Below are 72,089 nucleotides of genomic sequence, written 5' to 3'. Positions count from 1 at the left end.
TCGTGCTAGCACTACTCCTCAAGACCTCAAACCCAAAGCTTACGTGTTGAAATATGAATCTGATATGATGCTCATATCACTAAAACAGAGAATGTTTAATTGGTCACCTAATGTTCCTATATTCGTTTCGAAAAGCATGTGCGCCACCCACTGGTCCAGCTAGTTCCACTTTCCTGATTTTTCTCTTGATGCTTAGGGTTTTCCCCTTTTACCTACTCTACTATGATCTGCGTAGGTGCTTTCTGTCGTACTAGCATTACTCCACCCTTCAAGCTAAACAACACAACACTCAGAATTCGAAAGCTTAGTTGTTCAAATATGGTCGTGATATGATACTGATATTAGTTAACTGACACATTTAATTGGTTAGCTAAAGGTCCCACTTGAGTTTCCAAATGCATGTCGCGACATATAGAGAGACAACATAATTGCATTTCTTTGTCACTTGTTGACCGTACTTTCTTGTCCATACCAAATCTTAGTTGTTATTTCAAAGCAAACATCGGTTGCTAACTACCCTTTGCACGGTTTGCAACTTCAGATCTGCCATCCCACTGCCACGGTCAACACTGTACTCATCATGCTTATGGTTTCCCCATTTTATGATGACCACAATCAGCCTACGTGGTTCGTGTCGTAATAGCACTGCTCCACCCATCGAGCTAAACAAGCTTAGTTGTACAAATTCATATATGATATTATTGCTGATATTAGTAAAACTGAGAGATGTTTAATTGGTTAGCTAAATGTTCCTACTTTAGTTTTGAAATGCATGTGAGCCACATATGGAGAGACCAGAAAGAATAGTATTTCTCTGTGCGCTCTGATTCATCATGGGTGGCCAACCGACATTGTATTGAAAGACTTGTAATATCTTCAATCTGCTTGCTCTTCTGCTCTTCTTTAAGATGATCCTCTTCTCTTGCGGTCGACTGGTCAGGTCGAGTTGTTCTCCCTTAGTATATTTTAAATCTGTCAGGTCAGGTCGACTTGTTCTTCTTTACTATATGTTGAAGCTGTCATCTGCGAAGTGTCATCACTTCTGGAGCTATCATATTTTGAGTAGTAGGCCACATTATATTAATGCACACACCAAATTACAGCATGCATGGCATCTCTTAAAAGAATTCCAGAGATATCACAAAGGGGTTTACAGGGAGGCAGTATTGGATTAGAATCACTTCTGCATTACAAAGAAAATCTCACTTGTTTTTATGTTTTCATGCATGTAAGATATTGAACATTATCAAAATGAATATGAGAATGGGCGCACGAGTGGAATATGGCGGAACAATCCACTGGCTAACAAACTTGGCATGGTGGAGCATGACCTATCTTATTCACCCATCAAGGTGCTTGATCTAACTTTGCAAAGTTGTATTGGTCGCACGTATTTTGCATCTGACCTCTTGCATTACTTCTACTTTGTTACACCATCTGCTTAGTTTAAGCATCATATATGAGTATATGCCATACCTATCCATTTTCTGTACCTATTCCATGTGTCGTCACACTATGTTTTTCCAGTCAAATGTTGTTCTTTCATAATAAATGTCCAAAAGGAAGAGGGTGAGTGCAGATCCTCAAGGAGTACAAACTAGGTATTTGGAAAAGGTAGTGATACCTGTTAAATCAGATAGATCAGCAGCCACAGAAAACACATGCTCAACTGTACCACACTTTACCCCTACTCCAGTTTGAATGATGAGCATGATTGCAATGTTATTAGTATGAATTCTTTGAATACCCATGATGCTAATGATATGCAAAGCCACAAGCTTGGGGATGCTATGTTTGGTGAAGATGATATTTTTTGTCCCCCAAGTTTTGATGAGCAAATTTATTATGGTGAAAGCATGCCTCCTATTTATGATGATTATTGTGATGATACGTATGCTACAAAGAATAATGATAATCATGAAACTTGTCATCATGATTTTAATTTTTCATTGGATTATGCTTCACATGATAGTTATTTTGTTGAGTTTGCTCCCACTATTAATCATGAGAAGAAATTTGCTTATGAGGAGAGTGATAAAAATTCTATGCTTGTAGATCATGAAAAGAATGCTTTATGTGCTGGTTATATTGTTGAATTCATTCATGATGCTACTGAAAATTATTATGAGGGAGGAACATATGCTTGTAGGAATTGCAATAATATCAAGTTTCCTCTCTATGTGCTTAAAGTTTTGAAGTTATGCTTGTTTTGCCTTCCTATGCTAGTTGATTATTGTTCCCATAAGTTGTTTGCTCACAAAATCCTATGCATAGGAAGTGGGTTAGGCTTAAATGTACTGTTCATATTCTTCATGATGCTCTCTTTATGTTTCAATTCTTATCCTTTTATGTGAGCATCATTGAAATCATCATGCCTAGCTGGGGGCGTTAAACGTTAGTGCTTGTTGGGAGGAAACCCAAATTTATTTTTGTTCTTTAGTTTTTTCTCCTGTTTAGTAATAAATAATTCATCTAGCCTCTGGTTAGATGTGGTTTTATGTTTTAATTAGTGTTTGTGTCAAGTAGAACCTTTGGGAAGACTTGGGTGAAGTCTATATGATCTTGCTGTAAAAAACAGAAACTTTTGCACTCACGAGATTAGCTGTCATTTTTTTACTGGAGAGTGCTTTTAAGTTGATTATTTTTGAAGATGATTAATAGACAAATTCCTCACGTCCACCAAGTTATTTCAGAATTTTTAGAGTTACACAAGTATTCAAATGATACAAATTACTACAGACTGTTCTGTTTTTGACAGATTCTGTTTTCTATGTGTTGTTTGCTTATTTTGATGAATCTATGAGTAGTATCGGAGGGTATGAACCATAGAAAAGTTGGAATACATTAGATATTACACTAATATGAATTTATAATGAGTTCATAACAGTACCTAAGTGGTGATTTATTTTCTTATACTAACGGAGCTCATGAGATTTTCTGTTGAGTTTTGTGTTGTGAAGTTTTCAAGTTTTGGGTAAAGATTCAATGGACTATGGAATAAGGAGTGGCAAGAGCCTAAGCTTGGGGATGACCAAGGCACCCCCAGGTAATATTCAAGTACAACCAAGAGCCTAAGATTGGGGATGCCCCGGAAGGCATCCCCTCTTTCGTCTTCGTTCATCGGTAACTGTACTTGGAGCTATATTTTTATTCGCCACATGATATGTGTTTTACTTGGAGCGTCATTTTATTTTTTATTATTTTCTTTATGTTATTTAGAATAATGTTTTGCATCTATATTTTCAATAAAAATATCATGGATAGCCTTTACCATGCTTATTTTGCAAGTATACATGTTGCTGTTTCAAAACAGAAAGTTTACCGCTGTTGCAAAAATTCCCTAGAAAAGTCAGAGAATTATATAATATTGAAATTTTTTGCATATTGAGCTCTGATAAATCTTCTAGTAGTATTTTTCTCATAATTTTTGGAGTTAGGGAAGTATGATGAATCTTGCATTCTTTACAGACTATACTGTTTTGGCAGATTGCTGTTATGTTTGCATTGTTTGCATATGTTTGCTTGTTTAATGATTCTATTTGAGAATAATATTTTAAATATGCAGATACATTTAGTATGCAATTTTGAATAATAATTTTAGTGATTTTTACAGTAGAGAATGATAAGATTTTTGCATTGGTTTATACTAACTTATCTCACGAGTTCTTGTTGAGTTTTGTGTGGATGAAGTTTTTGAGATTTAGGAAAACCGTGATATAAGAGGAATTAAGGAGACACAAAAGCTCAAGCTTGGGGATGCCCAAGGCACCCCAAGATAATATTTTAATAAGTATCAAGCATCCAAGCTTGGGGATGCCCCAGTAGGCATCGCACCTTTCTTCTTCAACAATTAACGGTTAATATCGGTTGAACCTAAGTTTTTGCTTCTTCACATGATGTGTGCTATCCTTGAAATGTCATTTTATTTTGTTTTGCTTGCTGCTTGAATAAGATACCAAGATATGAAATACTTAAATGAGAGAGAGTCCTCACATAGCAACATAATTATTTAACTACTCATTGATCTTCACGTATATCTTTTTGAAGTAGTTTGTCATTTACTCGTGTGCTTCACTTATATCCTATGAGTAAATGATTGAATGAGTTGAATATCATAAATCTGAAATTATATATATTTCATATGCTTATCCCATGGGGAGTGATGACTTCACATTTAAGAAGTAGAGGTTGTAAATTTATTGAAGGTTAGCAAACATTGTATTGGTCATTTGAACAATTCATAAAAGAATATTGAAGGAAGAGAGATTTCATATATAAATATACTATTATGGACATCTTTTGTAATTGTGAGCACTCATTGAAATATGACATGCTAAAAGGTTGATGTTGGACAAGGAAGACAACATAATGGGTTATGTTTACCTATATCTGAAAATTTATATTGTCTTGGATCATCCAACATGTTGAGCTTACCTTTCCCTCTCATGCTAGCCAAATTCTTTGCACTAAGTAGAGATACTACTTGTGCTTCCGAACACCCTTTAAACCAGTTTTGCCATGAGAGTCCACCATACCTACCTATGGATTGAGTAAGATCCTTCAAGTAAGTTGTCATCAGTGCATGCAATAAAAATTGCTCTCTAAATATGTATGATCTATTAGTGTGAAGAAAATAAGCTTTATACAAACTTGTGATAGGGAAGAAATAAAAGCGACAGACTACATAATAAAGGTCTCTATCACAAGAGGCAAAATAAAGTGACGTTCTTTTGCATTAAGATTTTGTGCATCCAACCATGAAAGCGCATGATAACCTCTGCTTCCCTCTGCGAAGGGCTTATCTTTTACTATTATCTTCTACCCTTATACAAGAGTCATGGTGATCTTCACCTTTCCTTTTACACTTTTTCCTTTGGCAAGCACTTTGTGTTGGGGTGATCCGGATATATATATATATATATATATATATATATATATATATATATATATATATATATATATATCCACTTGGATGTAGGCGTTCATAAATTATTATTGTTGATATTACCCTTGAGGTAAAAGGTTGGGAGGCAAAACTATAAGCCCCTGTCTTTCTCTGTGCTTGATTAAAACTTTGGACCCATAAATATCACGTGAGTGTTAGCAATTGTGAAAGATTAAATGATAGTTGAGTGTGTGGAGTTTGCTAAACCAAAGCTCTGACATAGACCCTTCCTGAAAATAAGATGAATTGCAAATGTTTGATGACTAACAATGTGGTTTGCAAGTTTCCCAGAAAGTTTATGGTCTATGCTTTAACATGTGAATAGCTTGTTACTTGATCATGAAAAGTTTTATGAGATGAGCTACTATTATGACATATAATGATGCTAGAAAAGGTGACTGAAATTATCACTGGTCAAACTTATGCACCTGCTAGCATTCACACTTCATAAATTCTTTCTTTTATCATTTACCTACTCGAGGACGAGTAGGAATTAAGCTTGGGGATGCTGATACGTCTCCAACGTATCTATAATTTATGAAGTATTCATGCTATTATATTATCCATCTAGGATGTTTTATATGCTATTTTATATGATTTTTGGGACTAACCTATTAACCTAGAGCCCAGTGCCAGTATCTGTTTTTTCCTTGTTTTTGAGTTTTACAGAAAAGGAATACCAAACGGAGTCCAATTGACGTGCCAATTTTTGATGATTTTTTATGGACCAAAAGAAGACCCGGGAGCAAAAGAGTTGGGCTAGAAGAGTCCCGGGCCGTCCATGAGGGTGGGGGCGCCCCCCCGGGCGCGTGGGCCTACCTCGTGGATGACTTGGGAACCTCCTTGATGTGAGACCTACGCCAAAAATTCCTATAAATACAGAAACCTCCAGAAAATAACCTAGATCGGGAGTTCCGCCGCCGCAAGCCTCTATAGCCACCAAAAACCAATCGGGACCCTGTTCTGGCACCCTGCCAGAGGGGGGATCCCTCACCGGTGGCCATATTCATCATCCCGTCGCTCTCCATGATGAGGAGGGAGTAGTTCACCCTCGGGGCTGAGGGTATGTACCAGTAGCTATGTGTTTGATCTCTCTCTTTCTCTCTCTCGTGTTCTTGATTTGGCACGATCTTGATGTATCGCGAGCTTTGCTATTATAGTTGGATCTTATGATGTTTCTCCCCCTCTACTCTCATATAATGGATTGAGTTTTCCCTTTGAAGTTATCTTATCGGATTGAATCTTTAAGGATTTGAGAACACTTGATGTATGTCTTGTCGTGCTTATGTGTGGTGACAATGGGATATTCATGTGATCTACTTGATGTATGTTTTGGTGATCAACTTGCGGGTTCCGTGACCTTGGGAATCTATGCATAGGGGTTGGCACACATTTTCATCTTGACTCTCCGGTAGAAACTTTGGGGCACTCTTTGAAGTTCTTTGTGTTGGTTGAATAGATGAATCTGAGATTGTGTGATGCATATCATATAATCATGCCCACGGATACTTGAGGTGACAATGGAGTATCTAGGTGACATTAGGGTCTTGGTTGATTAGTGTCTTAAGGTGTTATTCTAGTACGAATTCTATGATATATTGAACGGAAAGAATAGCTTCTTGTTATTTTACTACGGACTCTTGAATAGATCGTTCAGAAAGGATAACTTTGAGGTGGTTTCGAACCCTACCATAATCTCTTCGTTTGTTCTCCACTATTAGTGACTTTGGAGTGACCCTTTGTTGCATGTTGAGGGATAGTTATATGATCCAGTTATGTTATTATTGTTGAGAGAACTTGCACTAGTGAAAGTATGAACCTTAGGCCTTGTTTCCTACCATTGCAATACCGTTTACGCTCACTTTTACCACTTGTTACCTTGCCGTTTTATAATTTCAAATTACAAATACCTTTATCTACCATCCATATTGCACTTGTGTCATCATCTCTTTGCCGAACTGGGGAAACAAGAGACTCTTTGTTATTTGGTTGCAGGGTTGTTTGAGAAAGACCATCTTCATCCTACGCCTCCCACAGATTGATAAACCTTAGGTCATCCACTTGAGGGAAATTTACTACTGTCCTACAAACCTCTGCACTTGGAGGCCCAACAACGTCTACAAGAAGAAGGTTGTGTAGTAGATATCATGCCCCTAGAGGGATAGATTGGTAGGAAAAGACCATTGCTCGTCCCCGACCGCCACTCATTAGGAAAGCACTCAAGGAACACCCCATGCTTCAAATTTGTCACACAACTTTTACCATACGTGCATGCTACGGGACTTGCCAACTTTAACACAAGTATTTCTCAATTTCACAATTACCCAACTAGCATGACTCTAACATTACCACCTTTATATATCAAAAAAATTATCAAGTATCAAATTTATCATAGTATTCAATGCACTTTATATGATAGTTTTTATTATACCCAACTTGGATGCCCATCATATTAGGACTAGTTTTATAACCAAAGCAAATTACCATGCTGTTCTAAAAGACTCTCAAAATAATATAAGTGAAGCATGAGCGATCAATAATTTCTACAAAATAAAACCACCACCGTGCTCTAAAAGATATAAGTGAAGTACTAGAGCAAAATTTTCTAGCTCAAAAGATATAAGTGAATCGCATAGAGTATTCTAATAAATTCCGATTCATGTGTGTCTCTCCAAAAGGTGCGTACAGCAAGGATGATTGTGGTAAACTAAAAATAAAAAGTAAAGACTCAAATCATACAAGACGCTCCAAGCAAAACACATATCACGTGGTGAATAAAAATATAGCCTCAAGTAAAGTTACCGATGGACGAAGACGAAAGAGGGGATGCCTTCCGGGGCATCCCCAAGCTTAGGCTTTTGGTTGTCCTTGAATTTTACCTTGGGGTGCCTTGGGCATCCTCAATCTTAGCCTCTTGTCACCCCTTATTCCATAATCCATCAAATCTTTGCCCAAAACTTGAAAACTTCACAACACAAAACTCAACAAAAAATCTCATGAGCTCCGTTAGTACAATAAAATAAACCACCCCTTTAAGGTACTATAATGAACTCATTATTTATTTATATTGGTGTTAAACCTACTATATTCCAACTTCTCTATGGTTCATACCCCCCGATACTGGCCATAGATTCATCAAAATAAGCAAACAATACATGAAAAACAGAATCTATCAAAAACAGAACAATCTGTAGCAATCTGTAACTTTTGAATACTTCTGGAAACTTAAAAATCCTACCAAATTAGGAAGTTCTAGGTAATTAGTCTATTAATATTCTGAAAAAATAATCAACTGAAAAGCTCGTTTATGTGATTTATGAAAATTATTCTCGTGTGCGCAAAACTTTCTTTTTTCAGCAAGATCAAGTTAACTATCACCGTAGGTTATCCTAAAGGATTTACTTGGCACAAACACTAATTAAAACATAAAACCACATCTAACCAGAGGCTAGATGAATTATTTATTACTAAATAGGAGCAAAAAGCAAAGAACAAAAATCAAATTGGGTTGCCTCCCAACAAGCGCTATCATTTAACGCCCCTAGCTAGGCATAAAACGAGAATAGATCTAAGTATTGCCATCTTTGGTATTCAATTCATAGGCGGATCTCATAATAGATTGATAAGGTTATTTGATTTTCTTCCTAGGAAAGTGTTCCGTGCCTTTCCTTAATGGAAATTGGAATCTAATATTTCCTTCTTTCATACCAATAATTGCACCAATCATTCTAAGGAAAGGTCTACCAAGAATAATAGGACATAAAAGATTGCAATCTATATCAAGAACAATAAAATATACGGGCACATAATTCCTATTTGAAACAATAAGAACATTATTAATCCTTCCCATAGGTTTCTTAATAGTGGAATCCGCAAGGTGCAAGTTTAAAGAGCAATCATCAAATTCACGGAAACCTAACACATCACACAAAGTTTTCAGAATCATGGAAACACTAGCACCCAAATCACACAAATCATAGCATTCATGATATTTAATTTTAATTTTCATAGTAGGTTCCCACTCATCATAAAGTTTTCTTGGGATAGACACTTCTAATTCAAGTTTTTCTTCATAAGACTACATTAAAGCATCAACTATATGTTTAATAAAAGATTTATTTTGACAATAAGCATGAGGAAAATTTAACACATATTGCAACAAGGAAATATGATCTATTAAAGAAAAAATATCATAATTAAATTCCTTGAAATCCTAGTGGGTTCATTTCTATGTGAAGTTTTGACCTCTTTAATCCCACTTTTACCAATTTTTGCATTAAGATCTAAAAACTCCGAATCATTGGGACGCCTCTTAACTAAAGTTGACTCATATCCAGTCCCATTATTATCAAGATTCATATTGGAAAACAAATATTTAATAGGAGACACATCAATCACTTTTAGATCTTCATCCTTATTTTCATGAAAACTGGAAGAACACGCTTTTACAAAGCAATCTTTCTTAGCACACATACCACCGGTTCTTTCCTTGCACACATCAATTGAAATTCTCATAGATTTGAGAGACTCATTGATATCATGCTTAGGTGGAATAGATCTAAGTTTTCAAAGAGTCAACATCAAGAGAAATTCTATCCATGTTCCTAGCCAACTCATCAATCTTAGGCAATTTTTCTTCAAGCAAAGCATTGAAATTCTTTTCAAAAATCATAAATTCTTTAACACTAATCTCGAAAGTAGAGGGCATATTATTAAAATTTCCATAAGAGTTGTTGTAGGAATTACCATAATTATTAAAGGAATTACTAGTAAACGGCCTAGGATTAAAGTTTCCTCTGTACGCGTTGTTACCAAAATTATTCCTACCAACAAAATTCACATCCATGGATTCATTATTATTCTCAATCAAAGTAGACAAAGGCATATCATTAGTATCAATAGGAGCACTCTTATTAGCAAAAAAATCATAAGTTCATCCATCTTTCCACTCAAAACATTAATCTCTTCTATCGCATGAACCTTTTTACTAGTAGATCTTTTGGTGTGCCATTGAGAATAACTCACCATAATATTATCTAGGAGTTTAGTAGCTTTTCCTAAAGTGATTTCCATAAAAGTGCCTCCTGCGGCCGAATCTAAAAGATTTCTAGAAGCAAAATTCAATCCGGCATAAAATTTTTGTATGATCATCCATAAATTCAATCCATGTGTAGGGCAATTGCGAATCATTAATTTCATCCTCTCCCAAGATTGTGCAACATGTTCATGATCAAGTTGCTTAAAATTCATAATATCATTTCTAAGAGACACTACAAGAAATATGTCAACTAGTGACCTTCTCTTAGTGACACTAGCTGAATTGGTCGTAAATCCACGGCCATTTCGCTTGGAAGGGCTCAAACCCTGAATTGCCTTACACCAAATGGTCATAAAGCAGACAAGAGTGGTCCATGACCTTATTTCTACCTGATTAACCAATATAAATGGTCATGATGTTGTGAACGTGGATGCATTAGTACTTATTGCTATGAGTGGGCGCCACCTCATCAGTTTTGCCTATGTGTCATGTCCATGTGGCAATTTTTGCCCTAGGTTGTGAAGCAACCTATATTTTTGTCATTCCCAAAATTCCCAAAAAATATCATAAATTCTTTGGGTCATATCTTCATCAAATATGTAAAAAACCTTCCTTGCCTAGTTCATAAATAATTCAAAAATATTCATTTTCCTATTCTGTTCAGTGTGGTACTTTGCAAAGCAAGTACCACCTAGGCTCCTCCTTTTGAGCTGAAAATTTGTGAAGACGGTCTTCTTAGTAACTGATCATCCTCAGCCAAAACTCACGCCCATTAGCCATGTGCATTTCCTGTACCGCTAATCAAACACTTGGCTACTTATTCATGTTTGAGCATTGATCGGTCTCCACGTGAGAATCTTATGTTATGATTTTCTTCGTAGCACCTACCTGGGGAGTGCCCAACCCACTAGACATGCCTAGGCCGCCCAGAACACATGGCAACACCAAGGTCACGCGGTGACCATGCGGCGGGCATGCGGGTTTACGCGCTCTAGAGTTGGGGCCCTCGGCCACCGTCCACACCTCAACGTATCGCCACCAAACCATGTATTTATGATTAAATAGGTACTTATGTAACTAGAAATGATTTTTGGAAAAAAAATTAGCAAACTACGAGGCAGCTGCAGTTCAAATTTGACCCGCTTCCTACTAAATCGGCGGGAATTTGTCTTTTTCACCAGAGGTGGATCAAACCTTTTGACACCCAACCATTTTGTCAATTGTGAATTAAATATTTCCTAGTATTTTATAAAAATGATTTGGTGCAATTTTGCGACAAATATATGGTAGGTCCTTCGCACAAAAAAACTCATTTCGGGCACTCGAAAAATGGAAAATGAATTTTCCGTGCAAAGAAAATGAAAACTCCCTTATGCAACATTGTTTGGAATTCCAAGATGCACCCTTGTGCACAATATGATATCATTTGAACAAAATATGCCATGAATATGGCCATAAGATTGATCATTTGGCTTGAAAGCCATGAATCTTCATGCATGATAGCTCATTTCTGAGAACACTTTTTTAAAATAATTACCGTATTACAAGTTTATTATTTTTCCTGGAAACTTGGTCACATATAATGACACAATGCGAAGGTTTTCCAATTTTTTGTTTTTTTTGAATTTTTATGCCCGTTTCAAAATGCTGTCAAAACGACGGGCATGACCGTTCCTAGCTAGTGCTTGAATCTTGGATTTTTTTTGGTGTTTCTCTGATTAAATAGATACTTATGTAACTAGAAATGATTTTTGGAAAAAATAAAGAGCAAACAATAAGGTATTTGAAGTTCAAATTTGACCCACTTCCTATTGAATCGGCGAAAATTTGTCTTTTTCACCAGAGGTGGATCAAAACTTTTGATACCCAACCATTTTGTCAATTGTGCATTAAATATGCCCTAGTATTTTATAAAATTGATTAGGTGCAATTTTGAAACAAATATATGGTAGATCCTTCACAAAAAAACTCATTTCGAGCACTCAAAAAATGGAAAATGAATTTTCCATGCAAAGAAAATGAAAACTCCCTTAGGCAACGTTGTTTGGAATTCCAAGATGCACCTTTTTGCACAATATGAGATCATTTGAACAAACTATGCCATGAATGTGGCCATAAGATTGATGATTTGGCTTGAAATCCATGAATCTTCACATTTGATAGCTCGTTTATGAGAACATTTTTTTAAATAATTTCCGTATTACAAGTTTATTATTTTCCCTGGAAACTTGGTCACATATAATGACACAATGCGAAGGTTTTCCAATTTTTTTGTTTTTTTTTGAATTTTTTATGCCCGTTTCAAAATGTTGTCAAAACGGCGGGCATGACCGTTCCTAGCTAGTGGTTGAATCTTGGATTTTTTTTGGTGTTTCTCTGATTAAATAGATACTTATGTAACTAGAAAAGATTTTTAGAAAAAATAAAGAGCAAACAATAAGGTAGTTGCAGTTCAAATTTGACCCGCTTCCTACTGAATCGGCGGAAATTTGTCTTTTTCACTAGAGGTGGATCAAAACTTTTGATACCCAACCATTTTGTCAATTGTGCATTAAATATGTCCTAGTATTTTATAAAATTGATTAGGTCCAATTTTGAAACAAATATATGGTAGATCCTTCACAAAAAAACTCATTTCGGGCACACACAAAATGGAAAATGAATTTTCCGTGCAAAGAAAATGAAAACTCCCTTAGGCAACATTGTTTGGAATTCCAAGATGCACCCTTTTGCACAATATGAGATCATTTGAACAAACTATGCCATGAATATGGCCATAAGATCGATCATTTGGCTTGAAATCCATGAATCTTCACATTTGATAGCTCGTTTCTGAGAACACTTTTTTAAAATAATTTCCATATTACAAGTTTAGTATTTTCCCTGGAAACTTGATCACATATAATGACACAATGCGAAGGTTTTCCAAATTTTGTTTTTTTTGAATTTTTTATGCCCGTTTCAAAATGCTGTCAAAACGGCGGGCATGACCGTTCCTAGCTAGTGGTTGAATCTTGGATTTTTTTGGGTTTCTCTGATTAAATAGATACTTATGTAACTAGAAATGATTTTTGGAAATAATAAAGAGCAAACAATAAGGTAGCTGCAGTTCAAATTTGACCCGCTTCCTACTGAATCGGCGGAAATTTGTCTTTTTCCCAGAGGTGGGTCAAAACTTTTGACACCCAACCATTTTTTCAATTGTGCATTAAATATGTCCTAGTATTTTATAAAATTGATTAGGTCCATTTTTGAAACAAATATATGGTAGGTCCTTCACAAAAAAAACTCATTTCGGGCACTCAGAAAATGGAAATGAATTTTCCATGCAAAGAAAATGGAAACTCCCTTAGGCAACATTGTTTGGAATTCCAAGATGCACCTTTTTGCACAATATAAGATCATTTGAACAAACTATGCCATGAATGTGGCCATAAGATTGATCATTTGGCTTGAAATCCATGAATCTTCACATTTGATAGCTCGTTTCTGAGAACACTTTTTAAAATAATTTCCGTATTACAAGTTTATTATTTTCCCTGGAAACTTGGTCACATATAATGACACAACGCGAAGGTTTTCCAATTTTTTTTTGAATTTTTTATGCCCGTTTCAAAATGCTGTCAAAACGGCGGGCATGACTGTTCCTAGCTAGTGGTTGAATCTTGGATTTTTTTGGTGTTTCTCTGATTAAATAGATACTTATGTAACTAGAAATGATTTTTGGAAAAAATAAAGAGCAAACAATAAGGTAGTTGCAGTTTAAATTTGACCCGCTTCCTACTAAATCGGCGCAAATTTGTCTTTTTCACCAGAGGTGGATCAAAAATTTTGATACCCAACCATTTTGTCAATTGTGCATTAAATATGTCCTAGTATTTTATAAAATTGATTAGGTGCAATTTCGAAACAAATATATGGTAGATCCTTCACAAAAAAACTCATTTTGGGCACTCAAAAAATGGAAAATGAATTTTCCGTGCAAAGAAAATGAAAACTCCCTTAGGCAACATTGTTTGGAATTCCAAGATGCACCTTTTCGCACAATATGAGATCATTTGAACAAACTATGCCATGATGTGGCCATAAGATTGATTATTTGGCTTGAAATCCATGAATCTTCACATTTGATAGCTCGTTTCTGAGAACACTTTTTTAAAATAATTTCCGTATTACAAGTTTATTATTTTCCCTGAAAACTTGGTCACATATAATGACACAATGCGAATGTTTTCCGATTTTTTATTTTTTTTTAAATTTTTTGTGCCCGTTTCAAAATGCTGTCAAAACGGCGGGCATGATCGTTCCTAGCTATTGGTTGAATCTTGGATTTTTTCAGGTCATAATAAAATAGCTAACATGATTTAGCATCTTACTTTTAGTCAATTACGACCAATTTAAATGGTCAAAATATCATACATGTATATACTGTGTTTTGATTGGTCCAAAGGGCTCTCATGCAGATCATGGATAAATCACCGTCGGATCCTCCTGGATCCAACGGCCCGCACCGCAGCCACCGCGAGCTACCCCTAAAACAACCCACCGCACATCACTCCTCTCTCTCCCCGCGCAGCGAACCCTAGCGCTCTCACCCTCTCAGCCCTGCACACCACTCCTTCTGGATCCACCGCCGCCACCCTCTGGATCTCGACGCGCCGCCACTCCCTCCCTCCAGATCGAGAGAGAGCTCGACGGCCGCACCGACTCCTCCTGGTGGTACTCCCTCCCCCCCCCCCCCCCCCTCTCTCTCTCTCTCTCTCTCTTCCCCCACTGCCTCTTTCTCTCGATTACTCTATCTGAATCCCCACTCTCTCGTTGCAGATGGCGTGGATCCGGTGCTTGCCTCTTCTCCGAATCCACTAAATCTTACGCGGCGGCCACCACGGCGACCGCAGCGCCAGCTCCTGCCGCGGGGACCTCGCTATTCCAGGTCGCGGCCTCGCGGGGCCGCTGCACCCGCGCCTCCGGGCCAGGCACCGGCGCGACCCTCTCCTTCACCCCCGCCGCCGCCGCCGCAACTCCGACGCCTCCTTCCACCACCTCCTCTTTGTCGCAAGGGTAATTCAAGGGTTCCTTCCTCGCGCTGCTCCCATTTCAATCTGCCATTAATTCCTTCCCGACTGAAAGATGGATCCAAAAACTTAACTTTTCCCCCCTCACCTCCTCTCCTCGAGCGTGCATGCAGGAGGGCCGCCGCCGCCGGCCAGCGGAAGGAGGAGCACAGGCTGGACTGGTGCCACTTGTAGGAGGAGACCAACCACCACGTATTCCTCCATAAGCTGCAGCCCATCCTCGCCAGCCACCTGCACAACCACACCCAGACCACCGCCGGCAGCAGCAGCGGCCACGCATGCGTGGTGTCCTGCGGCGCGGCCGCCTCCAAGGACCACCTCTTCAAGGTACGCACACAACGCGCCCTACAATTTCGAATTTCAGAGACACACACACATAGTATGCACGCATCTGTAATTTCGAATGTATCAACATTGTTCCTGCTCTCTGTCTGTCCCTGTCTGTCTCAGGGGTCGCAGGAGCAGTCGGGCCTGGTCACCATCGCCATGGAGGTGGTGCACTGTGAGGTTGGTTTTGTTTTTGGATGAACCTATATATATTTTGTGTACACACCACTGATTCGTATGGTGCACTGTGAGGCTGGAAATTTCCTTTTAAGCTGTGGTGTGTTTGTTCTTGAGAGCTAGTTGTGGAAAATCCCCCTTGCTGTATGGAATCCAGTGAAAAAAATTCAAAATGGTTCGATATCCCACCACACACTAGTTGGGCCTAGTGATATTGATGAACTGTAGTGTTTCATTGTATTATACCATCTTGTCTACTTGTATTGTGTCAAGGAAATCAAGGGCATGTGGAAGAGAGAGGAGTTCCATGGAGAAGATGCTCTGCTCCACCTCCAACCCACCCTGCCTACTACTACAGGAATAGGATGCCATGGAAGGTCTTTCTTTTCTGTTCGGTCCTGCTTGTGCTTGTATTCAAGCAGCCATGTGTTTATAAAAAATGTTTAGTCTGCAGCAGTCACATGATATATCTGTCTACTACACAGTTTGATCATTTCTGAAATCATGCTAGTTGTTTAGTCTTGTCAGTTTAACAAAAAGCAAACAGTATTGCGATGCTTTACTGAATTGTAGATTGTCGTGGATGAATCTAGCTTGTTGGTTTCAGACTGAATTGTAGATGGTAGCGGGATAATCTAGCTTGTTGGTTTCAGACTGAATTGGTTGGATTCATGTGTACTAGTAGCATCTAAACCCTGCCGACTAAATCATTAGGCACACTGTACTGCACACACTAGTTAATGTTCTGTCTTTTTGAGAACATTTTGTATCTGTTGTCTAGTTCTATCCGGTGATACTTGATTAGGGCCCCATGTGTTTGAACAACTAGTCAAGTAACATGAGTCCCCACTAGTGGTACAACGTCAAGTTTGGAAGCAGCTTGAGTGAAATGTGAGAAAAGTTGAACATCTTACACATTTTCCTGAAATGGTATAGCTTAATTTGTTTTTTAGCTACTGCAGCATTTCTTGAAATGATTTTTATTCTAAGCATTTTTGTCATACTCAACAAGCTAGTTCCTGAATCAAATTTCTTAATGAAATGTTTCTGTAGCATGCTATAGTTAATTAGTTGGCAAGTGTGATGTCCATTCACGCCTCCTCTGTTTTTTGCAGGTCTGGCAGCACCGCCGCGTCGACGGCGAAGGTGGTGACTGTGGCGGCGCGAGTTGGTGGCTGCGGGACTCAACAACACGGCTCATATATGTGCTTCCGACTAATCCAGCTTCTTTTGGTCTAGCTGGGCATTACTTTGAGTTCATATATGTGCTTGTCACTCCATAGGTTATAGTGATTCCCTCTGTTTCCTTATATGTTCTTGTAGTTTGGTTGCTTTCCTGTTCATGCATGTTTGTACAGCTATATATAGTTTTGCTGTGAATCAAAGACGACATGCTTTCCTGTTCACTCCATAGGTCATGTGCTTGTCACTCCATAGGTTATAGTTTTGCTGTGAACCTAGGTGTGCTATGTGGGGAAGCAAAGCAGTAGCTCACAACTCCGGCCTGCAACTCCAGATGAATGCACTTCGATGACGCATCATGCTACTCCCTTGGATGGTTGGCTCCTGGACCGTAACTTTCTCTCAACTTGTGCTCTGCTTGATACCAGTTCCTTGTATTTCTCTCAACTTGTGCAATTTGCAATTTGCAGGGCTTCCTAGTCCGTGGCCTGCCTTCTGGATGGAGCAAGGAGGGGGCATCATCCACACCGCAGAGCTGGTTGAGCCTTAGTGCGAACTGGATAAGCAGGGCATCGTCGGGGACATCTCTCGCTTGTGCCATGGTAAGAACAGAGCACCACTCTGTCGTGCATGTATTGAAATGCTGAAATGTCAAATACATGTTCGCTCTCAGCTGGGATATTGGATTGTACTTAGTTATGTGACTCGTTAATGTTCGCGCTGCTTGTTAAGTGATTACCTTTATGTACTTGCTACTAGTAGGATGGTTAATACATGCTTGTTTTGTATCTATTCCAGAACAGTTTGCTTGGTCGCCTGATGCTTGATGCATGTATAATGTGACTCACACATCATGAAATCTGAATAACTTTGACATAGTTGCTCTGTTATCTTGCACTGGGTTGATACTTGTCATTTTCCCTTCCCAAATATATCTCAGTTTTGCTGTTATGAGAATGCTATATGCATGGTTTCTTATTAGATCTCAAATTCTGCAGCTATGTTTCATTGTTAGGAGAATGTTATATGCACGGCTTTACTTGATTATATTCCTAACTTTTCTGATTTATAACTCACAGATTTTGGCCTCAATTCGTCAAAAGTTCCTGTACAAGGAACTACAGGAGAAGACTCCTAAAGAAAACTTGCACCCAACAATGTGTTTTAGCTCCCTGGACCTGGACATGTTAATATTTAGCTGTATTTTATATTTCAATAACTGATTTGTACAGCCGTGATTGTAAAGTACCTGCCATGATTTGGCTATCGTTTCAAAATTTATGTGTTATTGGCTTTGTTTGAATCAAGTTATTGGTTGTTGCACAAATAGAGAATTGACATGTGGCACCTAAACAACACACCTGGTCCTATTTCACTAGTGGATCCTTTAAAATAGGAAAGAAATAAAAGAAAACTGACAAGTGGGACCTAATTGGATGACCTGGACCTGGTCCAAAATGGATTGTAAAAAGGCCCAAATAAGAAATGGAAGCAAAAAGGCCGAACGCCTAGAAAATAAAAAGGCTGCAATATTGGGCTTGGCCCATGAACCCAATCAAAAATTGACAGACAGAAAAAAACACAAATAGGCTGAATTGTTGGGCTTGGCCCATGTAAAACACTGTATTGGACCGGGCCGATTCTTGTGCCACATCAGCTTGCCATGCTGGATGCCTACGTGGTCTGAGGAGGTTGCTTGTGACCAAAAATTTGGCCGTGGAACCAAAGACCTTTTACATATCGCAAAGAAGGTCACTAATTTCAGTTTACGACCGCCAGCTTTTGACCTTCTGTTTTTGGTCACAAAAAGGTCGCAAATGAAAAACTATGACCTTTCAGTGACCAATAGTGGTGGTCACAAGTTGACATATTTCTTGTAGTGAGAGATGATCTTAGTGGGAGGAAAATACTTGAAGATAAAAGCATCTTTGCACTTATTCCATGAATCAATACTATTTTTAGGCAAAGACAAAAACCAAGTTTTAGCACGATCTCTAAGCGAAAATGGAAATAACTTTAATTTAACAATATCATTATCCATGTCTTTCTTCTTTTGCATATCACACAAATCAACAAAATTGTTTAGATGAGTAGCGACATCTTCACTAGGAAGGCCAGAGAATTGATCTTTCATGACAAGATTCAACAAAGCAACATTAATTTCACAAGATTCAGCATCGATAAGAGGAGCAATCGGAGTGCTAAGAAAATCATTGTTGTTGGTATTGGAAAAATCACACAATTTAGTATTATCTTGAGCCATCGTGACAAACAATCCAACACACAAGCACACAAGAGGCAAGTGAAAAAGAGGCGAAAGGAAAGAGAGGGTGAATAAAACGGCAAGGGTGAAGTGGGGGAGAGTAAAATGAGAGGCAAATGAAAAATAATGTAATGCGAGGGAGAAGAGTTTGTGATGGATACTTGGTATGTCTTGCCTTGTGCGTAGACTCCCCGGCAACGGCGCCAGAAATCCTTCTTGCTACCTCTTGAGCATGTGTTGGTTTTTCCCTTGAAGAGGAAAGGATGATGCAGCAAAGTAGCATAAGTATTTCCCTTAGTTTTGAGAACCAAGGTATCAATCGAGTAGGAGGCTACACTTCAAGTCCCTCATACCTACACAAACAATTAAGAACCTTGCAACCAATGCGATAAAGGGGTTGTCAATCCCTTCACGGCCACTTGCAAAAGTGAGATCTGATAGAGATAATAAGATAAATAAATATTTTTGGTATTTTTATGATATAGATTGGAAAGTAAAGATTGCAAAATAAAATAGATCGAAAACTAATATGATGCAAAATAGACCCGGGGGCCATAGGCTTCACTAGTGGCTTCTCTCAAGATAGCATAAGTATTACGGTGGGTGAACACATTACTGTCGAGCAATTGATAGAAAAGTGCATAGTTATGAGAATATCTAGGCATGATCATGTATATAGGCATCACGTCCGCGACAAGTAGATCGAAACGATTCTGCATCTACTACTATTACTCCACACATCGACAACTATCCAGTTTGCATCTAGAGTATTAAGTTCATAAGAACAGAGTAACACATTAGGCAAGATGACATGATGTAGAGGGATAAACTCAAGCAATATGATATGAACCCCATCTTTTTATTCTCGATGGTAACAATACAATACGTGCCTTGCTGCCCCTGCTGTCACTGGGAAAGGACACCGCAAGATTGAACCCAAAGCTAAGCACTTCTCCCATTGCAAGAAAGATCAATCTAGTAGGCCAAACCAAACTGATAATTCAAAGAGACTTGCAAAGATAACAAATCATATATAAAAGAATTCAGAGGAGATTGAAATATTGTTCATAGATAATCTTGATCATAAACCCACAATTCATTGGATCTCGACAAACACACCGCAAAAAGAATTACATCGAATAGATCTCCAAGAAGATCGAGGAGAACTTTGTATTGAGAATCAAAGAGAGAGAAGAAGCCATCTAGCTAATAACTATGGACCCAAAGGTCTATGGTAAACTACTCACACTTCATCGGAGAGGCTATGGCGTTGATGTAGAAACCCTCCATGATCGATTCCCCTCCGGCGGAGCGCCGGAAAAGGCTCCAAGATGGGATCTCACGGGTACAGAAGGTTGCGGCGGTGGAAATAGGGTTTCGTGGTGCTCCTGGATGTTTTCAGGGTATGCGAATATATATAGGCAAATAAAGTCGGTCAGGAAAGCCACGAGGGGCCCACAAGGGTGGGGGAGCGCCCACCCCCCTAGGGCGCTCCTCCCTGCCTCGTGGCTTCCTCGATTACTTCTTGACGTCCACTCAAGTCTCCTGGATTGCGTTTGTTCCAAAAATAACTCTCCCGAAGGTTTCATTCCGTTTGGACTCCGTTTGATATTCCTTTTCTGCGAAACATTGAAATAGGCAAAAAAAAACAGCAATTTGTGTTGGGCCTCCGGTTAATAGGTTAATCCCAAAAATAATATAAAAGTGTATAGTAAAGCCCATTAAACATCCAAAACAGGTAATATAATAGCATGGAACAATCAAAAATTATAGATACGTTGGAGACGTATCAGGAGCCAATATGAGCATCCAGGTTCCGCTATTGGTTATTGACCGGAGATGTGTCTCGGTCATGTCTACATAGTTCTCGAACCCGTAGGGTCCGCACGCTTAACGTTCGATGATTATTTGTATTATGAGTTATGTGATTTGATGACCGAAGTTTGTTCGGAGTCCCGGATGAGATCACAGACGTGACGAGGAGTCTCGAAATGGTCGAGACGTAAAGATCGATATATTGGAAGGCTATATTCGGACATTGGAAAGGTTCCGAGTGATTCGGGTATTTTTCGGAGTACTGGAGAGTTACGAGAATTCGCCGGGGAAGTAATGGGCCTTAATGGGCCATACTGGAAAGGAGAGAAGGGCGTCAAGGGGTGGCTGCGCGCCCCCCATGGGCTGGTCCGAATTGGACTAGGAGGGGGCGGTGCCCCCTCCTTCCTTCTCCCTTCTTTCTCCTTCCCTTCCTTCTCCTAGTTGGAATAGGAAAGGGGGGGGGGGGGGCGAATCCTACTTGGACCGGGAGTCCAAGTAGGACCCCCCTCTTGGCGCGCCCCTTCTAGGGCCGACCTCCTCTTCCTCCCTCCTTTATATACGTGGGCAGGGGGCACCCCAAAGGCACTCAAAGATTTGTCTTAGTCGTGTGCGGTGCCCCCTCCACAGTTACACATCTCGGTCATATCATCGTAGTGCTTAGGAGAAGCCCTGCGCCGGTAACTTCATCATCACTGTCACAACGCCGTCGTGCTGACGAAAATCTCCCTCGGCCTCAACTGAATCAAGAGTACGAGGGACGCCATCGAGCTGAACGTGTGCTGAACGCGGAGGTGCCGTACGTTCGCTACTTGGATCGGTTGGATCGCGAAGACGTTCGACTACATCAACCGCGTTAACTAACGCTTTCACTTTCGGTCTACGAGGGTACGTAGACATCACTCTCCCCGCTCGTTGCTATGGATCACCTAGAGATAGATCTCGCGTGATCATAGGAAAATTTTGGAATTACTGCGTTCCCCAACAATATTTTGCCGGGTTTTCGGTTTCCAGTTGTCTCATGAAAAGACAGTTCATTGAAACCTATTAATATAGGATCTAATATCGAATATCTCGACGCAAGAAATTCAATGGTGAAAACAGTTCCGAATTTGAAAGTACGGTTCAAGAGATAAAACATTTTAAATAAACAAGTCTATGAAACATCCAAGTTGCGACAAGTAACGCATGACTGTGAGTGGCATTTACAAGGGGTAACCTTCCCTAATAATTTCAGCAGGTTACTAGAGAGCGACCTAACGCACACCCCCGGCGACCCCATCGTCTGCATTTGGGCCGGCCCATATTGGGACGGGCACCATTTTTTCTATTTCTATTTCTTTTTGTTATTATTAATATTATTATTAATATTTTCTTCTATAAAATTGTCAGGGTTTGAATTTTTTTCCTAATTCCAAATAATGGTCGGGATTTCAAAACAAAAATCGAGTTCCGAAAATGTTCTCGGGATTTTAAAAACTATTCGTGAATCACAAAACATTCATGATTTTGAAAAAAATACTTATGGATTTAGAACTATTCATGAGCTTTTTAAAAATGTTCACAAAAATAAATAAAATGATCATTAATAAAAAATCATCAATTCAAAAATTGTTCGCTGATTTAAAAACGATTTTGAGAAAATGTTCATGCATTACAAAAAAAATATTCTTTAACAAAAAATGTTCGCTGATTGAAAAATGTTCGCAATTTGAGAAAAAATGGAAACGAATTTGAAAAATGGTAATGATTTCAAAAAATGTTCACATATTTGTCCAAAATGTTTGCAATTTGAAAATTGTTCACGATTACATAAAAAAGTGTGCACAATTTTGAGAAAAAATGGTCATGATTTCAAAAAATGGTCAAAAAAGTTGAAAAATAAAATAAAAAATTAAAGGAAAGAATGAAAATGAAAAAGAAAAGAAAAGAAAAATACCATAAAATTGTCAGGGGGGAGGATCTAGAACTTTCCCAAAATCAAAAAAATGCTAGTTGGGCCGGCCCAAAAATGTAACTGCGGCGGGCGGAGGGCGGGGTGGTCACTAACCAGCGACCCCCTGCTTTCCATGGCGCTCGATCTTGATGCGGTTGATTTACTCCCAAGATTTTGAAGGGCCAAAGAACACGCTCAACTTGATTTACTCTCAAGATTTTGATGCGGTTGATTGATTTATTTGGCGTGGTAAAAATTGAAAGGAGATGCGCGTTTTACCTTGCTGATCTTAGAGGTCGGTGAGGTGCTCGCGGCGGCGGGGCTCGACCATGCCCTCCACTCGCTTCTTTGTCGAAGCAGACCACACTCCTCACCCTCCTCAATGACCTCACTAAAAAGGCCAACTTTGCCTCGACGACGATGCAGAGAGAGAGAGAGAGAGAGAGAGAGAGAGAGAGAGAGAGAGAGAGAGAGATGGCGACGAGAGAAGAAGGGCGGTGGCAACGCAGCCGAGAGGCAGATGTCGATACCGGCGAGAGGGAGTCACATCGCTGCCATGTAGGAGAGCTAGGGATTTGGGGAGTGGGTGGGTGAGTGTGGCGATAGGGAGGGGAATGGGTGGGTGAGTGAGCGAGTGTAGGGGCAAAATGGGAAACAATCAAATTTCATTAACATGGCGAGATTTGAACTACACTTTCTAAAACGTATCTCTACTCCTAATGTCTCAGTTGGTAGAACATCCTCCGCAGTTTTTTTCGTCTGATTAATTTTCGTCCGGTTTATTTTCGTCTCACCTCCCATCACCCCTCCTATGTTAATTTCTTCTTCTTACCACTTAAAACCGAATCGCATTTGATACTCCTTCCATTTATTCGTGCTTGCTTTGGCAGGTGTCGATTCAATTCAATCATGTAAATATTTGGTAATTAAGAATTCAAAAATAATACCATATACATGAGATCACCTTCTAAACAGATCACCTCCCTCTTCGATTTATTTCTCTCACTGATCCCCTTCCATACTTAGCTCCACTAGAAAAAAAACACAACCGCCGAAGCCACGCCCTCACGTGATCACGTATCACAATGAAAAAATTCCTTATATTGTTTTCCTATTTAAATGTACTTTCTACTCCTAAAGGAGGAGTAGGTAGGCCAGTACCCGCAGGTTTTTTTCGCCTCACCTCCCGCCACTCCCTCTCATATGATTTTTCCCTCTCATTAGAAAACCAAACTCCACTAAAAACCATAGGCCGAGAGGGAGGCGTCGATAAGGGCGAGAGGGAGGCACATCGCTGCCATGTAGGAGAGCTAGGGATTTGGGGAGTGGGTGAGTGAGTGCGGTGATAGGGAGGGGAATGGGTGGGTGAGTGAGCGAGTGCAAGGGCAAAATGGGAAACAATCAAATTTTATTAACGTGGCGAGATTTGAACTACACTTTCTAAAACGTATTATATATGTTTAAGGGGGAGTATAATGTATGGCTGACTAATACGTTTTACTGATATTTTTGTGTCAGCAAGCTCAGTTTTGAACATTTGAACATTTGTGTCAGCAAGCTCAGTTTTGTAAGAAAACATCATGCACCAACAGAGAGTGGTCAACTAAAAATACTAAAAAGCAAAAAAGCAAATCCGTAAATAAGTATTGAAACACAAAGCGATCATAATGCATGCATTACGACTAGGTAGAAAGTCCATCCAAGCATAAACAATGGCACAATATAATATTTGGGAAAATAGCTTAGATGGATATATTAATCTTGCGCTCGACGACTCTGTCTTCACCATCATTATGGCCTTCTTCATGTTTTTCTTCTTTGATTTCGAGATACTCCGACTTTTGAAACCTGTTGGCCAATGTCTCCATCCCCATAGATATTAAGAGGAACCAGACATGAGTGAGAAGCTTCGTAACTTCACTCATGTTGTTGGCATGCAAGTATCCTCTGCACATGCTAGTAGAGTAGCATAGCATCTCCACCCATACCCCTGGACAAGATGCCACCTTTTCACTTCATCATGTAGCTCCATCAACAATTTCGCAAGCTTGCATGTTGTTCCTATCATATTGGTGTTGTCCAACAAAGGAGGTTGTTGTGCCCTAGAAAGAATTCCTTGTGCGAGTCCTCTTTTGTCGTGCAGTGCAGAATTCCTGCCTAGCATGAGCTCGATATCTTCACATGCAGTGGTGAAGATACCTATCCTGGACCCGGTTATAAGCATTTCTGGATGAATGGAGAGCAGGTATGCCATGTAATTGGATACAACCCTGCTTTGAGTGGCGCACATTTGGCCGTGAGAGGTTGTGCTCTGGTGGTGAAAGCAGATGTCTGTGGCGATGTGCCAGAGAAGGACACTTCTGTCAAACGACATATTCAAGCTCCACCAAAGATGACATTGTGGAGGTTGAATCTCTTGTAGCTAGCAGCTTTGTGGATGTATCTTTTTCAACCATCCATCACATATCCATGAACCAACTCCACAACTTGGCGTGAGGATGTTGCCGGTGCATGTTCTATATACAATGCATGTTAACGTAGTCTTTGCAGCAGACAAGCGTGGCAAGCTTCATAAAAAAAGTGGGTCGCTTCTTACGAGCATTGAATGACAAGAGGTTATGTTGCAAAACCTTTTTTTTATGTCTACAAGCATGTTGGAAAGAGTGGCAAAGAGGAATAGAAAATCCAGCAACGCGGTTGACCAAAACAAGATGTAAGTTACCTTGACATCTGTTGCATTGTAGTCATGATATTTGTGGTGTGTGGCATCGTCGTCCTCGACGGCGACAACGAGGACGCGCCCGGGCCATCCAACCCCATGCGCGTCGGCGACCCTGGCCAGGGGTGCAGCAGGGATGACGGCGGCTCCGGCGGGATGCAGGATGGCGGCGACGATGACGACGGCAACGACTACACCCGATTCTACAGGCTTCTCGGCATGTAGAAGGCGGGCGGCGGCATAGTAGGGGCTAGCCCTAGTTGTTTCTAAATCATGTTTTATGTTTTTGTACAAATTTGAATGAAATCGCCGAGTTTGCGTCATGTGTGTGCCGTGTTTGTGCCGATTTGGGGGCGACCTGAGTGCGGCGACTGGGGACACGTTCGCCTTCATGCCAAAATTAACGCCGGTTCAGCTTCAGACGGCGTTTTTTCAGTGTCCTAGGGGACCAAACAGCTGAAGACGCTCTTAGTGACACAGGAGACTAGTATAAAACACACTGCCCGCAAAGCGCACACGGTACTTTGCTTGTTGGGGGCAACAATCAGTCTGTCCAAGCCGAGCAAGCATACTGCTAATCTGAGTGTGTCCTCTCTTTGCTCACCTAACCTCTCTTGATAGCTTTGATTTGACTAGAAGGTGACGCGCGCTTTGTTCAGTCATGAGTTGAGCCTTTATACATTTCTGAAAGAAGATATAGAAGGCTTTCATGTCTTTGCACCATGGCTATATTAGCAAATAAGGTGGATAGATTTGAAAGATGTACTACCTATTTAAGCACTCGTATAGCTAGATTATTTGTAAACTTCCAATATACTTCAAGTCTTGTCATGCTTCTTGACAGCTTAGATGTTGTGTAATTAAAGGTAGATGATAACATAACATACAACTAGAAATATATTAGTATGTACCAATGCAATTTCTGTAGCTCAGTAGAAAAAACCATTGTGGAGTAATTGGTTAGCCGGAAACAATCCATAGCTCCGTAACCGCTACAGATGGCGAACCGCGGGGAATGATACGAAGCAACAAAATAAAACTAAGAAATATCATGTCTAAGATGTTAACATGAGAACCATAAATTTTATACCAATCTAAACTAATTTGCTAAAAATAGTATTAAACAGAAGTAAATCTAATGGTAAATTAAGAAGTAATTTAGGTTGCACTCACTTCCAGAAACCTTTTACTTTTTTTTTGGAGCACTTAGCAGCACTGCAATATCCAAATCAATAGAAATTTGGCAAGCATGTAAATAAGCCAACTAAGGAGTGCACGTACTAATTAAACTAGGATGCCGATATCCACGCATTCGCTCACACACCGTGTGTTGCATGAGCAGGGGGCAGCCCACATGGACTGTGTGTGGGCGAACAGTAGAATTGCCCATATGTGTGGGCGCAGCTACTTCGTGTCACACACCCAACAAGTACTACTCACCCTCATCCCGCGCGTGTGGCACGAAGCAAATATGCCCACACGTCCTGGCGCATCTACAATAGGTACCCGCGGGATGACGATTTAGTTGCCATCCGGGGTGACAGATGTAGTTATCCGGGATGACAAATATGGTTGTAAAAGCATGGCAACTCTCTTTGTTTTCGTTAACTATAGTTGCCATGTCTAATTTATGGTAGTTGCCATGTGTAATCAAACATAGTTGTCGTGTGTGATTAACTACTTGCCACATATGATTAAACAATAGTTATCATGTGTGTTTACCTAGTTGCCACGTGTGCTTAATCACAGTTACCATGTATGTTTACCTGATTGCCACGTACGCGCAACTGCAGTTGCCGTCTAGCAAATGAACCATAGTTGCCCTGTACGCGCAACTGCAGTTACCATCCAACAACGTACGACTGTTGTGTGGGCGAAAAGCAGTTCGCCCACAAGCGCGTGGACTAGGTGGTGGCTGCGTGGGCAGAAACTAGTTCGCCCACACAACGCAGCTGGCAACCGCGTGCTGTGGAGCATGTGGGCGACCTCTCCAACGCCCACACACCGACCTTGTCCTACGTGACACGCAAAAACTGCCTCGCTGTGTCAAGATTCGTGCAAACTTATCTGAATGGTGATCCAGGCGCGTGGGTGAGTTGCAATATTGCCACATGTGTGGACGTTAGTGTTTTTGTTAAATTAAGACCTATCTTATGGTTAAAAAAGAGAAATAGGATCAACGGAATCTGACCAAATAGACACACACATAATTTTCATGATTGTGCAGAGTGCATGGTTTACCAGCATTTGGTTGAGGCTCTTTACTGTGTGTTACATAGGCCGCTGCCACATTCATATATATCCCATGCTTTCTTTGCGTTTATTCTGTTAAGGCTCGGCTAGAGTGTGAAGACATTCAACGGGTGATCTTGTCTTGAGTCTAACCTGTAGGTGGTGTTATATTCTGAGTGCATGGCTATGGTGTGGTAGTGTGGAACTGAAACATTTTTATTTAGAAATGCAAGAGGACATCATGCTTCAAAGCTTGCTGAAATGTTGTATTCTGTATAATAATTGTTCCGACGGGTTCACATGAGCAGATGTGTTCTAGTAGAAACTGAAGTTTCAGTACTGCAGTTTATTCATAGGCATAGTACTATCAGTTTTGGAAACATTGTGCCAAATCTTTGTGATGACAAGGGAGGGAAGCAACAATCAAAAAGGTGACGGGATGGGGATTGTGATGATATATTTAGGGCCCGTTTGTTTGGGCTAGAGATTCGTGAGAATCGCTGCAGCTGTGGATTCTTGAAAATCTCTGCAGCTGTGGATTCTGAAGAATCAGAATCAGGTCGTTTGTTTACCTTGCTGCTGCAGGAAAGAACATACCAACCATGAACAGTGCTGGTCAGAGCATTGAGGATCAGGGACGGGCGTAGCCGAGATCAGGGACAGATGGTGCTAGATGTTGGACGCGGGATTCGGATGATGGTGGCCGGCGCGCGTGCTGGTGCAGGGTGACCTCAGGGTGGCGTACACAGTGATTGGGGGCGGGGCGATGCAGGCGGAGCTGCTGGGCAGCGGCAGAGGCGGGGCTCGCTGGCCGGAATACGGGGATGGCCGGAGGTGGCGATGCCGGATTGACCAGTTCTGGAGCCGACAGGGGCGTCAAAGGTGGCGCCGCCGCCGGAACCCTAGATGAAGCCCCGCATCGGCCCTCTCTCTCTGTTTTTGTTCAGTTAACGAAGGGGAGGAGGACCCCTCGATCCGTCGTGGGGAAATTTTCGTGGGGGGTGGAGTGGCATTCCTAGTAGTGTAATAACGGGCAGAACTTTGTCTATACTTTAACTTGGATAAGTGGCAGCTCGGGAATCACTAGAATCACCTAATCCGCAGCTTCAGCTTGGAAGTGCCTGCTAGTCTAATTTTGAGAAGCGAGTCTAATAAGCTGACATAAGAATCTGTGTGTTTGTTTTAGATTCTGATTCTGTGTGGCCTAGAATCCAAGAATCACTAGCTGCAGCCCAAATAAAGGCCACCTTAGGACGTAGGTGGACATTGCTGAGCTATACTTGGACGCCTTCCTCCTCTGGGTGGAGGAAGCGTGCTCCTATAGCCGGTTGTTTAGCTGACTCGGAGGTCGCCGGTCACCAGACAACGGGACCTGCAGCAGCTGCGGGTCCGGAGTGATGGCACTCGGCGGTTCTCCGAGAGGTGATGGATTGGGGATCCAACGCGACAACTGCAACATCGATGCCTTTGTGCGGGTGCCGCTCAATTGGATGAATTGACAAAACAGTAAGCAGGCACACCCCAATGCGGACAGAGCCCAGCCCCAAATCGCCTCACTGAAAGCCTGGCAATTTCCCAGAATCGCCTCCTCCGAAACCACCGCCGATGCACCACCGCCGATCCCAAATCGCTTCCCCCCCCCCTCTCTCTCTCTCTCTCCAAGACTACATATGAGAACATGATGAAGACTCGAACGCACTCAAAAAGCAGGGAAACGACACGGCCGACCGATTTTGAGTGCGTGTCGTTTGGCGAGGCACACAAACATCGGTTGGGGTCAGGCTGTCAGGTCTCCCTTCGAAGAAAAAATCCCGGAGTTATCTCAGGCCTCCCTTTCTAGGGATTGTAGTTTTTGGGAGTACTATTTTACTTCTAAAACATTATTAGTCACTTATGGTCTACACATCAGAACAATAGGTCAAACTGAAAGATTAGAAGATCGTAGTTCTTCACATATTTCTCTGTCTATGCAGGACATATATCTCCATCATTCTCTCACACAGAAAGAAAAACAACATTGCAGAGGAGGAAAACAGATGTTGTCGATCTCCATGGATCCAAGGGTTGAAGGCCTCAATCAATAAGGAAAATAATGGAGATTCCCTATTTAATTTTTGCCTATTTCATCATGTCTTCTTGTAATCAACCAGTACTCTAACAATAAATGGTTATATCCTGTGCGTGTATGCATTCACGGAAATCACACGAAGAATCGATCAATCTGTACTACAAAGAAGAACAAAGAGAAGGGGAGAAGATACCAGGCCATTCCCTACTTTCTTTTCTTCCATTGATTGAAGCGCAGGAACAAGGGGCAGCCGTTGTGCTTTGCTCACAACATCAACCACGACGTCACTGTCTCCCAGATGGTGGCGACCAACCTGCGCAGTGCTCCCTAGCATGCGGCGCAAGCGTGGCAAGGCCAATGGCTCCTCCCAGGCGGAAGCAATTCGGCGAGGCACGACCCTTGCTCCAGGACCTCCCCCGAGAGAACACCAAACACAACAGAGAAGAACACCGTTGCCCTCCTCTACGAACCGAAGACAAGGGTACGCCCCCACAGCCGCCGCCGTCACGAAGCCTATACTATCGCCAAAGTGAACGCGAGAACAGAAGCAGCCAGCGACACGCGCGCTAAAACATGCCTCGCACACGTCACCTCACCTTAACAAGCCCATTTAGAACCGACATATCCAAAACCAGACCCACTTACAGCCGACACATTTCTCAAGAAAAAACTTACCGCCTACACAGCTCCAACTCACCTCATGCTCTCATTTCCTGAGAGCTTAGTATTTGTAATGATGATGTCAAGAGGTGAACACGTACACACGTAACTATTGTACCATAAAAAGGCACTGCCGAGTGACACGCGGACCAGAAGCAACATAGACACGGTTGGCCGCGCGCTGTGCGCGGCGTGGTGCAGAGTGCAGACTGCGGGGAGACGCAAAAATGACAAATTTAACCTATAAATGAAAAGAATTCACAAAGTAAACTGTTAACGGAAAAATTCATGGGGCTGACCCTTTTGTGTAGCGCCCGAGAGACGGGCGCCACTACACTGTGCAGTGCCCGACTGACAGGACGAATTTTTTTGTCAACAGTTCACTTTGTGAATTCTTTTTGTTCACATGTCAAATTTGTCGTTTTTGCCGCTGGGAGAGATGAGACCGGCCGAGATAGGCTCATGCGGCAGTGCGGCGTCGGCTGGCCTGTACTGCCGGACGGACGGCAGACGCGTGCATCATCGCCCGGCTGCGATCCCGTGCCTCATGCACGTGCGCTTGCTTGCGCAGCTGCCCATTGATCACGTCCCAAAGAGGCTCCTGGCTCCCTCTCAAGCGCACCTCCAACACTTGCTGACATAACATGCCTCGCGCCCGGAAAAGTAGGATCTAGGCGATCAAGGAGGCGAGGGATCCCTTGCGCGCCCCCGGTGACGCCGCCGGTTCCCTCTCTCTTCGTCGGCCGCTCCAACGGTGGGAGGGAGGGGAAACCTCGGGTCTGTTCTCTAGGTGGGTGTGTGGTAGAGTTACGGTTGAGGGGGACGCTGCCGAGGCCGTTGCGGTGGTGTCGCATCGGAATAAGTTTCTCCGGGCTCCGTTCGCGGTCAGGCGAGGCTTTTGCCTTCGTCTAGGAGCCAGCGGTGTTGGGAATCCCCGGATCTCGTCGAGGTCGCGGGCTATAGTGGTTGGAGGTCCATCGACACTGGCCGTTTGGATCCTCAGATGGGCTATGGAGGCAGGGAGACGAAGATCTTTCTTCTTCCGTGTTGGTATGATTTGCTGCTGCTGTTCTTCTCCTTCCTCTGCGCTGATGCTGGTGGGAGATCCTGCTTTGTCCGGGCGGATGGCCCGGCCGCGGTGCTGGACCGGTCGGATGACTCGAGTTCTCTTCCTTCCTGAAGGGACACTTTTCGCGGTACTCAAAGCCAAAGATGGCGACGGCTGTTGCAGGTGTGTTTTATTGATGTCCATGCCCTCTCAGCGCTGGTGTCAAGAAAGGAGGAAGCAGCATGGCGGCAATTGTACCGTGGTCGAAGATGATGACCTGTTTGCGACTGGTTGCAGATCCTTCTGCTGCAGGGGTCTTCTCTCAAGATTCAGGGATGATGACGCAGGGCTCTGGAGATCTTGTTGTGTTATGGTTGTCTTAGGATACTCTATGTGTTCATGGTCCTTTGTGTTTGCGTTTTAATGTGCTTGTAAGGATCAATTACTTTGTACCGATTTGTGATTTGAATGAAAAATTTCTCAAAAAAAACACTTCCTGACATTACCGATTAGAGAATCTCTAGCCGTCCCCCCAAGAAGCCCCCAGGACCACTTTTTCAGTGTCAGCGGACAAACAAAGTCTCACTCGCGTCCCATGGACGTTGTGTTTGCGCTAGATTTGAGCAAATATAGCCCCGACCCTCCCAGGCCAAACCTAGCCCACCGGAGGGCACTTGGGGGAGGAGAGAGAAGGTTTTGCATGTCGTTTGGCCCACAGTCAGCCTCCCACTCCCTCTCTCCACCATTTATCTTCGGGGCCCACCCACATGCACGCTCCCTTTTCCTTCTCTCCTGTCACACGCCCGACCGCTCCTCTCCCTCGTCGCGCGCCTGCCTCCCCGATCGCCGCCTCCCCGCCTGCTTGCCGCCATGCCGCCGTGCTCGCCGCATCCCCGCTTGGTCGGCGTGCTCGCCGCCTTCCTGCGCGCTGGCGCATTTCGCACGCTTTTGGTTGACGCTTGGTCACCGGCCCTGACCTGGCAACGTCGCCCATCAGCAGGACGTGCACGAGGTCGCCGGTGTCGGTGAAGCCGTAGGCTTTGAAGCGCTCGGAAGGGTCGAAGGAGTAGGACCTGGGGCGGGAGCCATTGAGCGCCTCGGCGAGGCCCTCGCAGGGCGTCTCCCGGACGGTCATGGAGCGGAGGTCGAGCGGCGCGGCGCCGGCCTCGGTGAGGAAAAGGAGGCACTGCTTGACGAAGGCGAGCGGCGTGGATGAGGCGATGGTCGTGCCGTAGAGCGTGCCGTTCTCGGTGAAGATGCGGATGCATTGGCCGGCATCGCAGGAGAGCACATAGCGGGAGCAGCCAGCGTGGTGCGCCTCGAGGTGCACGAGGGCGCCGTCGAGGCCGCGCACGAGGAGCCGGGAGGAGGCCGCGGCGAGGGTGAGCCAGCCGTCGCCATGCGGGGAGAACTCGGTGAGCCGGTGCGCTATGATGGAGCCGTTGGCATGGCCCGTGAAGAGCAGGCGGTCGGCCTCTGGTCCGCCTTGCCGGGGGGTGCGCCGAGCTCGAGCAGCGCGTCGCCGGCGGCGGAGAAGACGAAGACGCGGCCGAGGAAGACGCCCGGTCGGCTGGGGTCATCGCCGACGAGCTCGAGCTCATGTGGCCCGGCAGTGCCCACAACATGTTTGTTGTAATGACATGCACAATAAAAGCAAAAAAGAAAAAAAGATACAACCTATTAAAGGGACGACTGAAATTCTTTTCCACCCCAGAGTAAAGTTAGCGCCAAGGCAACCCCAGGACGCCTCCTTGGGCACAACGTCTGAAGATGCTCTTACTAGCACCCACATTAGAATAATCCAAAATATATTTATGTGATAGAAATAGCCAGCACGTGTGCTAGTAGTATTTCGTGTCCTATCAGAGTCCTGCACGAATTATGCATGCATGCAACATACTCCCTCTGTCCTAAAATATAAAAATATTTTTGATATTAGCATAGTATTAAAAATATTTTTATATTTTAGGACGAGGGAGTACTATACTACAGAGTAGTTGTGTACAACTTAGGTTTGCCTAGCAATCAAAGTCGGCGGATGATTAGATTAGGAAGTACTAGTGTCCGAGTCTAGTACGAGTCCATATCAGCGTCGGTCAAGTCTAGCCGGATCGTGTGTATACATATATGCACGAGGCTGCGTGAGTTCTGTACTTTCGTATCACGGTGAGAAAAGGAGAAAAGAAATAAAAAGGAAATAAGGACGACAAGGGCCTTGGCTATTTGCCATTGCCGGTTGCCACTGCCAGTTGACACCGGCGGCCTTCAATCACGGCGAGCAGCCCAGCCGGCCAGTCGTCGCGCCTCCTGATCATAGTTCAATGGTACGTGTCAGGCTCGTACTTCGTACCCACGCCCTGATCTTCTACCTGTGCCCTGCTCGACGCATACGTGCTAAATTGCTAGTAATTCAGTGGCTTAAAATTCTTGGCATGTGTTGGACTCACGCCGTGTGCGCTGCAATGCAGTCTCTGCTACCGCTGTTCCTGAGGCCGGCGGCGCGGTTCTTGGGGCCGTTCCTGGCAGGCCGGCCGGCGGAGGCGGCGGCCACGATGCTGCACCGCGCCGGCGTGCTCCCGAGGAACAGGGCGCTGGAGCGGCTCGTGAGGGACGACGGCGGCGCCGAGGACTGCATCGCGCGTCTCGTCGTCAGCGTGGTGAGCTGCCTCTGCTAGATGGCCAGTTGATACACTGGTTTGGGGATTGAAGTTCTCCACTACTACTACAGGTTTAGGTTTAGCATGAACTAAGTTTCTTGCAGATTAATGCAACTTCATTAGTTAACAGTGACCAACGCCTTTTTATGAAGAGAAAAGTATGTTTTTGTCCCTGAATTTTTCCAAAAATATAGACTTGGTCCCTTAATATTTTTTGGTATATATTTGGTCCTTCAAGTCTCAAAACTAGTTTGGTCCAAAACCAGATTTTGAGCACGTTGACCGGGGTTTGACCATGTTGACCAGGTTTGACCGATAAACAATAAATTTTAAAAAATAGGAAACAAATTAAAAAAAAATCTGAAATTTTGTGACAACCAACATGCTTGTGAAAACTAGCATGCTTTTGAATTTACTGTTCATCATTCAAACCTGGTCAACGTGGTCAAACCCGGTCAACATGCTTAAAATGTGGTTTTGGACCAAACTTATCTGGTTTTGAGACTTGAAGGACCAAATGTATATAAAACAATCTTGAGGGACCAAGTCTGTACTTTTGAAAAACTTGAGGGACCAAAAACATACTTTACTTTTTTCCTGAACTAGAGACTGAGGCAACTTGTATAAATAGCAAACACGTAAAATTATTTATGGCCCTTCATTTCTAACTCAGCACTCCAAAATATATTGTCATTATCCATAATTTATAGAGAAAACAAGTAACCAGAAAGGAAAAAAAAATAAAAGCTCATATTTCCAAATTAAGGGAGATAAGACAGAAGACTAGTTAGAAAACAGGCACATGTGTTGATACCATTTCAAGGATCCACCCATCAGCAGCAAGTTACAACAACAATAACTAATTAAAGCCAGTAACCATATGGCAGTGAAAATGCATGTCTCAGCGTTATGAATCACTAACCAAATTGTGCCGGGCTCTCCTTGAGCCTTCTGCCTAAAACCAAATTGTATTATTTTACAGATACGGCTGGAATTAATAGGCGATATCATATCAAATGGAAGTATGAAATTCAATCATGTACTGCAAAAATTAGTGCGATTATTAAAACACAACTCACTCACGGTCTTACGGTAAGTGTCGTGTTACTTAAAAGCCAAGGCACAGCCCAAATCAATATTATCACACCTCACAAGCAATCACACGAAGTCACGAACAGTAGTTCTAGCAGTAGTAAACACAGGCAGTAGTGGTAGCAAACAGTGAGCCCATCAGGCAGTAGTATCAGTAGTACGTCTTGAAAAGGTAGAGGAAACCCAGACGGTGTGCACATCAGGTGTAGCACGAACGTACAGAGACGCTGCATATACTCATCTTGAGATTAATTGACGCCATATCTTCACGCGGCCCAAATTTTAAAGCATCTTCCTTCGGGCGGGTGACCTACATGAGACCAGTATCACATGAGCCTTTTTTCTTATGGAAGCATCATATGAGCATCTTAACTCTTAAGTTAGTGAGATTAGAGGGAGGAACAAGTACTGGCACTAGTTGATAGGTGAGTGGCTACAACTTACTTATGTACACATTTCCCGACCAGTGCGGCAGGTCAAAGCTGGAGAGTATGATGCCACTGCTTCCCTCGAATCGCAGAGCATTGGCGCAGCAACGTCAAGAAGTCACCGGTGATTTCGTGGAAGACCAGATACTGAAGGGACACGAGGAACTCGATGCCAGGTGGGACCTCCGTCATGCTGTTGAGGTTGACTAGGGATAATCTTTCCAGGCCCGCCATGGCACCTTGCTGTATCTCTAGCTGGTTCAGATTAGGCAGGTCTCTTAGAAAGAGAATCTTTAGCTTGTGAAACCACCCCGTGAGAAATGTCAGCTGCTCTCCGTTGTATGCTCTGGTGAAGTGTAGAAGTGTCAAGTTCGACAACAAAGAAAGCGATGGCAGTGGGTCTTTTCTCAGTTGTGACCAAGACAGAGCCAATGCACACACGTTTTGTCCTCCATCAGATTGGAAGGGAGGAGACTCCTCCAACGACCCTTGCTCTAATCGTCCTCTCAACGATAGCGTTTGCAGATTTGGCGGGAGGACGTTCAACAAGAGAACCTCGTTCTCATCACTTGCATTCACAGATAGCTTGGACAAATATTGCATCTGAACTAGAGACTCACGGATGCGTCCACAGTAGATTCCCTTTACATTTGATAACCTCAAGCTTCTCAGTTGCCTCAGCTCCCCCAAATGTCTAACTGACTCACCCCGCACTTCCATTGTTCGTAAGGTTTGCAGGTTTGTTAGATTCCCAAGACCAATGGGGATAGTCATACCACTGTGAGAATGAATATCCCTCCAATCTAGATAATTCATTTTCTCAGCAAATAAGTGCCTAAACTTCTTCAGTTTGACAACCCCACTAGGCAAATAATGTATATCTGATCTATAAAGGTCCAGTGTCAACAAATTTGAAAGCTTTTCAATAGACCTCGGGAGCATCTTCACTTTTGAATTACGCAAACCTAAATGGCGGAGACTAAAAAGATCTCCAATAGCATCTGGAATCTTCTCAATGGGTAAGCCACTTAATTCTAGCACTGTCATATATCTTGACTTCTTACATAACAGAGGTAGTAGAGTGAATGATGGCATGTTATCATCCACTACAATGACGGTTCGAAGTTGGTGTATACTAGAAAACGAGTGCTGAATATCCTTCTTTAGCTTATGCATTACCAATCGACGCCCATCCATCTCAAGAGAACCCACACATTTATCCTCATATGTAACACCAAAACAATCCTTTTGACACAAATCAACAGCCAATTCTCGTAAGATATCATGCATTCTGAATTCCTTCTCCTACCAAATGAGTTCCTTTTAACAAGTTGTAGCATGTTTCTATCAATTAACTCCTGCAGATAGCCTTCTGCCACTTCTTCTAATGTGCTTTCACCCCTCTCCTCAATGAATCCCTCTGCTATCCATAACCGTACAAGTTGTTTCCTTTTGAAAAGATAGTCTTCTGGAAATAAACTGCAGTATAGGAAACAACTTTCCAAGCATGCTGGAAGATAGATGAAGCTCAGATGCAAAACATTCCTTATGTGATCGAGCCTCAAGTTATTAATTAACTCCCAACTCGGTTGGTCATTTATTCTTCTCCATTCTTCCACAGTTTTCTCACGCACACGCAAGAGGTTACCAACTGACACAATAATGAGAGGCAAGCCTTTGCACTTGCTAACTATTTCGTAGGACAGAGACTTCAACTCCACAGGACATTCATGATTTTTATCTGTTGGAAAGGCTTTCTTATGAAAGAGATCACATGCCTTGTCTTCTGGTAAAGCTTCGAGCTTTAAGATATGTCCTGGAGAGGCAAGTGCAGCAACATCACCTTCCCTTGTTGTAATTATCAGTCTGCTGCCCTTGTCATCATGAATAAGCACTCTAGACAAGTCATCAAATGCTTGTGGAGTCCAAACATCATCCATACGATCAAATATTTATGTTGCTCCAGAAATCTTTTCAGTGTCTCTTCAAGGCATGTGATGTCCATCGCCGCAGTGTTAGACAGAACACTGGCGTTATCTTTGAAAAGTTCCTTGATTGTATTCCTCAGGACATCTTCTCTAGAATAAGTTTGAGAAATGGAGACCCACGCATGGCACTGGAATTGCCCTCTCTCCTTCCTATAGACATTTGCAGTTAAAGTTGTTTTACCAAGTCCTCCCATTCCAAGCAGTGCTATCACGGAGCACTGCAAATCAGCACCAGCCAACCACTGCTCAAGTGTCTCTCTGTTTCTATCCACCCCCACTAAATCTTCTTCATCAAGGGAACGTGAAATGTTTGCTAGATCTTGGGACCTCTTGACAATGTAATTCGAGCTGCTAGTATCCCCGTTCTGTATCATGGGGACCCAACGATTTTTTATCTCTGACAGGTGTGCAAGGTCTTTCTCTATTTCCTTCGCCTTGAAAGCTATCTGGTTCAAATAAAGCAGAGATCCTGGTTTTCTGACCCCTTGCTTCAGGTAAAAGCAAAACTCTATATCATGTTCCTGATCAATTAGATACAAGTACTCATCCACTATGTCTTCCATCACATGTGCTACCTTCCGTACTTCCTCCAACCAGCCCTCGTATACTTGATTGCTGCTGTTTTGAATGTCCATCTGACAAACAACATCAAGCATGACGCGAAGCTCCCTTGCAACACGACCCATGCTGCCCTGTAGCTCTACTTTTTGCTTCCCGTACTTCGCAAACTGCATGCTCACCTGGTCTGCCACTCCATTTGCCAAGGCATTTCCGATCTTTTTAATGGCTAGAAGAATTCACAATCTCCGCCATTATTTTCTGAGAATTACTAATATCTGTCTGTTGGGTGGTAGCCTACTTGTATATTTTCCTCGGTATCATTAGAATGGCCACTGCAAATTGAGGTGATGTATTAATTAAATCATCAGTGCATTCTGCTAGTACCACACATTTGTCAAAAAACTTTTAAACCTTCCAACCAGAATAGAAAAGTGTAATAAGCAAAAAAATCAAGGTAATTCTACTAAACTCATATTTGATACTGTTAATCTTTGTACCTCTAACCCACAGAATCAAACAAAAAGGTACTTAAAACAGACAGATCCATGAGAATTTTAGAAAGCTTGGGACTCTTATATCAAGTGTGGCAAACTTAATATTATCAGCTGACAAGATCAAGTTTCAGGATTTAAAAATGATGTTGCAATCCATTCAGGCTAATGCCAACTCAGACACCTGGCGCTATCCTTGGAAATCACCTGGATATTGTACTAGTAAAGTTTACAGAATTATTGTTGGGTACCAAGAGATCCCTGCTCAATTCAACTGGCTTTGAAAATCATGATGTCAACTGAGGCATAAGGTGTTCTTCTGGCTTTGGGTAATGAACATGCTTAACAATAGAGAAATGCTACAAAGGAAGCACATTTTTATCCTCTCTTATGGCTGTGTCATGTGTGATCAGAATGCACTTGAATCTGAGGAACATAAATTATCTAATTGCCAGTTTGCTAAAGCCTGCTGGAATTGCTTATGCCCAGGAGTCACTCTACAAGGATAAAAAATAAAGGTTAGTTCTCCTAACTCCTAAGAAGGCTTTGGGAGTTCCTTTCTTTATAGAGTTCATCAGTGCAATTACTTGGGAGCATTGAGGATGTCGAAATAGCTTCATCTTCAATAAAATTTCACTTAATCAATACAGGTGGCGACAAACTTTCAAGGAGGGGATACATCTGATCTTTCACATAACAGAAACAAAATCTTAATATGGCATGTACACCTTGCTGAAAATATTTAGGTAGTGTTTTTTCTTTCCTTTTTTACCCTCCATGTATTTGTACGTGTTCTCACTTTTTATAAAATTGTAGTAGGCAATCACCTATTGTTTTCATCCAAAAAAAAAGACAACAACGGGTGACACCAGACAAAAACAACTGACTTTGCATCCTTCGCTTCACATAGGGACACCCGAGTTAAAATCTCCCAAATATTGAAGTCAAATCTGAATACCAAGCCAACTCCCCAATATGAATAATATTCTACTTTCAGATAGTTGGCTAATGAGATAAGTTTTGGTAACTTAATTCCATGGTTTTCTCAATATCTACATAAAGTATCTCCACATGTATGGAGAAACAAATAGCTAGAGTTGTTTATTAAGTTGCTAGAAATATGTACCGCAATCGAGAAAAGGAATAAGAAAACAAAGCTATAATACCATATAGTCATTAAGAGATATTGATATATTATTGGATACAGTTTAAAATGACTTCAATTAAAAGAAACTACCGTATTCACTTTAGGAAGTCCACACGCAACAAGAATGTTAACTTGAGTAGGCTAGAAATTTCAACACTACTGTAATTTTAGTGAAAGAGGATATGCACACCATGTTTAACTATGCTGGCAGTAACAACTAACGAGGATGATCAACAATTATGCTACAGATCAATTCCAGATTATTTTTGAATTCAAGGGAAACAATGGATAGCAACTAAAACCGGACCATTACCTGTCGTCACAAATCAAGAAGCCGGCATCAGATCGATCTTGGTGACCTCCTCGTGCGTTCCTGAAGCTGACACCATCACAACAATCTCATGGATTCTTGAATTTCTGAGCCTCATGGCTTGGCTGGTCTTGTTGTCATTGAAACTTACTCGTGGAGATCCTAAACTTTCATCAACTCGTGGGTTATGGGTATGATTGAGTGTGCTAGCCTGCTGTTGATGACAAACAGCTGGATTTGATCTTCAACTTGAGGTATCGTCGTTCCTTTTACCCACCAAAACCAGAGAACAACCACCCACCTGGCTTGTAATGGTAAGAACTGCTTGTTTTCACATCAACCTAGCTAGGATAATTGTAAAAGAACCAGATCGAAATTAAGGGCAACACACCTGGCTTAAAATCGATGCAGATCCAGCGACCTTCTTGTGCGCTTCAGAATCTGAAATCATCAAAAGACTGTCATGACTGAGGGGGGAACGTTAGTCTTGTTGTTGAAGCCATCAAGAACCAGCCAAAGAGCCTGCAAGTCAAGTCAATGCTATTATTATTGTGCTTGCGATTGAAGCTCAATTATTTTCCATCAAGCTGCATTGTCTGAAAGCACCATCTCTGCGTGCACATTCGATCACTTTCAGTGTTCATGGGCCCCACACGCAATCACTTCGATATTATTCGTGTGGTCTCTGTGCAGCCCTGCTTCAGTATTCTGCTTGGAGCGTAGATGCTGTTCAACGTTTCCTATGGGGCATTGCATTCATATGGGGGAGCAACTAGTACTCCCTCCGTTTCTAAATATATCGTCGTTCCTCTTTTTAGAGATTTCAATGTGAACTACATACAAAGTGGGTTCTAGTAGAAAAATATATAATATCAATCTGGGCCGACGGTACAGATTCTAGTGGAGGCATGTCAGACCACTTAATGTGCGTTTTATGAAAACCCCCTTGGTATTTGTTAGATATAAAACATGACTTTTGCAGTAAGCACTTCAACTTTCTCGTATTCAATCATTTTGTCGTTGGTAATGCGTGCCTGAATTCCATCTCTTTCTTTGATAAACCAAATACAACACCTTAATCTCATCCGAACTAACATGAGAAAAAAAAAGTACGCAACAGCATATTTTTATCACATCGTTCACAATTTATATCATAAAAAATACGCAGGCCTCCTTTGGTTCATAGGGTAGGAAGGGAACATGAAAGTCATAGGAAATGAGATGACATGTATCTCAATCCTATGAATAGCAATAAGGAAAGGAGATGCTCTTTGGTTCACATTATAAGATTTTTTTCATTGAGTCTAGGCTAATGTTTATTTTTCTATAAAAAGTGGAGGAGGAAGAATTCCTCCATAGAAATATGATTCTATTCGTACAAAATAAAGGGCTCTAAAGGATTTTTTGCCCTATAGAAATCATGTCCTTTGGAATTCCTACAGAATTCCTACAACCCAAAGGAGGCCTTATATTTTTATTTTGGGGCCATGAGAGAGCAAGAAGTATCTCTAACTGACGCACCAGAAAATAGCCCTAAAATCCTAACTCGAACCTACTCATTACAGAGACTGGAAAAATCAGGAGCTCCACACAGCTCGGAAACCTGATTTATTACAGATAATGATTAACGCGCCCAACTTGAATTGTAAACTGAGACCATGATGGAGCACTTCTTAAGCGTGAACCGAAACACCGATTACACCGAAAATTCATCAGTGCATTTTTACACACAAAGGTGTGTTTATTTTCGAACACAGAGTTTCCTTCACTTCGCCGCCCTCAGTAAGTCAAAGTGCTAGTGAAATGAAATGAACATGAATGCCGATAGCAGAAGCTATCCAATACATCATGCTCTTCTGCTGCTATGTCCTTTGTTACTCCCTCCGTCCCAAAATAAGTGTCGCTGATTTAGTACAAAGTTTTATTAAATCCACGCCACTTATTTTGGGCCATAGGGGGTACTATTTAAGCCTGGGCATGCAGTTGTAAAATCTACCTTCATCAAAATAAAAGCATATGCTTGAGATAACTTTCTGAAAAGTAAAAAAGAGAGAACAGAAATGTACAACATGGGTTTCTCTCAGGAACATGGGTGCTTTGCATCTGAATGTTCCTCATCACTTAGTATTTATGCCACAATAAAGCTTTTTGACGAAACCATGATGTTATGATTTAAGCTGATTTCAGGTTCCTGGGACTATTAGCTTGATGCATTGGAAGATATAATTAGATACTACCTCCGTCCGAAAATACTTGTCGTCCACTTATTTCTGGACAGAGGGGGTAAATCTGAACAGATGGTTATCATGGATGAGCTGGCGGCACAACATTATTTTCCACACTGCATAACAGGAAGCACATTCATGTAAAGAAGCAATGCCTTCTCGAACCTACATAGGTTAATTAGGACCACTTACAACTCCAAGCCTGGATTTTCTTTTTTAGACACCAAACCTGAAACATTGGAAAGCAAATGGTTTAGTCAATAGACCAACCTACAGGAGAGGAACATGCATCCAGGGTTTATGAACCTACTGCCCGATACAAAATATTAAATGGAGTCGGGCACTGTCAAACTTGAATTCACGAAGGGCACCAATTAAAAGGTGATGCTGCAAGTTGCTATGGGTTGCTTCACATAATGTCTCCGAAAAACAGAAGAATACATGAACTGTATTTAGTATAAGAATTGAAGCTTCATATCAAGTATCAGAAAAGCAAAATATGGACAGGAACTGTAGCTTCATACAAAATCCTTGTCTTTAAAGTTCTATTTGTACATTCTTGTTGTAACTTTTCAATTCTAACATATTTTCTAAATTGATACCTAAGGTAATATTGGAAAAACTACTTTAACATAGTGGGGCAAACATTACTATACATTCAATCAAAAGGTCCACTTGTCAGCCCCTTGAGCAGATTTCAATAGAAAGTAATGGAAAATGATTAGATTGCGAAAAGTGTAGCTTAACAAAGATCCTTTCTATATCCTGCTCTAAACTATCCATCAAGCCCAGTGCGGAAAGTGCATTCTATACCAAAATTCAGATAGCTGAATTTCAGTCACCTGAAACATAACAAATTGAGAAGTTATCTACAATTTTAAGGTGCAAAGTTAAGAGTGGAAATTAGAAGGTAGTAAGGTACACACAATGAGAGTCTTGTTTGTTACATACAAGAAGGTTAAAAAGTTGAAATTAGAAGACGGCTTGACGAGGAGCAGGATAGTCCCGAGCTCCCGATGACTCCAGGTGAGGCGTACTGGTACCACTTGTTCCATCTTATAAGACACATGTACTGCTTTGCGATGTCGGCATGACTGGTTCTTATGTGATATGTTCACTGTCGTGTTCAGAAAATGTGTTCTTTGAAAGTTATGGTGAAACTGTACAAATAATTCTGGGCAGCTTAATTCACTCTCATCCTGCCACAATGCCAAAGCCCTGCTTAATTCACTCTCATACTAACTGAGCCGACGCTACCATTCCATAGACAAATGCTAAAACAACTGAAACAAGCCAGAGCAACATTGCAAGTTTCTTCATTTTCTGATCTTCTAAAAGCTTCTTTGCAAACTCTGAAGCTTGCTGTCACAACTCCATCATATGTGTCCAGCTTGCTTCCAGCCCAGTAGAAGTATTTACATCCACCAACACACCAAAATTTTCACACAAAAAAGTAAACAAAATGTCCTGATGGAATAATTACCAAAATTAGTATTCTAATATTACCATTACCCCGGTCGGCGGTAAACGCGTACGGAATAGTTACCAGAGGGATGCTCGGTGAGAGACGATGGGCGACTCGGGCTCTGGCGATTCCCCTGGCGTCCCCGCGGGCGCCCCCGCCGCGCCCGTCGCCGCGCCGTCGGCGCCCTCCCTCGCCCCCTCCCCAGCGGTCTCCCTCATCGCGGACCCGGCGCCGCCCCCCTCGCCGGACGCTCCCTCAGCCGCCGCCTCGGCGACCCGATTTCACTGGGCGAACTGCGCGGATGACGCGCCTTTCCCCCTCCCCTGTTTCCCCCGTCCCCCTCGCCCCCTCACTCCGTCCGCCGGCTCGGTCTGCCTCGCCGACCGGCTAGCTCAGCCCCCCATGTGAGGGGTTCTGCTACCGGCAGGCGGGCACCGCCGTCGCCCCCTTCGGCTCCCTTGAGTCCGGCTCGGGCGGAGACCCTCAAAGGGGTGGCCTTGGCTGGTAGGGCCCCCCGCCGCCGGCGCGTGCTTGCCTGGGGCGTGGCCGGACGCTCCGAACGGGGCCCCGCCCGCTCATCCTGGCGTCGCCCGGCGGTGGTGGCTCGGCCGCCGGCCCCCTCCACTTCCCCGTCGCCCCTCTCCCTCCCTCCCCTCCTCCCGACCCCGGCGCCCTGCCCCGCGCTGTTCCGCCCATTCATCGCCCATTTCGGGTCTTCCGGGATCCAGGTGCGGACTGGCCGGAGCGCCCGGGCCCTTCTTGCCACCCGTGCCGGACCTGCGCCGGCGGTCGGCCCCGGTAGGGTTCTTCCCCGCGCCCCCACTCTCTCCCATGGCGTGGACCGCCTCGCTGGGCTGGTTGGGCTGCTAGGCCCCGGCCCGCCGCGGCCGTTGGGCTCAACGCGGCCCACCCCTGGGCGGCCCACCCCCACCCCCCCGGTCCGGCCCAATCTGGGCAGGCCGGATGCGTGCCCTAGGCCCAGCAGCGGGAGCTACCCCTCGATCTGGCCCCCGTGCGGGTTTCCTCTCCCCCCCTCCCTCCCGCGCCGCCGACTCCTTCCTTCGGCTCCCCCCCCGACTCCCTCCTCGCCTCCCCGGCGACTCCAGCCGTTTCCCCCCCTCCTCTGGCTGTCCGGCCGACGTCTCCGCCCCTCCCACTCCTCCCCTTCCGCACCCCCTCCTCCCCCCCCCGCCGCAGCCCCCCATGCCGCGTGAATGGTCGGACGCGGTCCCCCGAGCCAAAAGGAAGGCGCGGGAGCTCCTGCGTGAGCCGTCTCGCCCCTCTCCCGACGCCCTCCGGCGCGAGAAGGAACTCCGGCGGGAGCTCCGCGACAGCCGCCGCTCTCCCACCCGCCGTGAGGACCGTGGAAGGTCCCGGTCGCCGCGGGCCTCGTCGGGAGACTGGTGCTCTCGCCGGCGCTCCCCATATCCGTCGCCTCGTCGGGGCCGCTCCCCGTCCCCCTCCCGCTCGGCTCGTCCCAGCCCTCCCCGCCTCCGGGACGGGCTCCTCCCCACCCCGGAAATGAGCCGCTATGTGCCTCCCCACGCCTCTGCCCCCGGGACTGCGGCACTGGCCCCTGCTCCTGGTGGAGGCCTCACCCGGGGTCAGCCCGGGCCTGCCAAGAAGAAGAAGCGCCGGGGCATTCGCGGCGCGCCAGCCGTGCCCCCTCCCGCGGGTCCGGCGCCTCCCCTGCTCCCGGCCCCGTCTCCGGTCTCCCTCGCCCCCCATGCTTCAACTGTGGGGTGAGGGGACACTCGCAAGTGAACTGCGTCAACCCTCAGTGCTGCTACATCTGCAAGGATCCCGGCCACCCCGCCCTCCTGTGTCCGGATAGACCGGTGGTTTCGAAGCTCATGATGTATGGGCATGGGATCGAGGGGTTGGGTTTCTTCCACCTCGAGGTCCCTGACGACCCCCCACCGTCGCCCTCCCTTCAGGCGGTCGTCACGGTCGTCGATGGGGTGGCATCCCCGGAGATGATCGAGGCTGAGCTCAACCATCTCTACCGTCACCTGTGGGACTGGGTGGTCACCCCCACCGCCGGTCACATCTTCTCTGTCGTCTTCCCCGACTCCGTCAGCTACGGCTACGCGACGCGTAGTGGCCGGATCACTCTCGCTCTCAACCAGCTGGTTGTCGAGATATCCAAGCCGGTTCTCGATGCCCAGGGCGTGGCTGTCCTCGACACCGCCTGGATCCTCATCTCCGGCCTCCCCGATATTGCGCGGTCCGAGCCCGACATCCGCCAGATGTCTCGTCTCTTGGGCAAGGTGGTGGCGGTCCACGTGCTCTCTCTGCGCAAGGAGGAGGAGGTCTGGGTCAAGGTCAAATGCCTCGACTCCTCCAAGCTTCACACCTCAGTCCGGGTCTTTTTCAACGACCAGGGCTTCGACCTCAGGTTCGCCCCCGAGCCGCCCAACCACGTTGGGCGTCCCCGCTCCTTCGACATCGGCCTCCCCGGTGGCAACCCGGGGGCCGGCGGGGACTACCACGGCCGTCACCGCTCCCGCCCCCACCGCTCAGATGAGGAGGGAGCGTCCGAGGACTCCCGCTCCCCCTCCCCCTCGCCCCCCTCCTACCGCGGGGGGCAAGGGCCGCCAGGCCGCTGCTTGCCCTCCGTTGGGTGGCATCCCGCTCTCTACGACGTTGCCCTCCGAGGGGAGCGACATCTCCAGTGTGGGCCTGGTGGTTTGCCCTGCCTCCTCCCCGCGCTCCCCCGCCTCGTCTCCGCCCTCTGCGCTGGACTCGGTGGTCCCGTCCATCGGCCTGCTCCCGGATGCTCCGGCGGCGCCCGCGGTGGGGGGGACGCCCCTTGTGGCAGACCCCTCCGCCCCGGCATCGCCACCCCCGTCGCCCCTTCCTCCCCTCCGCCTGAAGCTCCTCCGCCTTCGTCGCCTCCGCGGGTTGCCCCGGTTGCCGACCCTTCGGCCCTCCTAGCGCCCTCCCCCCGCCGGCTGCGTCGCCTCCCCCAACACCACTCCTCCTCGGCTGTGCTGGGCCAGTTCTGCTGGCCTCTCCCGCGCCGTCTCTGCCGGGGGTGGGGGCGGCTCGGATTCTCACGCCTTTGGTGGCCCAGCCCCCGCCCCCCGCTCCGTCGCCTACTCCCGTCGCGGCCGGTCGACCTCCTCCCCGGTGGTTGCCTCCTGCCGGAGTGCGCGGCTAGATGCTGCTCACCCTGAGGGCAGCCCGACTCTGCCCATTCCCGAGCGGGTGGAGCTCCGCGCTGCCGCCCGTAACCTGGAGCCAGGTACGCCCTCCGTTCCCCCCTCTGCTTCGTCTTGTTCCTTCTCTGCGCTTGAGTCTGTGCCGCTGGGCAACCTCGCCAAAGTGGCCTCCGACTCCGCGATCATTTTCCGTGGGGAAGCTGGCCCTCCTCTAGCCCAGATCGCGGCCATCAAAGCTCGTGAGGTTCTCGATGGGAAACTCGCGGAGGCCCGTGCGGACCTCCTCGTTCCTCCAGCCGCCTCTGCGGTTGGGGTGTCCCCTTCTCCGCCCGTGCCGCGGCAAACGGCGCCTCCCCCCTTGTGGCCGGGGTGGAGATCTGGGGCCGTACCCGCTCCCGCACGGCGGCTCTTCACGCGCAAAGCGCTTCTTGTGTTCTGGGGTCAAGCAGACCCCCTATGGCTCCTTAATGCGGGCTCTTTTCTGGAACATCCACGGCTTCGGCCATGATGGTCGTCGCCGCCAGCTTGTGGAGTTCATGCGGGATGAGCACATCGACATTGTTGCTGTTCAGGAGACCATGCGTCGCGTTTTCTCGCTTCCTGAGCTTGACCGGCTGAGCTCTCACCTCTTTGCGTGGCACTGGCTCCCTTCTAGTGGGAGCACGGGCCACTCGGGTGGCATCCTTTTAGGTGTGAAGGATGCCACCTTCGAGGTGGGCAGCATGGATAGGGGCGAATTCTTCGTCAGCATGGAGCTATTCGAGAGATCGCTCAACTTCAAGTGGGAGGTCATCATTGTCTACGGGCCTGCCGACCATAGTAGGTCGGCCGCCTTCCTGGAGGAGCTCCACCGGAAGATCTCGGCGGCCTCCCTCCCCGTGGTAGTAGGTGGTGACTTCAACCTGCTGCGAGTGGCGGAAGACAAGAGCAATGACAATGTGTGCTTTGCCTGGATGCAATTGTTTAATGACTTCATTACTGACCTCGCCCTTCGGGAGATTGATCGGATTGGTGCCTGGTTCACCTGGACCAATCGGCAAGCCTCTCTGACCCAGTCTGTCTTGGACAGGGTCCTAGTATCCCCGGATTGGGACCTCCGCTGTTCCCTAGCCTCTCTCCGCGCCATCACTCGGATTGGCTCGGACCATGTCCCCCTGCTTCTCTCCTTCACGGACGAACGTCCGCTGATCCCCCCTCGTTTTCGCTTTGAGACTTTCTGGCTCTCCCAGTCTGGATTCACCGACGCCGTTTGCGCTCGGTGGATTGAGGCTCGGGCCCACCCCCACCCTCGTCCCCCCTCTGCTATTGATGCGTGGCACTTCTATGCGAAGCGTGGCAGGCAATTTATGAAGGGCTGGGGGGCCAACCTGGGCCGCAACGCCAAGGAGCGTAAGAAGGCACTGCTGACCGCGATCCAGGCCCTTGACCTTCGGGCTGACGCGGTGGGTCTCTCCCCGGACGAGTGGCTGTCCCGCTACGACCTTGAGGACCAACTTTCCGTGATCTTCACCGATGAGGAAGCATATTGGCACCTTCCGGGCGCTCAAAGATGGGTCCTGAAGGGGGACGCGAATACTGCAAACTTCCAGGCGATCGCCAACGGCCGCCGTAGACGCAACACCATCCCCCTTCTCTGGGATGGGGAGACCCTCCTCCAGGACCCCCGTGACATCCGGACCCATGTCGATGGCTTCTATAGATCCCTCTTCTCTGCCGCCCTAGGAGCGGCATCACCCTCGCCCCTGATTGTTGGGCTGGTGCCCAACTAGTGTCCGACTCAGAGAACGCGGCACTGACGGACCCCTTCTCTGAGCAGGAGGTCTGGGAGGCCATCAAGGGTATGAATACCTCTTCTGTGCCGGGCCCGGACGGCCTCCCTGTCATTTTCTTCCAGACCTTCTGGAATGTGATTAAAACCGAGGTCATGGCCATCTTTGATGAATTCTTTGTTGGTTCTGTTGACCTAGGTCGCCTCAACTATGGGATCATCTCTCTCATCCCCAAGGTCCCTGGGGCGTCTGACATCCGGCAGTTCCGCCCGATCATGGTCATTAATGTGATCTTCCGGATCTTGGCCAAGGGGTACGCCAATAGGGTGACCCTGCTTGCGGATCGGATAACCCATCCTAACCAGTCGGCCTTCATTAAGGGCCGGTTCATCCTGGATGGTGTCCTTGTACTTCATGAGGTTCTTCATGAGGTCCGGGTTATACGCCTTAAGGCGGTTTTTCTGAAGATCAATTTCCACAAAGCCTACGACACTGTTAGCTGGACCTTCCTCAGGGAAGTCCTTCTTCGGAAGGGCTTCGATGACCGATGGATCACTAGAGTCATGCAAATGGTCTCTTGCGGTCGCACGGCGGTCAACATCAATGGTGAGATTGGTCCTTTCTTCCCTACCCTTTGTGGCGTGCGCCAAGGCGACCCCTTCTCCCTGTTCCTCTTCAATATGGTAGTGGACGCTCTTGCCTCCATTCTTGATAAGGCAAAAGCCACTGGCCACATTCGTGGGATTACCCCCCACCTTTCTGGGGGCACGGGGATCTCCATCCTTCAGTATGCTGATGACACGATCATCATGGTCGAAGGCTCGGAGGCGGACATCGCCAACCTTAAGTTCCTCCTTCTCTGCTTCCAACGGATGTCGGGCCTCAAGATCGACAAGAGTGATGTTATGGTGATGGGATATTCCCCCTCTGAGTCTATGGCCATCGCCAACAGACTTAATTGCCGTCTGGGTTCTTTCCCCACTTCCTAACTAGGGACGCCCATTAGCGATTCGCGACTCTCCGTCACGGACCTGCGGCCCTCCGTGGCTAAGCTCCAATCCCGGTGCGAGCCCTGGCAGGGGAGGTGGCTTTCTAAGGCGGCCCGGACTATTCTCATCAACTCATCCCTTTCTAGCCTCCTCTTGTTTCTTATGAGTTTCTACAGCCTCCATGAGTCCCTCCATAAGGAGATCGCCACAATTCAGTCCTGATTCTACTGGGCTGGCGAACATGGCAAGCAGAAGTATCACATGGTCAGCTGGCCTGATATTTGCAAGCCCAGGGAGTAGGGTGGCCTGGGCATCATGTGCTGTAAAAGGATGAATATTGCCCTTCTCTCCCGTTGGCTTTGGCGCATCGCGCAGGGTCAAGGTGGCCTATGGCTCGACGTTATCTGGAATAAATACCTGCGGGGTCAACCCCTTGCCTTCTGCCAGAAATCGGGTGGTTCTCAGTTCTGGCAGTCTATTGTCCAGCTTCTCCCGGTGCTTCGCATTGGAACCTCCATTTCGGTGGGGTCTGTCCTCTCGACGCTCTTCTGGTTTGATCGCTGGGCCGGAGACTCTCCCTTTGCGGCCCGCTTCCCTACCCTCTTCTCTATCTCCGTCGACCCCATGATCTCTGTCGATAGGGCCCTTCTTGACTTAGGGCGCCTTGCTTTCCGTCGGCCCTTTGGGCCGGCGGAATCCGCCGCCTGGCGTGAGTTGCTTGAGTGTGTTGCTCTGCATGAGCCGTTGGTGGATGGGGGTCAGGACCTTGTGCACTGGCGTCTGGAGCCGTCGGGCCAGCTCTCTACCAAGTCACTGTACATGGCCATTGCCCCCTCCTCCGCCCCCTCCCCCTATCGATGGTGTGGTCCGTCCGCGTTCCCCTGAAGATTCGCATATTCATGTGGCAGTGGATTCGCGGTCGGGTCCCGTCTAGAGTGGAGGTCTGCAAGCGCAATGTCCCGGGCACTGGTATATGCCCGCTCTGTGGTGTCCCTGAAGACTCGAACCACATTTTCTTCGCTTGCGTCTCCGCCCAGTTCCTCTGGAGCTGCTTTCGCGAGGTTGTCGGTGGAAGTTGGTGCCACACCAATTTCCCGGACTTATTTGCTGAACTCCAGATGTCCCCCACGTCCTCTCGCCACATTAGGTGGCTTGAGGTTGGGGTTCTTGCCTGAACTCTTTGGACCGTTCGCAATAAGCTTGTGATCCAGCGTACCCCCCTCCGTCGCGCTACTGACGCTCTCTACAAACTCTCGGGTTCCTTGCAGCTTTGGCGGCCGCTTAGCCGTCCCCCGGACTGTGACGCCATCTCAGTCTTCATCACCGACCTCCGCTCGATGGCCATCCGCCTGTCGCCGCCGCTCCGCCGCCCCCGCCGGATCCAGACTAGTCTCCTTGCGTCTGGAGTGCTTTGTTTTATTTCTTTCTTTTGGGCTTGTTGAGCTATGCCCTCAGCAGAACCTGTTCACTGTGTTGTGAGACTCGGGTGGTGTGTGTGAACTTGCTTCGGCTGTATGCTTTGTGGTGGTTTGCTTTATTTATAAAGCGGGCGAAAGCCTTTTTTGGTAATAGTTACCAGAAAATAGTACTATAATTTTAGCTGGATCTTATACGGTTTCAACTCTTTTAAACGAGTACAAAATCTCATACTAGTTTGATGTTTTTTTGTCATGATATGAGCTGATGTTTGTTTTCTTTCTACTTGATGTTTCTGGGAGACGTGGTTGCTGGATTGTTATGATTGTTACTATGAAATGGTCTTACCTCCGACCGGCTGCAAACGTGGTTGCTGGATTGTACACGTACGGAAGCTGCCGATAGGAGAGGAGATGTCAGGACCCCGACTCGATGTCACATCGATCTAGCCGGTAACACTTCATATCACTTTGCGGCCTCACGCACGGTGTTCCCACGGGTGTCGCCTTACCTTTGCCTGGGACCGTTTGCGCCTTTTGGCTCACGTATATGATAGTGTCGCTAGCATCCATATGATAAAGAGCCCGGGCTGACATGACTAGTCGTAAACCCAAAGTGGCACAGACTTACAGGGACAGGCATCCATGACCCAGCTTCGAACGTGTCGGTCATCAGCAAGTGGGTCCGGGCTGTAGCACTGGGCTAGCAGGACTCCGGTAAACCGGGCTGTAGCGGGCTAACAGGACTCCGGTACTCAAAGCGTGACATTTCCCCGAAGGGACAGACACAGGAACGAAGAAGGACACATGCCGGCCAGCCTAAGTGTTCCAGAGCAGTAGCAAGCTACCATGGCTCAGCGGTAACACTAGGAGACATTTCCCGGTAAGAGAGGCTACTAAAGATAAACAACTAGATAGTCAGATCCCACACATACCAAGCAGGACCCCGACTCGATGTCACATCGATCTAGCCGGTAACACTTCATATCACTTTGCGGCCTCACGCACGGTGTTCCCACGGGTGTCGCCTTACCTTTGCCCGGGACCGTTTGCGCCTTTTGGCTCACGTATATGATAGTGTCGCTAGCATCCATATGATAAAGAGCCCGGGCTGACATGACTAGTCGTAAACCCAAAGTGGCACAGACTTACAGGGACAGGCATCCATGACCCAGCTTCGAACGTGTCGGTCATCAGCAAGTGGGTCCGGGCTGTAGCACTGGGCTAGCAGGACTCCGGTAAACCGGGCTGTAGCGGGCTAACAGGACTCCGGTACTCGAAGCGTGACATTTCCCCGAAGGGACAGACACAGGAACGAAGAAGGACACATGCCGGCCAGCCTAAGTGTTCCAGAGCAGTAGCAAGCTACCATGGCTCAGCGGTAACACTAGGAGACATTTCCCGGTAAGAGAGGCTACTAAAGATAAACAACTAGATAGTCAGATCCCACACATACCAAGCATTTCAATCATACACACAATATGCTCGATATGTGCAAATACAACGAAGCATCACAACATGACTCTATGACACAAGTACTTTATTTAAGGCTCAGGGAGCCATACATATCATACACAAAGGTACGGGTCTCACGACCCAACATACAAGTCATACAGTCATACAAACCAGCAGCGGAAGTAACTTGTCTGAGTACAGACAACTAGTAAAATAAAAGAGGCTTGGAAAGCCTAGCTATACTACGTGGTCCTTCACAAGCTCAGGGTCACCACCTGGGTCTTTAACCTACTCGTTGATGTCAACGTCTACATAGAACCCATCAGAAGGGGTTGCAGCGTCTTCTGTAAAAAATGTAGATTACAGCAACATGAGTACAAAGGTACTCAGCAAGACTTACATCAGATCCTACATACATGCATAGTATCAAGAAGGGTTGGTGGAGTTATTGCAGCAAGCCAGCTTTGACTCTTGGCTAGGCTATCCTACGATACTCCAACTTGAAATGGTTTTGCGCACACGAGTCCACTACTCACCACTTCAATACACTACCGAGGATCCACCTCCGTCTTCCTACGGAAGAGCCATCCTCGGCACTCACACTTATCTTGAGGCTTTTAGTAGTTTCCATTTACTTGTCTATGAACTGTATAGGCAACCAAGTAGTCCTTTACCGCGGACGCGGCTATTCGAATAGATCATGCTAACCCTGCAGGGGTGTACTTCTTCATACATGTTTCCACCACTTAGCGTCTGCACACGACATGTGCTCGGCAGACTTCAAGCGAAAGCCGGCGTGGGTGTAGACCACGACCTACCTAAACACTTAAGCCTCTAGTCCAGGTTTATCGCCTATTCAGGTTCCATCCGCAGGGAGTCCGGCCGAGGTTTCCCATACGGCCCCGAACGATGTGAACAGGGTTCCCGAGATACCTAACGGGTATTCGGTACACCGTGCCACGTACCTACCGCATCACAGCCCACCCCTACGGTCAGCGCTGTCCACGGCCTCCAGTAGGCTACAAACACCAGAAACTACTTGCAACTCCTGGACAGAGAGCTAGGGTGAATAAGAAGTCGAGCGGGGTCATATTTCAGGGCCCAATGCATGGTAGTAGCTGTATCTTAAATCACATATACAGATCTCAGTGCTTAAGGTCGGCTTCAATGAAACAACCCACCATGTACTCCTACATGGCCTGTCATCGATACCTTTACCAAATCGTGTTCACCACACCACTCTCATTACCGGCATAATCATTTCACTCTAGCCCATCACCCAGATGAACCAGACCTGACACGACTCTAAGCATAGCAGGCATAGCAAGGTAGGAACAACACATACATAGGGCTCAATCAACTCCTACACATGCTAGTGGGTTTCATCTAGTTACTGTGGCAATGACAGGTCATGCAGAGGAAATGGGTTCAACTACCGTAGCACACAGCAGTTTGAATCACGTTGTCTTAATGCAGTAAAAGAGAGCAGGAGCGAGAACATGGGATTGTATCGATATGATCAAATGGTTGGCTGCTTGCCTGATGGTTCGTTGCACTGATACGGTTCTTCGTTAGGGTAGTCACGATACTCCTCGGAGGCAGAACCTGTCGCAAAGGACATCGATACACAAGCATCACCAAACAATGTGCAACAATATGATGCATGCATGAAACATGGCAATATGAGTGTGTTGGGCTAATGCAACTAGAACCAGAAGGGTTTGAACAAATTTGAATCAAAGATTCAAATTTCAAACTCAAACATGGCCTTTTAAAGTGCTTTTCCTTGTTCTGCTTAAAACATCAATTTAACTTGTTTGATCATGCATGAAAATAGTACAGATGGATAGATTGGATTTTTCTGATCATTTTTCATATATGATTTGTCCAATTTGGAGTTACAGAATAAAAGTTATGATTTTTTGAAGTTTAAATAATATTCTGGAATTTCCTGATTTAATTTAAATCCAGAAAATCAATTACTGCGTCAGCCTGACGTCAGTGTGACGTCAGTGGTCAACTGAACAGGTCTGGGTCAAACCTGACAGTGGGTCCCGCATGTCAGGGTGATTATTTTAATTAAAATTTAATTAAAACTAATCCTGTTTAATTAACAGGGCTGGGCCCCACCTGTCATTGACTCAGGGGAGTCAACCAGGGCCCACCCGTGGTCAAAGTCAAAGTCGGCTGCCGGCGTTTAGCCGCCGGCGAGCCCGACGCGGCGGCGGGAGTGGTTTTGGCCATTTCGGCCACCAAATGGACCGCGGAGACCACCGGAGTGGAGCTGAGGACAACCCGCAGCTCTTGGCGGAGCCTGTTGGGGTCGGGGTGGCCGGAGTTGGCGCCGGCGACGACTTTGGCGGCCACCGGGGTTCGGTCGAGGATGAACTTGGCGCTAGAGGGGTCGGTGAGGCTCGTGGAGTGGCTAGCTAGGTGCTGTGGGACTCGGTGAGTAAGATGGACACCATCTTGTGGCCGGAGTGTGGCCGGAAGTACGTCGGCGACGAGGTCCGCGACGGCGCGTGCGGGTGAGCTTGGTGCGCTCGCTGTGGTGCTCGAGAGAGAGAAAGAGAGGAAGGGGAAGTTAGCCCAGCTCACTGTGGTCTTGATGGAGAGGACGGCGTGGTCGGGGACGAGCTGCTGCGGCGGCGACGGCGAAGGGGATCTCCGGCGATGGCGGTTTGGGCGAGGTTGGTGCGGCGGCTTCGAGGCACGCGAGCGCTCGGGGCTCGGCTAGCTCGAAGGAGTAGAGGGCGGTGGAGCTTCTGGACAGGGTGGCGCGGCGTGGAGACGACGGGGAGCACGGCTACGACGATGGTGCGGCGACGGTGGCGTCGGCCATGGCGTGGGAGCACGAGGGAGAGGAGCTGGGGGCGAATGGAGGTGTCCAGGAGGGTCGGGGCGCGACGTGGAGCTCGTCCAGGCCATCAGGGCGGCGAGAGGGGGAGGCCGGGCGGCGTGCAGCTGCGTGGCGAGCTGCGGTGCCGCCGCCGAGCACCTTGGCTGCCTGCCTGGCAAGCCAAGCAGCTCGCTGGAGCGGTGGCCGGGCTGGGCCGGCCAGGTGGGCTGGCTGGTGGGCCTGTGGTGGCGCTAGGTAAGTTTTTCCCTTTTTTTTGTTTTCTGTTTCTGTTTTTTATTTAATATATCTGCAACTTTGTTGAATTTAATAAAATACCTATGCAACTTCAAAAATCACCAAACTATTCCTGGCCCATAGTTGGATTATTTCCAACATGAAACATTTTAGTTTGGAGATATTTGAGCATTTAAATATTTTATATTATTTTAAATGCCCAAATTCAAATATTTATGATTTAATTCAAAAACCCTAGAATGGCCTAGGAAAATGTGCACCACTTTTGGCAGAGGTTCTGAACCAAGACGAAAATGATGGGCATTTTAGAAGGGCATTTCAGGTTCATTGAAAAATTATTTTAGTAACCCTAGTTGGTTTCAGAGGGGACTGGGGGTTCTGTCATCCCCATTTCAAGTTTCTGATGAAAGAGTAAACATGATGCAACACTCTAATGCATGACTAGCTAGGGTGTGACAACTCACCCCCACTCAAAAGAATCTCGTCCCGAGATTTGGGTTCCTCCAGGAAGAAGGCGGGATATTCAAGTCGAAGACGATCCTCCCTTTCCCAAGTTGCTTCATCCTCAGAATGGTGCGACCATTGAACTTTGAGGAACTTGATGTTCTGACGTCGAGTGGTACGCTCGGCCTGATCGAGGATACGAATGGGGTACTCTCGATATGTAAGATTATCTTGGAGATCAAGCGTTTCGTGGTCCACTCCACGGACTGGATCCGAGAAGCAACGCCTGAGTTGAGAAACGTGGAAGACATCATGAACTCTGGAGAGGTGCGGAGGTAGTTCCAACTGGTAGGCAACTTCTCCTCGTTTGGCGAGAATGCGAAAAGGTCCAATGTAACGAGGAGCCAATTTGCCTTTGATACCGAAACGATGGGTTCCCTTCAGAGGGGTGACCCGAAGATAAGCCTTCTCGTCAACCTCGAAAGTCATAGCCTTATGCTTTCGGTCATATTGACTCTTTTGACGGGATTGGGCTGTTTTCAACTTTTCACGAACGATACGAACTTGTTCTTCTGCTTCCTGAATCATATCCGGGCCAAAGAATTGTCTTTCCCCGGTCTCTGACCAGTTAAGGGGTGTTCGACATCGTCGTCCATAGAGAACTTCAAAAGGGGCTTTACCCAAGCTAGATTGATAGCTGTTGTTGTAAGCGAATTCGGCAAATGGAAGGCACTGCTCCCAGTCCATTCCGAAAGAGATAACAGAGGCTCGAAGCATGTCTTGTAGAATCTGATTGACGCGTTCCACTTGACCACTTGACTGAGGGTGGAAAGCGGTGCTAAAGGAGAGACGAGTTCCCATAGCATTTTGGAAACTTTCCCAAAATCGAGAGGTGAAAAGACTTCCTCGATCCGAGTTAATTTCCAAAGGAACACCATGGAGAGACACTATTCGGGAGATGTACAAGTCTGCCAGCTGACTAGCGGTTATACTCTCACGAACGGGTAAGAAATGGGCTACTTTGGAAAGACGATCGACCACGACGAAAATAGCATTATTCCCTCTCTTGGTCCTGGGAAAACCGGTAATGAAATCCATACCAATTTTATCCCATTTCCATTCAGGAATAGCTAAGGGTTGAAGGGTACCAGCAGGCCGTTGATGCTCTGCTTTTACACGACGACAGACGTCGCAATTTGCAATATACTGAGCAATTTCTCTCTTCATCCTAGTCCACCAGAACCTCTGGCGTAGGTCCTGATACATCTTAGTACTACCGGGATGAATGGTGAGAGGAGATTCATGAGCTTCTTTAAGGATCAACTGCCGTAGATGCTGGTTCTTGGGAACCACTAGACGGTTCTCAAAGTACACAACACCATGATCATTTGTGGAGAAACAACTAGCACCTCCGCTAGCAATGTTCTCTTTGATTTTAGATATTCCCTTATCTCACTTTTGGGCAGCGATGATTTGATCCGTAAGAGTAGGTTTTGCCACCAAGGTGGAAAGAAAACCTTGAGGTACAATGTGAAGGTTAAGCTTCCGAAATTCCTCATGGAGAAGCGGTTGACTTTGTTGTAACATCAAGTTGTTACAATAAGATTTACGACTTAGCGCATCAGCCATGACGTTGGCTTTCCCTGGGGTGTAGGTTATTCCTAAGTCGAAGTCTGTGATCAATTCAACCCAACGTCTCTGCCTGAGATTCAAATCCGGTTGGGTGAAAATGTACTTCAGACTTTGGTGATCAGTGAATATTTCACATCGATTACCGAGGAGGTAATGTCGCCAGGTCTTAAGTGCATAGACTACGGCTGCAAGCTCTAGATCATGAGTAGGATAATTCTCCTCATGTGGGTGCAATTGCCGTGAAGCGTAAGCAATTACGTGTCGATCTTGCGTAAGAATGCAACCTAGTCCTTGTCGCGAGGCGTCGCAGTAGATAACAAAGTCCTTGGAGAAGTCTGGCGGTACCAGTACGGGAGCAGAGGTCAGGCGTCTTTTCAGTTCCTGAAAGCTGTGCTCACATTGTGGAGTCCATTCGAACTTCTTATCTTTCTTGAGGAGTTCGGTTAGAGGTTTAGCAACTTTGGAGAAGTTCTCGACAAAGCGACGGCAATAGCTCGCTAAGCCTAGAAAACTCCGAACTTGCTTGACCGATTCAGGTGGAGTCCAATTAAGGACGGCTTGAACTCGCTCAGGGTTAACAGCAATACCTTTACCAGATATTACATGACCCAGATAGGTCACTTTTGACAACCAGAATTCACATTTAGAAAATTTGGCATAAAGGCGATGCTCTCGGAGTTTCTTCAACACTAGCCTTAAATGTTCGGCATGTTCTTCCTCGTTCTTGGAGTAGATGAGTATATCATCGAGGTAAACTACGACGAATTTATCCAAATACTCCATGAAGATTGAGTTCATTAACCGAGAAAAGGTGGCTGGAGCGTTGGTTAAACCGAAGGACATGACGGTGTACTCGTATTGGCCATAACGAGTAACAAAGGCCGTTTTAGGAATGTCCCCGTTTCTGATTTTGATTTGATGGTAGCCCAACCTCAAATCCATCTTGGAGAAGACTGAGGATCCAGCGAGCTGATCGTACAGGTCGTTGATCCTGGGAAGCGGATATTTGTTCTTGATTGTGACCAAATTGACAGGTCGGTAATCTACAACCATCCGGTCCGTACCATCCTTCTTCTTGACGAACAGGACGGGGCAGGCCCACGGAGATGAACTAGGGCGGATGAAACCCTTTTTCAAGGATTCATCGAGTTGCTTCTTAAGCTCGGCTAGTTCTAGTGGTGCCATCTTATAAGGTCTTCTAGCAATCGGAACGGTTCCGGGGATGAGGTCGATTACGAACTCAACATCCCTGTCAGGTGGAACACCTGGCAATTCCTCTGGAAAGACATCCGGGAAGTCACGGACTACCGGCACGTCCTCAAGGTCTGGCAAAGGGCTGGCGTTAAGAGAATATAATTGTCGCTTGGCTATTCGGGTCAAGACATTGACTATCTTCCCCGAAGGATGGGTGAGTTGAACAGTCCTAGAGAAGCAATCAATTTTGGCTTGATGAGCTGACATCCAGTCCATACCCAAAATGATATTAATATCTGAAGATTTAAGGGCTATCAAAGATGCGAGAAAAACAAGTCTGTCGACTTGGATTTCATTTCCATGGCTTACTCTAGAAGTTTGCCATTTGGATCCCGGAGTTTGAATTACCATAGAGGTTGGCATATCACCGAATGCGACATTATGCAAGCGAGCATAGTTTTCAGATAGAAAAGAATGAGAGGCTCCTGTATCGAAAAGAACAGATGTCGGGTGGCAATTAACAAGAAGCGTACCGAGAACGACGTTGGGATCCTCTTGAGCTTCTTCGGCAGAGATACAGTTGACATGGCCACGTGAAGCGGTGACCGGCTTGGCGTGGAACACTTTCCCTGTCGGCTTGCCACGGCCAACAGCTTTAGCAGATTGATTGGGGTTGGTCTGGGGACACTCACGCATATAGTGACCAGATTCCCCACACTTGAAACAAGTCACGGAACTGGTACGTGGAGGAGCATTATTGGTTGGACCCCCATAGGGCTTGGCTGGAGCAGACTGTTGAACGGGGCGAGGCGCCTGGAAAGATGGCCTCGGTGTGAATCTGGGTGGCAGGGCGGTGTTGGGTACCCACACGCGGCGCTTCTGAGGACCAGCACCGGATGAGGAACCCATGTCACGTCCATGCTTGCGTGTTGCGTCATAGTCAGTCTGACCAGTTTCAGCACTGATGGCTTTGTTGACAAGTTTCGAAAAAGATGTACACTCATGCAGACGGAGGTCGCGGCGAAGCTCAGGACTAAGGCCCTTACGGAACCTTGCTTGCTTCTTGGCGTCAGTAGACACTTCCTCAGTTGCATATCGTGCGAGATTACCAAACTCCCTGCTATAGGCATCCACAGAAAGTCGGCCTTGGGTGAAACTGCAAAATTCTTCACGTTTACGGTCCATGAGACCCTCCGGAATGTGATGTTCACGGAAAGCCTCGCTGAACTCAGCCCAAGTAGTGACATGGCCCGCTGGGCGCATAGCTCCATAATTCTCCCACCACAGACTGGCGGGGCCTTCAAGATGATATGCAGCAAAGGTGACCTTGTCAGCCTCCGCTACCAGCGCGGAGCGCAGTTTGTGAGCAATACTGCGAAGCCAGTCATCAGCGTCGAGAGGCTCGACGGAGTGGTGGAACGTGGGTGGATGCAATTTGATAAAATCACTGAGTGACACCACGTTAGTCCTCTGATGGTGTGCTGTGTTCTGTTCAATACGCTCCAACAAACGGTTGGTCTCCCGCTTGTTTCTCTCAGCTTCCATCATAACCTCGGCTAGTGAAGGAGGATGAGGCAGATTTGCATCCCTGACTTCACTGCCTTCGGCCTGCTCTTGGGAAGCAGGGTTAGCGCGCGTGTTGACCATCCTAGGTAAACAAGACAATGATTTAGTCAGGATGGTAAAATTCCGACATAGGATACATAATGTAAGGAATAACTCGGAATGCAAGATGATCATCCGTATGACATGGTAGATACAGAAACTGCTTCTTTTATTCCATCGTCATACACACCATACAGGGTTTAGTACAAGACCAAACAAAGCACTATTATGGTGAAAAAAAGGATTACATCTCATCGGAGGCATTCCAAGCTCCTATACATTATTTTTCTACATCTCCGGAAAGAGTACAAACTAGGTCATATCCCACGAGTCACGCAGGACGATAGACGACACAGCTAGTGCGAACTAGTGATACTACCACTAACTCAGACCGATCCGTAGTAGTCCTCGTAGAAGTCACCTCCATAGCCTGGAAGTTCAACATGATCATCCGGAAACAGACGGTCTCGCGGAGCTTGTGGACCATAGGGGCTAGGATGAGGCCTTGGACCAACAAACGGTGGCCTGCGGGGACCGCGAGGTGGGGTGATGCCTCCTACATCACGCCAAACCATCACGTCCGGCAGAGCAGATCTCACAGGATAGAGATCGCGCATATCCGAATATCCAGCTTGCACCGCCGGTGCGAACCGAGTCAAAGTAGCCCAGTGGTCAGCACGGGTATTGAAGAGCTCTAACCTTAAGGCCCGATTTTCACGGTCCTTATCCTCGAGCATCTCAGCAGTGGTGCGAGTCCATGAATCCTCCTGAGTAGAGTCAGCATAGATAGCCTGGAGATACCCTTGTGCTCCCGGAAGTGATCCTGGCATATACCGGAAATCAGAGTCCCGAAATAGACCAGATCTGACTCGCATAATGGTCATCATAGAGTAGGCGGCATCCTGCACAGCCATCTCAATAGTAACCCCGAGTCCATAGGAGCAGTGAAGAGGCTCGGTGGATCCAGGATAAGATGGAAATATCCTGACAGTGCAGAGATACTGGCTTTGATTAAAGTCTCGGAATTGCTCTTCGACCGTGTACTCGGGATACCAGCGGTATCCAGCCTCAGTCATTACTCTGACCAACTTAGCAGTATGGCCGGGTACATCTAGGCATCGAGTCAGGCGAACCACTTGATTGAGGTCGCGAGTGGCCATCTGAAAGCACAATCATAATGCAAAGGCATTAGAATTTCTAGCAAAATTTTGGCAGCATAACAGCTGTAAATGCTCAAGAAGGATTTGAGACATTTGACAAAGGATTTCGTACACACCCAACATCATCACATCAAAGTTCTGAAACCATTCTAACAACATAATGTGGTAGTAGATCTGAACTAGGCTTGTATCCATCAAACCTATAAGGTACTACTGATTAGTAACACGTGATCCTGATAGAGAGAACAGATCCTAATTCCTTAGTCCCCGGTGGAAGAATAGAATGACTCAGATCAGAATGTCATAAGATAAAGGAGTAAAAAGAGCCTTACGTTCCATCCCACAAACAATTCCCCTACATATAACTAAAGAATTTCTAGACTCAACATCGACCAGTTTGGCTTGGAGAACCTACAGGCAGTCCGGCTCTGATGCCAACCCTGTCAGGACCCCGACTCGATGTCACATCGATCTAGCCGGTAACACTTCATATCACTTTGCGGCCTCACGCACGGTGTTCCCACGGGTGTCGCCTTACCTTTGCCCGGGACCGTTTGCGCCTTTAGGCTCACGTATATGATAGTGTCGCTAGCATCCATATGATAAAGAGCCCGGGCTGACATGACTAGTCGTAAACCCAAAGTGGCACAGACTTACAGGGACAGGCATCCATGACCCAGCTTCGAACGTGTCGGTCATCAGCAAGTGGGTCCGGGCTGTAGCACTGGGCTAGCAGGACTCCGGTAAACCGGGCTGTAGCGGGCTAACAGGACTCCGGTACTCAAAGCGTGACATTTCCCCGAAGGGACAGACACAGGAACGAAGAAGGACACATGCCGGCCAGCCTAAGTGTTCCAGAGCAGTAGCAAGCTACCATGGCTCAGCGGTAACACTAGGAGACATTTCCCGGTAAGAGAGGCTACTAAAGATAAACAACTAGATAGTCAGATCCCACACATACCAAGCATTTCAATCATACACACAATATGCTCGATATGTGCAAATACAACGAAGCATCACAACATGACTCTACGACACAAGTACTTTATTTAAGGCTCAGGGAGCCATACATATCATACACAAAGGTACGGGTCTCACGACCCAACATACAAGTCATACAGTCATACAAACCAGTAGCGGAAGTAACTTGTCTGAGTACAGACAACTAGTAAAATAAAAGAGGCTTGGAAAGCCTAGCTATACTACGTGGTCCTTCACAAGCTCAGGGTCACCACCCGGGTCTTTAACCTACTCGTTGATGTCAACGTCTACATAGAACCCATCAGAAGGGGTTGTAGCGTCTTCTGTAAAAAATGTAGATTACAGCAACATGAGTACAAAGGTACTCAGCAAGACTTACATCAGATCCTACATACATGCATAGTATCAAGAAGGGTTGGTGGAGTTATTGCAGCAAGCCAGCTTTGACTCTTGGCTAGGCTATCCTACGATACTCCAACTTGAAATGGTTTTGTGCACACGAGTCCACTACTCACCACTTCAATACACTACCGAGGATCCACCTCCGTCTTCCTACGGAAGAGCCATCCTCGGCACTCACACTTATCTTGAGGCTTTTAGTAGTTTCCATTTACTTGTCTATGAACTGTATAGGCAACCAAGTAGTCCTTTACCGCGGACGCGGCTATTCGAATAGATCATGTTAACCCTGCAGGGGTGTACTTCTTCATACATGTTTCCACCACTTAGCGTCTGCACACGACATGTGCTCGGCAGACTTCAAGCGAGAGCCGACGTGGGTGTAGACCACGACCTACCTAAACACTTAAGCCTCTAGTCCAGGTTTATCGCCTATTCAGGTTCCATCCGCAGGGAGTCCGGCCGAGGTTTCCCATACGGCCCCGAACGATGTGAACAGGGTTCCCGAGATACCTAACGGGTATTCGGTACACCGTGCCACGTACCTACCGCATCACAGCCCACCCCTACGGTCAGCGCTGTCCACGGCCTCCAGTAGGCTACAAACACCAGAAACTACTTGCAACTCCTGGACAGAGAGCTAGGGTGAATAAGAAGTCAAGCGGGGTCATATTTCAGGGCCCAATGCATGGTAGTAGCTGTATCTTAAATCACATATACAGATCTCAGTGCTTAAGGTCGGCTTCAATGAAACAACCCACCATGTACTCCTACATGGCCTCTCATCGATACCTTTACCAAATCGTGTTCACCACACCACTCTCATTACCGGCATAATCATTTCACTCTAGCCCATCACCCAGATGAACCAGACCTGACACGACTCTAAGCATAGCAGGCATAGCAAGGTAGGAACAACACATACATAGGGCTCAATCAACTCCTACACATGCTAGTGGGTTTCATCTAGTTACTGTGGCAATGACAGGTCATGCAGAGGAAATGGGTTCAACTACCGTAGCACACAGCAGTTTGAATCGCGTTGTCTTAATGCAGTAAAAGAGAGCAGGAGCGAGAACATGGGATTGTATCGATATGATCAAATGGTTGGCTGCTTGCCTGATGGTTCGTTGCACTGATACGGTTCTTCGTTAGGGTAGTCACGGTACTCCTCGGAGGCAGAACCTGTCGCAAAGGACATTGATACACAAGCATCACCAAACAATGTGCAACAATATGATGCATGCATGAAACATGGCAATATGAGTGTGTTGGGCTAATGCAACTAGAACCAGAAGGGTTTGAACAAATTTGAATCAAAGATTCAAATTTCAAACTCAAACATGGCCTTTTAAAGTGCTTTTCCTTGTTCTGCTTAAAACATCAATTTAACTTGTTTGATCATGCATGAAAATAGTACAGATGGATAGATTGGATTTTTCTGATCATTTTTCATATATGATTTGTCCAATTTGGAGTTACAGAATAAAAGTTATGATTTTTTGAAGTTTAAATAATATTCTGGAATTTCCTGATTTAATTTAAATCCAGAAAATCAATTACTGCGTCAGCCTGACGTCAGTGTGACGTCAGTGGTCAACTGAACAGGTCTGGGTCAAACCTGACAGTGGGTCCCGCATGTCAGGGTGATTATTTTAATTAAAAATTAATTAAAACTAATCCTGTTTAATTAACAGGGCTGGGCCCCACCTGTCATTGACTCAGGGGAGTCAACCAGGGCCCACCCGTGGTCAAAGTCAAAGTCGGCTGCCGGCGTTTAGCCGCCGGCGAGCCCGACGCGGCGGCGGGAGTGGTTTTGGCCATTTCGGCCACCAAATGGACCGCGGAGACCACCGGAGTGGAGCTGAGGACAACCCGCAGCTCTTGGCGGAGCCTGTTGGGGTCGGGGTGGCCGGAGTTGGCTCCGGCGACGACTTTGGCGGCCACCGGGGTTTGGTCGAGGATGAACTTGGCGCTAGAGGGGTCGGTGAGGCTCGTGGAGTGGCTAGCTAGGTGCTGTGGGACTCGGTGAGTAAGATGGACACCATCTTGTGGCCGGAGTGTGGCCGGAAGTACGTCGGCAACGAGGTCCGCGACGGCGCGTGCGGGTGAGCTTGGTGCGCTCGCTGTGGTGCTCGAGAGAGAGAAAGAGAGGAAGGGGAAGTTAGCCCAGCTCACTGTGGTCTTGATGGAGAGGACGGCGTGGTCGGGGACGAGCTGCTGCGGCGGCGACGGCGAAGGGGATCTCCGGCGATGGCGGTTCGGGCGAGGTTGGTGCGGCGGCTTCGAGGCACGCGAGCGCTCGGGGCTCGGCTAGCTCGAAGGAGTAGAGGGCGGTGGAGCTTCTGGACAGGGTGGCGCGGCGTGGAGACGACGGGGAGCACGGCTACGACGGTGGTGCGGCGTCGGTGGCGTCGGCCATGGCGTGGGAGCACGAGGGAGAGGAGCTGGGGGCGAATGGAGGTGTCCAGGAGGGTCGGGGCGCGACGTGGAGCTCGTCCAGGCCATCAGGGCGGCGAGAGGGGGAGGCCGGGCGGCGTGCAGCTGCGTGGCGAGCTGCGGTGCCGCCGCCGAGCACCTTGGCTGCCTGCCTGGCAAGCCAAGCAGCTCGCTGGAGCGGTGGCCGGGCTGGGCCGGCCAGGTGGGCTGGCTGGTGGGCCTGTGGTGGCGCCAGGTAAGTTTTTCCCTTTTTTTTGTTTTCTGTTTCTGTTTTTTATTTAATATATCTGCAACTTTGTTGAATTTAATAAAATACCTATGCAACTTCAAAAATCACCAAACTATTCCTGGCCCATAGTTGGATTATTTCCAACATGAAACATTTTAGTTTGGAGATATTTGAGCATTTAAATATTTTATATTATTTTAAATGCCCAAATTCAAATATTTATGATTTAATTCAAAAACCCTAGAATGGCCTAGGAAAATGTGCACCACTTTTGGCAGAGGTTCTGAACCAAGACAAAAATGATGGGCATTTTAGAAGGGCATTTCAGGTTCATTGAAAAATTATTTTAGTAACCCTAGTTGGTTTCAGAGGGGACTGGGGGTTCTGTCATCCCCATTTCAAGTTTCTGATGAAAGAGTAAACATGATGCAACACTCTAATGCATGACTAGCTAGGGTGTGACAGGAGAGGAACTAGGGAACAGGGGAGGATGAACTTCAGCTGGCTGCCATGGTGATGAACAAGGGAGGAGAGGAACCAGAGAACATGGGAGGACGAGCTTGGGCTAGCGGCCATGGCCATGAAAGTGGGAGGACAAAACTAGGGACTGGGCAGGGGATTAGGGAATTATTGAGCAGGGGTGAAATCGCTTAGCGCCTTCCATCAAGCCAGCGAGGGAGTCGTCCAACGCCACGCAAGCAAAACCACCTACTGAAACCACTATAATCAGCGCAAGGGGGTGATTTGCCTGGTATTAGAGACCTTAGGGGGTTACTTAACTGGTTTTAAAGCTGAGGGGGTGGATTAGCCGGTTTGTGAAACCTCAGGGGGTTATCTGGACTTCTTTCGATAGGGAGATGGGCCACCACCGGACTCCAAGGGGAAGCAGGGGGTTCGCGTTTGAAGGACACGGGGCAAATTGATGAGCAGCAATGTGACGTTTTAGGCTGCTGGTTATAGTGGGATGTTAACAGCACATGTTACTATTCTATGTTCCTAGTGTCATATGTGTGATAACATAGAGAATTTCATTTATTACTCGTAGAATCAATCGCTATGGATGGAGGGCATCTCCAACACCTCGTGTGCCCAGCCCCTCGGGCCGCCTCCCCTGGGCGACGCCAGGGGACCCAAACCCTAGCGCTGCTAGGCCCCTCCCGTCTCCTCTCCCCCGCTGCCGCCGGCCAAATCCATGGTGGCGGCGGGCCCGACGCCAAAGCGCTAGGCGGGTGGTGTGCTGCGGGATCTCCCTGAGGCGGCAGGGGTGACTCAGGCGTTGGATCCGCGAGCAGTAGGTAGGGCGGCGCCCCTTGCCTGTGCGGCGGTGACCAGATCCATGGTTGGCATGGTGCTCTTCCCCTCGGTGGAGTCTCTGCCTGGAGATGGATGGCGGCGGAAGCCGCGGATCTGGCGTCCTGTCCAGGTCCGCCGGCATGGTTTTTTCAACCGGCAGCGCATGGAGGGACCAGTGAGGTGCGGCTAGAGGCTCCCTGCCAGCATGCTGACGGCGGCTTTCGTCTTCACGGCGAGGCTCCGTACGGTTCCAGTCAGCTGTGAGATCGGGGGCGGGGAGGGGGGGGGCGTGACTCTCGGTGAAAATCGCGCCGACTATGGTCATGGCGGACGATGGGGGCGTCTCTGACGGTGTTCCCTTCTTGAGACATCATTGTTGCAGGTCATGTCAACTCGATCGGGATGTTCCAGGCGAATCCCTAGATTTGGGTCTACCGGATCACTCCCTCATGAGGGCATTGTTTGGGAGCAAGTGTTGGCTGGAGGGGACAAGAGGAGGAGGGGTGTTACATCTATTGAAGGCCGACGGTGGATCCCGGCGGCATGGCGTTGCAGAATTTCGGTGACCCGCGTGTGGATGGATACGCGTAGGACGACGGCGTTGTCTGGCACCGTGGTGGTGCCGACGGCATGCCTGACAAGGTTGGTGCATCAGTACATGCTCTAAGATGGATAGGTGGAAGACGGCAGCAACGATCTTTGAGAGTGTGTCGGACCAATGTGTGACCCAGTCCCGGCATTGTGGCGTGGCTGGGGCATCCGGCTTTAGATGTTAGGCGTTGGTGCGATGTCTGTTTGGTATTCGTCTCGGACATTAGGCACCTCTTCATCAAGGGGATAGGAGTAGCGACAGGTGCTGCCAAGATGGTGGCTTCAGGCTTACTGATGTATTACTTTGTAAGGTCTTTGTGAATAATGAATAAAATGGATGCATGCATCGCCCAGATGCAAAGGCTGGGGGTATCCTCCTTTTCTAAAAGAATCTCCAACGCTGACCCGCAAACCTCCTGCAACTATACGGGCTGCGGCCATCCAATGCTGACCTGTATCGGTCCGCGGAGCAGTCCGGACGCGATTTTTTCATGTATATTGGAGACAAAAATGGGGGAGGTTTGTGGGAGTCTGGACTAATCCCAAGCCCGCTTCTGACCGTCCTGGCCCACCAAAAACCCCTCCCCCGTTGATGGTGTCCTGGACTAGGGGGTACTCACCATGTCACCTCCCGACCAGATGGATCAAGCCGATAACCCCCATGGCGGTTCACTCATGGGCCACTTCAGGCAGCCCATGATGCATACAAGAAAGACTCCACAAGAGTTGGCGCACAAGACGAGGACTCCTCTAAATCCTAGGCCTCCGGTGCATTATATAAACTAAGGCCAGGCTAGTAAATAGATTAACTCATATTCATTAGAACAATCTCGTGGTAGATACATCTACTCTATACTACACCCCATTCCAATACAATTAAAAGCAGGACGTAGGGTATTATCTCTTCGAGATAGTCCAAACCTGGGTAAAATTTTGTGTCCATATCACCATTTCTCCAAGACGCCTAGCTTAGGTCCCCTACTACGAGATATGCCGGATTTAGAACCGGCACCCGTCCCACGCATTTTCAGCCAGCGTCGCAGATAATCCACAACTATAGAGGATCGCAACAGTTTTCAAGGGTAGAATATTCAACCCAAATTTATTGATTCGACACAAGGGGAGCCAAAGAATATTTGCAAGTATTAGTAGTTGAGTTGTCAATTCAATCACACCTAAAGACTAAATATCTACAGCAAAGTGACCAGTAGCACAGTAGTATGGTAATTTGATAGTAGTAGTAACGATAGCAATAGTAACGGTTACAATAGTAGAACTATAGTAAATTAGCAAGAACAACATGTGAAAAACTCGTAGGCATTGGATCGGTGATACTGTTGGATAATATTCATCATACAATAGTCATAACCTAGGGCGACATAGAACTAGCTCCAATTCATCAATGTAATGTAGGCATGTATTCCAGATATCACTGGTACAACAAGTGCTATACAAACGGTTTTTAACCCCTTTCCGCGACGACGTTCGGAACCGTCACCTAGTGAGTGACTGCGATAGGGGGGTCCCTCCCACACGACCTAGAAACCGTCGGGAATATGCCCTCCTAGCACACACGCTCGGCAAAATGAGGTCGTGTGTGACCGGCGAGCGAGCAAATACAGTTATACGTATAATAGTACTAAAAAAATACAATTATATAGGCGAAATCATTTCCGGTCGTAAGTACATCGCACACAGTCAGTCCCCGCTAAATGTTTTTGTTCGTATATACATCTCACACAGTCGCTGCAAGGAAAACATTTCCGTTCGTAGGTACATCACACACATTTTCCTTGTTAAATCGCTTGTGATAGCGTTCCCATCACACACAATATTAACAATTTTATCATTTGCGTTATTGAATGCATCACACACGGTGCATAGAATAAACTGTGTGGCAAAGACTGTCCATCACACACAATTTTTATGTGGTAAACGTTTGCGCAAGGTGGCCTAACGCAAACAGTTTTGAAGAGAATGTCGTGTGTGATTGTTCATTGATCCAACATGGTTTATTCCTAGAAATTGTGTGTGTTGCCTTATAGGTCATCGCCCACGGTATTTTCTCAATAACCATTTGCAATAGCAAAAACCAATTAGCAGGCTAATTCGCCATTAGCGGGCTAATTGCCCTATTATTAATAATCCATTTATTAATCTAATTGACATCCATATTAAACACATAATATATTTCATTCCCATATTAAGGAAGCAAAATTTCATAATTGAAATACATCAGAGTACAACATGATATAGCTTCAGCACTCAGCTTCCCCATTACACAACTACACCAGCACCAAGTTTCACATGCAACATCCAGAACCTTTCAAAATTAGCATCATAGACGGTACATACACAGATGCATCTCATCGGGGAAATTGCTGATGCGGAAGGATAATATTGAGCCTTCATTGATGTTGAAGGTCTTTGCAACTTTAGGCCAGTGCATGTGGATGATTGATCGTCCATCCTTCATCGTCTTCAGGAACACTTTAATATTGAGCCGTGGGTGTTGTATGAAAACCTTCCTCGCCTCCTGACCATAGAGGTGGTTTGAGAGGTAATCATCAGTGGACTACTTTGGAAAGGCCTGAAAACAAGGATTCTTTTTTAGAAAAGGAGGATGACCCCCGGCCTCTGCATTTGGGCGATGCATGCGACCACTTTATTAATTATTCTCACGAGACCTAACAAAGCCATACAATAGTAAGACTAAAGCCACCGTCTAAGCAACAACTGTCGCTACACCTATCCAACTGATGAAGGGGTGCAGATAGTCTGGGCCTAATACCAAATAGACATCGCAGCCAAACCTAAACATCTAAGACCTGAGGTCCCAACTAGGATGCATGTCGGGTATGGGGCACCTACTAGTCCGGCGCACTCCTCAACCAGGATGCCTGCCGGGTATGAGGCCGCTGCAGCCACCTGCCACCAATCCATCTTCAGAGTTGTACTGTTGCATGAACCGTGCAAGGTCTCTGTACCATCGACGCCACCACGACGCCTGACAGCGTCGTCCTCCTGCACGAGTCCATCCTCCCATAGCAAACTCCGAATCTGCACTGCGTCACGCCATCAAGATCCATCGCCACAATGTGTAGGATGAAGCACCGCTCCACCAAAAAATCCGTCCTCTGGTCCCTCGATCACATGTGTACCTCCAAGAATGATGCCCCCAAGGGAGGAACGACAACAGAGCGCCGCCGTCATCCGATCATCCGATCTGGGTTTCCCCCGGAGGTAGCAGAGAGTGGCCTTGAACTTCTTCACAGCGATGCCTTCAAGAAGGGAACAACGCAGATAGCACCGCCACCGCCGGCCTTAGTAGGAGCCGAAGGCAAGTTTTCACCCAGATCAGTGCGAAGGGATCCAACTCTCGTTCCTAGGCCGCCGTCACCACAAGCACCTCCAGACAGACCCTGGAGCACCGACATATCAGCGAGCCGCCAGCACCACCGCATCCAGATCGCCGGCCACGTCGGGCCACCGCCATCCCCCGCGCCGTCCGGGTCAGAGACAGAGCCGCCGACCGCGCACAGGGACCGCCGCCGCCTGCACACGCTGGAGCACCACCGAGAGCCCAGCGTCCGCCACCGCTTGCCGAAGCATACCGCCCGAGCACTGGCGCCACCGTGGAGCCATAAGATCGGGGAGGAAGACGCGCGCCGACCACCCTCGCGGACCCCGCCGCATGCCCGAGCTCCGGCGCCACCGCGGCGCCATCAGAACGGGATGAGGAGGAGCCTGCGGGCTCGCCGCCCCGCGCGGACCCCGCCGCATGCCCGAGTGCCGGCGCCACTGCGGCGCCATCAGATCGGGATGAGGAGGAGCCCGCGTGCTCGCCGCCCAGGGCGGACCCCACCGCACGCCCGAGAGCCGGCGCCACCACGATGCCATCAGATTGGGATAAGGAGGAGCCCGCGCGCTCGCCGCCCCATGCAGACCATGTTGCCGCCAACGCCGCCAAGGAGGGGAGCCCTGCCCAGATCCGCCGGTGGCCCGACCTGTCGCCGAGCCACCCAGGATCCTCGCAAGGGGGGAGGGATCCCCGCCGCCGATGATGCACGCGCGGGCTTTGCCCGGCGGCGTCCCCTGGTGGCGGCGAGGGAGAAGAAAGGCAAGAAAGGGGAGCGGCGGCGGTGATCTAGGGTTCCGCCCGGGCCGCTCGCGGGAGCGGCACGGGGGACGGGATCTAACAAGGATGTGCATAAATATCTTCTCTATAATGGAAATGGGGCAAAGGAATAAAAAAGGCAAGGTATAATAGTTAGTACCATCTTGTAGTGAACTGATGTTTTTTTCATTGTGCAGACAAAGATCTTATTGTTTTTTGTCCCTAATTTATTTATCCTAACAATCTTTCTGAGTTTCTTGACTTGATTGGTAA

General features: G+C 46.5%; 2 protein-coding genes, 1 long non-coding RNA gene and 1 pseudogene across 12 annotated transcripts; 3 read left to right on the top strand and 1 right to left on the bottom strand.

Moving 5' to 3' along the window:
- The first annotated feature begins 14,538 nt into the window (after positions 1-14,538).
- LOC123161839 (uncharacterized) lies at positions 14,539-18,051 on the top strand. Of its 10 annotated transcripts, none has more exons than XR_006480912.1 (9): positions 14,539-14,702; positions 14,808-15,044; positions 15,172-15,385; positions 15,509-15,565; positions 15,836-15,939; positions 16,678-16,845; positions 17,024-17,120; positions 17,215-17,346; positions 17,824-18,051. XR_006480912.1 is itself a non-coding variant. In XM_044579661.1 (3 exons), the coding sequence occupies exons 1-3, from the start codon at positions 17,103-17,105 to the stop codon at positions 17,965-17,967; spliced, it is 294 nt and encodes a 97-aa protein (XP_044435596.1). In that variant the 5' UTR covers positions 17,024-17,102; the 3' UTR covers positions 17,968-18,051. The 10 variants fall into 10 exon arrangements, 2 of the variants coding, with proteins under 2 accessions (XP_044435596.1, XP_044435595.1); XR_006480915.1 differs by having other exon boundaries at positions 17,024-17,135; XR_006480914.1 differs by lacking the exon at positions 15,836-15,939.
- Positions 18,052-33,944: 15,893 nt separating this feature from the next.
- LOC123158881 (uncharacterized) lies at positions 33,945-34,284 on the top strand. Its single transcript, XM_044576697.1, has one exon. The coding sequence runs from the start codon at positions 33,945-33,947 to the stop codon at positions 34,155-34,157; it is 213 nt and encodes a 70-aa protein (XP_044432632.1). The 3' UTR covers positions 34,158-34,284.
- An 890-nt stretch (positions 34,285-35,174) lies between these two features.
- On the bottom strand, positions 35,175-43,901 carry LOC123158880 (disease resistance protein RPM1-like; annotated as a pseudogene).
- On the top strand, positions 39,091-40,247 carry LOC123158882 (uncharacterized). The gene is made up of 3 exons (XR_006479377.1): positions 39,091-39,217; positions 39,350-39,445; positions 40,095-40,247. It is a non-coding gene; the product is annotated as an uncharacterized lncRNA (long non-coding RNA).
- Positions 43,902-72,089: the final 28,188 nt, after the last annotated feature.

Source organism: Triticum aestivum, chromosome 7B (assembly GCF_018294505.1).
Source record: "Triticum aestivum cultivar Chinese Spring chromosome 7B, IWGSC CS RefSeq v2.1, whole genome shotgun sequence".
Classification (NCBI taxonomy): domain Eukaryota; kingdom Viridiplantae; phylum Streptophyta; class Magnoliopsida; order Poales; family Poaceae; genus Triticum; species Triticum aestivum.
This window is presented reverse-complemented; position numbering and strand designations above follow the sequence as displayed.

Excerpts from the sequence above, each read along its gene's own strand:
- LOC123158881 (XM_044576697.1), top strand. The coding sequence starts at position 33,945 with ATGCAGTCTCTGCTACCGCTGTTCCTGAGGCCGGCGGCGCGGTTCTTG.
- LOC123161839 (XM_044579660.1), top strand. The coding sequence starts at position 17,103 with ATGCTACTCCCTTGGATGGTTGGCTCCTGGACC. Across the intron at positions 17,136-17,214 it reads GGATGGTTGGCTCCTGGACC|GGCTTCCTAGTCCGTGGCCT; the intron begins GTAACTTTCTCT and ends TGCAATTTGCAG. Across the intron at positions 17,347-17,823 it reads CATCTCTCGCTTGTGCCATG|ATTTTGGCCTCAATTCGTCA; the intron begins GTAAGAACAGAG and ends TATAACTCACAG.